Genomic DNA, 71,364 nt, shown 5'->3' on the forward strand with positions numbered 1-71,364 from the left:
CTTAGCAGCAGCAGCATGATATCTGAATAAAATCTGTAGGTTAGGTGGTATTTTTTAAAAAGATTTATTTATGTATTTAGTTTTAGGTTTTGGCTGTGGTGGGTCTTTGTTGCTATACATAGGCTTCCTCTCATTGCGACATGCAAGGACTACTCTTCATTGTGGTGCTCGTTTCTCACTGAGGTGGCTTCCCTTGCTGCAGAGCACGGGCCCTAGAATGTGATGGCTTTAGTATTTGGAGCCTTTGGGCTCTGTTGTTGAGGCTTCTGGGCTCTAGAGCACAGGCTCAATAGTTGTAGGCATAGACTTACTTGCTCTGCGGCATGTGGGATCTTCCCCAACCAGGGATCGAACTCATGTCCCTTGCATTGCAAGGTGGATTCTTAACCACTGCACCACCAGGGAAGCTCCAGATGTTATTACTGTAACAATAACATTTTTTTGATTTTATAATTGTGCTGCTGTTGCTACTGCTGCTAAGTCGCTCCAGTCGTGTCCGACTCTGTGCGACCCCATACATGGCAGCCCACCAGGCTCCTCCATCCCTGGGATTCTCCAGGCAAGAACACTGGAGTGGGTTGCCATTTCCTTCTCCAATGCATAAAAGTGAAAAGTGAAAGTGAAGTCGCTCAGTTGTGTCCGACTCCTAGTGACCCCATGAACTGTAGGCTCACCAGGCTTCTCCATCCATGGGATTTTCCAGGCAAGAGTACTGGAGTGGGGTGCCATTGCCTTCTACTATAATTGTGCTATTGTTATGTAAAAGAATGTCTTTTTTTAGGAAACACAAACTCTCAAATATTTAGGGGTAAAGGGGCATCATATCTGCAATTTACTATCAAAGAATCACAGGGCTCAGGAAGTAATTATATATTATATACATACATACATACATATATATAGAGAGAGAGAGGTGGGAGAGAGGGTAAGAACAATAAAGCAAATGTGGTAAAATGTTAACATTTTGAGAATCTGAATAAAAGGTATATGGGAGGTCTTTGTATTTTTCACATAGCCATTCTATAACTCTGAAGTTCTTTCAAAATAAAGTTTTTAGAAGTGACTAGTTGAAAATTCCCTGATGGTCCAATGATTAGGACTCAGTGTTTTCGCTGCTTGGGCCTGGGTTCAATCCCTGATAGGGGAACTAAGATTTCACAAGCCATGACATGCCCCCAAAAAAGTGAGAAGGCAATGGCACCCCACTCCAGTACTCTTTCGTGGCAAATCCCATGGGCGGAGGAGCCTGGTGGGTTGCAGTCCATGGGGTCACTAGGAGTTGGGCACAACTGAGGGACTTCACTTTAACTTTTCACTTGCATGAGTTGGAGAAGGAAATGGCAACCCACTCCAGTGTTCTTGCCTGGAGAATCCCAGGGACGGGGGAGCCTGGTGGGCTGCCGTCTGTGGGGTCGCACAGAGTCAGACACGACTGAAGTGACTTAGCAGCAGCAGCAGCATTGTATTTAGAAGTCACAAACTTAATATGCACAGTTACTGCTGCTGCTGCTAAGTCGCTTCAGTCGTGTCCGACTCTGTGCGACCCCACAGACGGCAGCCCACCAGGCTCCCCCGTCCCTGGGATTCTCCAGGCAAGAACACTGGAGTGGGTTGCCATTTCCTTCTCCATCTAAATACAATACTGATTAGCAAATTCTATTTGTAATAGGATAAAGGTACAGAGTAATTATTTTCAAATTATATCTCACAGACTTATGGTGAGAATCAAATGTTGTAATATGTGTAAATGCAGACTGTTGTCATTATTGCATTGTTTATGGGTGAATACATTGTTTTCATTATTATTATTATTTTCAATTTGACTGAAGTGGGTGGTTCCCACTGGAGAGTAATAGAATTTGAGGTTGAAAGAGTGACAGGAGAAAAAGACAAAATCTTTTAATTTTGAAAAAGATACTGAATACCAGGCAAGGGGGCTTAGGTTTTGCCTTGTGAAGGTCAACTTGGGATACTGAAATGTTGAGTACCAAACTGGGATGAGGGAAGCTGAGTTCTTAGCAGTGCTGGTAGTCTCCTTAGGGATCAGCTGAAGAATGTTTCAACCTCCTCATTTTAGTTAAGCTGGTGGGTTTTGCAGATGAGGCATTGTCTTATGAGGATTCAAAGGTTGAGAGGGCAGATAAAGAAAAACAAGGAGATAAGAAATGTCACATCACCAAGACCGGCTACATAAATCGGGGGGCCCATTGTGAAATGAAAGTGCGGGGCCTCCTGTTCAGAAGTTAAGAATTTCATAACAGTAACAGCAGAAAATTAAATCAAGTCAGAGTTCCTACTGAGCATGGGGCTTCATGTGACAGCACAAGCCACAGACCCATGAAGCTGACCTTGTACAAACAATGCACCAAGGGTGTCCACATTCTGTTGTCCAACCAAGGTTACTAGGTAGGTGCTTTCAGTGGAAAGGGACTGGAACCTGATTCAAAATGGCTTCAGCTATAAGGAAATGCCGCCGGCAGAATATTGTTCTTCAGGCGTAGTATGAGCAATGGCATTTGAAGTCACAAAGGCCCAGGTTCTTTGGGGCAAATCTCTGCGCTCAGCGTATGGGATTTGCCCTCAGGCCCCATAACATCCAGTGTAGGAAGTGGGCCACCTCCTCCTGTTCTCTTTGAATGGAGTAAAGATGCCTTTCCCAGGTGGTTTAGTTGCTAAATCATGTCTGACTCTTACGATTCCATGGACTGTGGCCGGCCAGGCTCCTCTGTCTATGGGACTTTCCAGGCAAGAATACTGGAATGGTCTGCCATTTCCTTCTCCAGGGTATCTTCCTGACCTAGGGATTGAACCCAGGTCTCCTGAACTGCAGGCAGATTCTTTACCGACTGAGCTACCAGGGAAGCCTCTCACACTTCCTTAGTAAGGTCCCATATCCATGGCAGGAGGTATGTGGAGCCATGATTGAATTAAGCAATCAGGATGCTCCTCCTGTAGCTCTGAGTGGGGTCTTCTTCCACTGAACCTCAGGGAGGAGGGTGGACAGCTAAACAAAATCCGGGCTCTGGTGGGAAAGAGGAGAATGATTTTTGGCAATGGTCTCCAACACACTGATGATTCCAGAACTGCTGATACGAAGGCAGCATGGTGGGTTAGCAACATCATGCTGTGTGAGAGGCAACGATGTTACACAGTTTAACCTTAGGTGGGTCACAAAAGTATATTTTTATTTCAATAAAGACATGTTTATTCTTATGTATATATTTAAAAAATAAATTGTAAGGGGAAAACCAAAAGCACCAACCATAAACAAAAATTTGATAATTAAAGCTTATTAAAATGAAGAATTATTGTTCATCAAAGACACTATTAAGGGAGCAAAAAAGCAAGCCACAGAGAGGGAGAATGTATTTGCAATACATGTATCAGACAACAGACATTTACCAAGAGTATACACACACACACACACACACACATACACATCAAATATACATATAGAGGAATGGGGAGGGGAGAGATGGGGCAGCTGGGAAAAGAGGCTAGGTATAACTTGTGGCAAGTCAAAGAAGAGTCCCTGGGGTTCTGGAGCAAACCCATGCCATCTACAGTGGAAAATTCAACACCCTTTGAAAAATATATACAGATATTACAATACAAAAAAATCAATAAGAAAAAACTTGATAACTCAATTAACTAAAGGGCAAAGAACATGAACAAATACTTGACAAAAGAGGATATACAATTGACCGATGAACATGAAAAGTTCTCAGCCTCATTAGTCATCAGGGAAATACAAACAAAAACCACAATGAGATACCACTTTATGCCAGTGAGAATGGCTAAAATTAAAATGACCGATATCAAGTGCTGCTGAGGATGTGAAACAACTAGAACACTCTTCAGTGCTCCTAAGAGGACAAACTGGTACAGCCAGTTGGAAAACTATTTGGCAGTACCTAGTAAAACTAAAAATGTCCATGACTCTTTTAACTCTTAGGTATGTATCCTCAGACAGGCATACATGTGTATACGAGCAAGAACATTCATAGCAGTGCTATTCATAATAGCTAAAGACCTGAGAGCAACTTAATTGTCCATCAGTGGTAGCAAGGATGAACAAACTGAGGTGTCATCACACAAAAAAATACTATATGTCAATGAGAAAAAAGAAATTATTGCCATGTACAGCAAAATAAAAATATGAACTTCACAGACATAATGTCAAAAGAATGAAACCAGCCATGAAAGAATACACATGGTATAACTTATTCCATTTATATTAAGCTCAAACATGGGTGACTGAGTACACTCATACTCACAGCAGTGTTACAATAGCCAAAAGTTGGAAGAAGCCCGTGTCTGTTGACAGATGAATAAATAAAGTGTGGTATAGGTTTACAATGGAATCACTCAGGCTTTAAAAGGAAGGAAATTCTGACATATGCTACAACCTGGATGGACTTTGAGGATATTATACTAAGTGAGATAAGCCAATCATAAGAAGACACGTACTGTACGATTTCCCCTACATGAATTATTTATTTATTTATTTTAAATATTTATTTATTTATTTGGCTGTGCCAGGTCTTAGCTGCAGTTTGTCAGATCTAGTTCCCCACCCAGGGATCAAACTCGGGCCTCCTGAACTGGGAGTGCAGAGTCTTAGCCACTGGACCCCCAGGTAAAAGTCTCTGTTGTTATTCAGTCACTAAGTCCTGTCCGACCCTTTGAGACTGCATGGACTGCAGCATGCCAGGCTTCCCTGTCCTTCACTGTCTCCCGGAGTTTGCTCAGACTCATGTCCATTGAGTCGATGATGTCATTCAACCATCTCACCCTCTGTCGCCTCCTTTTCTTCCTGCCCTCAATCTTTCCCAGCATCAGAGTCTTTTCTAATGAGTTGTCTCTTCTCATCAGGTGGCCAAATTATTGTAGCTTCAGTGTTAGCATTCTTCCTTCCAATAAATATTCAGTGTTGATTTCCTGTAGTATTGACTGGTTTGATCTCCCTACATGAGGTATTTAGAGTAGTCAAAGGCACAGGGACAAAAGGAAAATGGAAGTTGCCAGGAGCTGGGAGGAGGGGGGCAGGGAGTTTTTTAATGGGAGGGTTTCAGTTTGGGAAGAGGAAGAGTCCTCAGGATCAGTTGCATAAGAGTGTGAATGTACTTAGCACTCCTGAACTATACACTTAGAAATGGCTAAAATGGTAAATTTTATGTGTGTTTGACCACAGTTTAAAAAGAATTTGTTTAAGGCAGGTAAATGAATCTGTGATGACAGAGGGATAGTGGTTACTTTGGAGGAGAGACATGGGCTGAAAAGGGGAATGAATGGGGCTTCTGTGGGTGCTGGTAATTTCTGTTTCTTGAGCTTGGTGATGATCACCGGGTGAATTCACTTGCAATTTATGCACTTTTATGTATGTATATCACCATGGGATACATGGTGATGAGTTGCCCAGATTGCCCTTCAAGGAAGGACCTGCTGCCCAGCTGCAGGGAGAGTGGTCATTGGACAGTCTCCAGCTGTCAGTTCCTTCAGAGCCTACAGAGGGCTGCCTTGCCTGAGGTCACCCCTTCCTGGGGCAGCCTGCATCTGGTGACTGAGCAAGGTAGGGGTATAAAGATGTAGCCATTTAGACTTGACATTGGACAAGTCTGATGGTACGTCTCACTCCAGAGTGAGCTGCTGATTGGCTGAGACTCTTGAGCCTGCAGCACAGATTAACTTCCCCTCTGCCCAATCCTGCTCTCACTCCCTTCCTTTCACAGGTGTGGATCTCTAACAAGCATTTCACTTATTTATTTTTTTTACTGTGCCATGCAGCATGCAGGATCTCAGTTCCCTAACCAGGGATCGAACCTGCACCCCCTGTAGTGAAAACATGGAGTCTTAACCACTGGATCGCCAGAGAAGTCCTCATCTAATAAACATTTTACACCCCAGACTCTGTCTCAGCATCTTCTTCTTGAGATCCTGACCTTTGACAGTTGGTAGCAGAAGCAGATGAGAAAGCTGATGATAAGATGGTGTTTTAGAAACTGATCACCACCCATCTGACAAGGAAGACCCCCTTACTGGTGGAACACACTAGTGGTGAGTTGGGAGGGTGGGCCAATAGAACAGAATGTTCTGGAGAGCATAATGCACCAGATGACTGAAATGTGTGGAGGGACTAGTGCTACATGGATGATGGATTCAATGGCTATTGCTAATCTGACTGGATGTGCACATCTCATGCTAAAGTCAAGGCCCTGGTTGGAAAAAAACCTGAAATTCTGACACATGGAATGAAGATATCAAGGTAGACATTTCTAAACATTTTAACTCCATGAATTCCTTTGAATCTTCTGAGCCTGCAGAAATGGCCCACCCTCCCCAGTAAGAGCCAGCATTGCCTCTCTGCTGGGGGACCGTGCAGATGCCCCTCCCTCACAAATCAACAAGTTCCCATCATGACCTACCCACACTCCCTTCCCAGTCACTTGGCCTACACTAGGTTAACTGCAGCATAACCCAGCTATGGAAGTGCTGATCTTGATAAGGAAGGGATTGTGACCCAAAGGAGGAGCAAGGTCAAGCCAGCATATATCCACAGGTGCCAGAGGGCATACATATGGAACTGGGTTCTGAGGGTACTTGATGAAGGGGAAAGAAACATAAAGTTAGAAATGGAAAAGTTTATTGACTTGGGATCCCTCTCTTGAATTACAAGATTCAGTGTTCTGGCAAAGACCAGGAGATGGCACAAACTCACCACTAGGATGGATCCTAGAAGCATGGGAAAAGCTATGATCCATGTTACATGTGTTCATGCTAAGTTGCTTCAGTTGTGTCCAATTCTTTGCAACCCCATGGACTGTAGCCTGCCGGCTGCCTCTATTCTTCTCTAGGCAAGGATACTGGAATGAATTGCCATTCCTTTCTCCAAGGGATCTTCCTGACCCAGGGATCGAACCCAGGTCTCCAGCATTGTAGGCAGATTCTTTACCATCTGAGCTACCAGGGAAGCCCTACCCATGCCATGGGAAGATTAAATGTGGAAGATGATGAAGGGGGATTAAAAGACTCAGGTAAGTGAGAATGTTGAATAGATTATGGATAACTAGACCTGCTAATAAAGGACAGAAATGGTATGGACCTAACAGAAGCAGAAGATATTAAGAGGTGGCAAGAATATACAGAAGAACTATACAAAACAGATCTTTGACCCAGATGATCATGATGGTGTGATCACTCACCTAGAGCCAGACATCCTGGAATGCAAAGTCAAGTGGGCCTTAGGAAACATCACTACGAACAAAGCTAGTGGAGGTGATGGAATTCTAGTTGAGCTATTTCAAATCCTAAAAGATGATGCTGTTAAAGTCCTGCACTCAATATAGCAGCAAATTTGGAAAACTCATCAGTGGCCACAGGACTGGAAAATGTCAGTTTTCATTCCAATCCCAAAGAAAGGCAATGCCAAGGAATGTTTAAACTACCACACAATTGCACTCATCTCATTACTTTTAGCAAAGCAATGCTCAAAATTCTCCAAGCCAGGCTTCAACAGTACATGAACCATGAACTTCCAGATGTTCAAGCTGGATTTAGAAAAGGCAGAGAAACCAGAGAAAAAATTGCCAACATCTGTTGGATCATTGAAAAAGCAAGAGAATTTCAGAAAAACATCTACTTCTGCTTTATTGGCTACGCCAAAGCCTTTGACTGTGTGGATCACAACAAACTATGGAAAATTCTGAAAGAGATGCAAATACCAGACCACCTGACCTGCCTCCTGAGAAATCTGTATGCAGGTCAGGAAGCAACAGTTAGAACTGGACATGGAAGAACAGACTGGTTCCAAATTGGGAAAGGAGTATGTCAAGGCTGTATATTGTCACCCTGCTTATTTAATTTATATGCAGAGTACATCATGAGAAATGCTGGGCTAGAGGAAGCACAAGCTGGAATCAAGACTGCCAGGAGAAATATCAATAACCTAAGATATGCAGATGATACCACCCTTATGGTAGAAAGTGAAGAACTAAAGAACCTCTTGATGAAAGTGAAAAAGGAGTGAAAAAGCTGGCTTAAAACTCAATATTCAGAAAACTAAGATCATGGCATCTGGTCCAATCACTTCATGGCAAATAGATGGGGAAACAATGGAAACAGTGGGAGACTTTCTTGGGCTCCAAAATCACTGCAGATGGTGACTGCAGCCATGAAATTAAGACGCTTGCTCCTTGGAAGGAAAGTTATGACCAACCTAGACAGTGTAATAAAAAGCAGAGACATTACTTTGTCAGCAAAGGTCCGTCTAGTCAAAGCTATTTTTTTTTCCAGTAGTCATGTATGGATGCGAGAGTTGGACCATAAGGAAAGCTGAGCATCGAAGAATTGATTCTTTTGAACTGTGGTGTTGGAGAAGACTCTTGAGAGTCCCTTGGACTGCAAGGAGATCCAACCAGTCTATCCTAAAGGAGATCAGTCCTGAATAGTCATTGGAAGGACTGATGCTGAAACTCCAATACTTTGGCCACCTGATGTGAAGAACTGACTCATTTGAAAGCACCCTGATGGTGGGAAAGATTGAAGGTGGGAGAAGGGGATGACAAAGGATGAGATGGTTGGATGGCATCACTGACTCGATGGACATGAGTTTGAGTAAGCTCTGGGAGCTGATGATGGACAGGGAAGCAGTCCATGGGGTCACAAAGGGTCAGACACGACTGAGCGACGGAACTGAACTGAACTGAGACCTGCCAGATAAATTATGGTCTGTGAAAAGAACCAAAAACATTATTTACCAGGCCATAAAAATTTTTTATGGGTTGGTGAGAGGCCCACCAACATCTCTAAAATAGCTAAGTGGTAGCTCTCCTCCATAGACTAGGGCTGATAATAGAAGATACTGTTCTAGAACTTGGCTCACTATAGCAATGAGGATAACTGGACCCTGAGACGATAAAGGCCAAGTAGCAGTACTTAACTTCCAGAAACTAGGGAATAGTAATTATCATAGTGGCTGTTAAATTTGGAGTGGCAGTCAGGAGAACCTGGCCCAGAGAGTTACGGTTAACAGAGCGAAACATCACTGGAGGAAGAATAAATGGGCAACTGTCAAGGGTACTAGCAGCCACACCAGCTTGTACCAGCTAAAGAAATTAAGGCTAGATGATTTGAAGACTGAAAGTAACAGCCTCAAGAAAAAGTCACAATCCCTTGCCCAGTGTCCAGGCTTAAGCCAGTTTTCAGACCGTGACTGAAGAAGTAGAGAGTCCCTAGGAGGAAGGACCTTCAACACTGTAGCAAGAGTATGTGATTCCATTCTGCTCATAATTGCCCCAAATGGGTGGAGGACCACGTACATCTCCATGGAGTGGAGCCCTTCAGTTTGGACTGAATTGTATTCCTATTTGTTTTCAGACATGCAGTTTGCAAGCTGGAATGGTGGTCTCTTGGGGTTCTCAGGAATCCAGAGGACTGGTGATAACAGTGATGGCCATAGACTACAAATTCTGCCACGGAGAAGTTGACACCAACATGCCTGGGAAACTGGGGGAAAGGCCCAGGTAGCTCCAAAGGTTTGGGAGGGCTTGTGATCCTCTAGGCTTCCGCATGGCTACTGCAGCCTGTTTTGGTTAGGGGAGGTTTAGAAAGGCATGGTTGCCATGACATCATAACATTGTGAGATCACTAAAGCAACAGGCAGCAATGTCTTTGTCACTTCCCTTTGTCTCATGGGAATTTAGAAAGCGATCTATGGAATGGATAAAAGGAGAGGAATGTATCTTTGTTATGAGGTCAGGCTGCTTTCCTGATATGCTTAATTTCTTCTTTCACTTCCTGTAAATTATGCCCATTCTAATATTTCCTAGGTCAGCTTTACCCACGAAACAGGAATAAGTTCTATCCCAGTTGCATTTCTAAAGAAACAGTAAAGATTCTCAGGGAGCATTAGGAATCTGTGAGGATTAGCAGTTTATGGGTAAGAGAGTTCTTTACCAGTTACCCCTCCCTGAGAACCTAGGTAGGAAAAGAAGGCCTCATTTGTAATTTGTTATCAGTCTTTCCTGGATAGAGACCTATGGCCATTAGTGTAACTGCACTGGGAAAGGAGGAATACAGACGTATCAAGGTCTGTTGGATATAACCTCAAGTATCATCTTCCCTTTCCCTGTTAGAGCTGAAGGCCAGGTAATAAGTGGAATCCTGTCTTAGGCTTGACTTACAGTGGGTCCACTGGGTTCTTGGACCCACTCAAGGGTCACTTCCCTGTTTGTAGTGTTGAGGTTAGCTTACTCCTGAGGATCAACACAGAAAAGTGCAGAGAGTGGGGATAACAGATTGGTTCCATTCTTAAGCCAAGGCTATAGGATGCTGGCTTCAGGCATATCTGTTTAATTCACCATTCACCCCTGTAGAACCCAGATGAATCCTGGAGGGTGACCACAGACCTCTATGAGCTCAGCCAGGTCCTAGAGCCTTGACTGCAGCTGCTGTGCCAGGCGTGGTATATATACTAGAGCACATTACATTGGCCTAGGTGTGTGCTGTGCAACCACTGACTTGTTCAATCAGGAAAAAAAAAAAAAGGACAGAACACAATTGAATTTACATGGAATGGACAACGGTATACCCTTAGAGATTTCCCCCAGGGTTATGTCTCTTACCCTAGGTCATAATATAGCCTGAAGTATCAGGACACACTGCAGAGCATCATGCAGACGAATCACACTTATGACATTATGTCACTGGGCCAGGTGAACACTGGAGTTGGTGGAATAGCACAGTGGAGGCCTTGGTAAGACACAGGCACTCCAGAGGGAGCTGTGAAGATTCAGGGCCTTCTACGTGTATAAAATTCTTACGAGTCCAGTCGTCAAGGGCATGATGACTCTCCTCCAAAGTAAGAGCCAAATAATTGCAAGCTTAACGTCTGTCACAGAAGGAAGTACACCGCCTGGTGGGCCTCTTCAGGTTTTAGAGTCAGCACATTATATACCTGGGGATACTGCTCCAGTTTATGATATGCAAGGCAGACCGCTTGGTTTTTTTTCAATTATTTTTGGCCGCAATGAGTTGGTTGCTGCACACGCTTTCGCTGAGGTGCATGGGCTGAGTAGTTGCAGTGTGCAGGGTTAGTTGCCCTGCAGCACGTGGGATCTTAGCTCTCCCTGCAGGGATCGAACCCACATCCTCTGCCTTGGAAGGTGGACTCAACCACTGGACCACCAGGGAAGTCCCCAAAGGCACACAGATGTGAATGAGGCCTAAAGCAGCCCCAGAGCATATTGGATCCCTTCCATCCTGGTAGGGCCCATGGCTCATTCTCACAGGAGCAGACATATATTCCAGGTATGGTTTCCCTTGTTTCCCACAGAGCCTCAGCCAGCACCACTAAACAAGGCTTATCGAGGATTTGATCTGCTGTCACAGGATCCAACATAACTGTATCAGATCAGGGCCCACTTTACAGTGAGGGTAAGACCATGTAGGTGGGAAGCCCATGACCATGGGATTAATGGTCATATCCTCCATTGTATCTGATGTAAGAAGATGCTTAGGGCAGCCTGTTGAAGGCACAGATGTTGAGGCAATGCTCTGCAAAGATAGGGTGCCCTTCTCCAGGATACAGGACACACGCATTGCATCAATGTAACAGTGGTATGCCACAAACGTAGGAATTATGCTAGAATGGATAATATACATTAGGGGTATGGGGATCATAGGTTGACTCTCCATGGCCAACACTCCTTTCTTTCTAGAAATACATCATTCTTTCTAGAAGTTTACAGTTATTTTGTATTGAAGTGTGTACACAGGTACACAAAAATGTAAATCTTGATTATATCTGTGTGCTTTTGTTTTGTTTCTTTTTATCCCCCACCCCTGCCATTGGATCAGTGGTTAAAACAAAGGTTTTTTTTTTTTTCCTTTCTCTTAATTTTGAACCAATTTCAAACTTACAGAAAAATTACAAGACTAGTACATTGAACTTCTTTGTCCTGAACTATTTGAGTATGTTGCCAGCAATATGCCTTGCCACCCATGCAAACACTTCACTGTGTGTATTTCCTACAAACCGTGATGTCCTCTTACAAGAAGTACTATATAACCATCAGAACCAGGACACTGACAATGAAACTTCACCACGATCTAACCGACAGAACCCATTCTGGTTCTGATGGTTGTCCCAACAATGCCCTTGCAAAAGAACCCAACCCAGGATCATACCTTGCTTTTGATTTTTCATCCCTCTTGGTTTCCTTTAGTCTGAAACGTTTCCTCAGTCTTTCCTTGACCTTCCTGACCACTTTTGATAACAGGCCAGTGATTTTGTAGAATGTCCCTTGGTCTGGGTTTGTCTAATGTCTAGAACCAAGTGATGCACTTTGGCAGCAATATCACAGAAGTGATGCTGTGTTCTGCCTACTGCATCCTATCAGGGGAGGCATAATTTAATTTGGTGTGTTATTTGTGATGCTAACTTTGATTACTTGATTCACTTGATTAAGATGGTCTCTGCCAACTTAAACTGAAGTAGTTATAATTTACTTTCATATTTCAAGATCAAAGCTCAGCTTTAGGGACTTCCCTAAGTCCAATGGTTAAGACTTCACCTTCCAATGCAGGGGGTGTGGGTTCAATCCCTAGTTGGGGAGCTAAGATCCCATATGCCTCATGGCCAAAAAACCAAGACATAATCAATAGAAGCAGTATTGTAACAATTCAATAAAAGCTTTAAAAAATGGTCCACAGCAAAAATAAAAAAGAAAAACTTAAAACTAAAAAAAGATCTCAGCTTTAGCTAGAACTCACAAAGTATAAGTATCAGATTTTTTACTGTGATCTTACATAAGCTTTACAACTTAAAGAGGAAAGAAAAAACACCATAATATCTTCCCCTGAATAGAAAAAGCCTGAGTCCATCTCTCAGTATAGTTGATATGTAAAGTGTAGGAATAATATCCTTCCAGAATGCGAAGGAACCTCAGGACTCAGGTCGTTTAGCCCTCCTACCCTCTTCAGGCCTTTCCTGGTGGCTCAGATGGTAAAGAGTCTGCCTGCAATGCAGGAGACCCAGGTTTGATCCCTGGGTCAGGAAAATACCCTGGAGAAGAAAATGGCAATCCTCTCCAGTATTCTTGCCTGGAAAGTCCCACGGATGGAGGAGCCTGGTGGGCTCTAGCCCATGGGGTTGCAAAGAGTCAGGCACGGCTGAATGACTAACACTTTCACCCTCTTCAGTCAAGGTTACAATCTCGGACAGCCTGGGTGACAGGCAAGGTGAGCCAGCATCTGCTTGCACATCTCCAACAAAGAGAAACCAACCATCCCCGGGAACAGAACGCCCATCGTCAGATGACGCTGATGATATGAAAGTCCTTTACTTTGCTACCTAAACTTCACATACCTGAATTTTCACCATTTATACCACAAAGCAAACAATGTCACATAAATCATTTACTCTAAAATTAAAAAAAAAAATGATGGTCTCTGTCAGATTTCTTAGGACTCAGAATCTAAGATCTGACTGCTAAGTGGGCTCCTTGCTTTGGCATGTTGCTTCTCCCCAGTCCCTCTCAGTGAATAGACCTGGGGAAAATCTGTTCTGTATATACATGCATATACTTTGTTACCTACAATACACATACATTGTTACCTACTTAAATATTTTATATTTTAAGAGTTTTTATTGAATTATAATTGACATAAAATATTATATTAGTTTCAGGTATATGGCATAGTGATTCAATATTTTATATATTATGAAATGATCATAATAATGTAGTTACCATCTGTCACATACAAAGTTATCACCATATTACTGACTGTATTCCCTATGCGATACATTACATCCTGTGACTTATTATTTTATTTTATACCTCCTTATATTAAGTGAAAATCATTCCACTTCCAATCCAAAATCACAGTTTTTCTAATTTCTCCATGAAAATATTTATCCTTTCATTTAAAAAAAATTATTGAAGTATATTTGATTTACAATGCTGTGTTAATTCTGCTGTAGAGCAAAGTGACCCAGTTATACACGTATGTGTTGTTTTTCATATTCATTTCTGTGATGGTTTATCCCAGGATATTGACTAAAATTCCCGGTGCTGTACAGTAGGACCTTGTTTGTGCTTTCATTTTTGATAGTGGCTCCCATTATCCTCAAGATACTTTTATATATATATATTTACTTATTTGATCAATACCTTTGTATCTTCTATGTCACTGCTGTCCCTTTCACGAACCCTCTCCTTACCTGGCATGGACTCTGACATTCCCAGTTGGGCTGCTGCCGTATTCCTGTTGTCCTGTGCAAACCTGCCTCATGCTTGGACTAATATCTCACCCTTGACCACTGCTGATCTTCCTTTCCCCACCATGGACAGTCCCCTCACTCTGCTGGGCTCTGACATTCTACCTGACACTTATGTTTGTGAACGGTATAAAATGGGGCTCTAGATTTTTTTTGCTGGTAAATAATATCAGTAGTTTATTATATAGTCATCCTTTTGTCATTGAATTAAAAATTAATCTTTTATGTGTTATATTTTTATAATCAGATATCTATTCCTGGATTTTCCAGTCTGTTACACTGGTTCATTTGTCTAAGCCTATGCGATGGCACCTCACTCCAGTGCTCTTGCCTGGAAAATCCCATGGACGGAGGAGCCTGGTGGCCTACAGTCCATGGGGTCGCACAGAGTCGGACACGACTGAAGCGACTTAGCAGCAGCAGCAGCGGCGGCATGCCAATATCATGTGGATTTTATTATGGCTGTTTTATAGTGTCCTCTGACATCTGGTAAGCCAAGTGTACCTTTAGCACACTTCTTCCTACATTTAATGGCTAGTCATAGCTACCTTATTCTTTCCAAATGAATTTCAGGATAATTTAATCCAATTAAAAATAAATACATGGGGATTGTAATAGGAATTTTATTAATTTTACACAAACTTGTAAAGTTGGCCTTTTTATGACATACCCAAGAAGGAAACGATGAAGGCCTTCAATGCTTTTTTCATTGTTCAGATCTTGTCTCATACATCTATGCAATGAATATTTTTGTTGACCATCTACTGTGTGCTAAGCACTGTTATAGATGCTCGGGATACAAGAGTGAACAGAACAGACAAGGTCCTTGCCTTTTTGAAGTTTGCATTCTATTAATAGTAGGGGGAGACAGGTAATAAACATATAATACATAACACAGGTAAATATTTAATATGTCAGACAGTGTAAAATAGTGTTGCAAAAAAAAAAAAAAGACTCCAGTTGAGAGGGATATAAAATGCTGGGAAGAGGGTTTTCTATTTAGGATGATAAGGTTACGTGGTGACATTTGAGCATTGCTGTGAGGAGTGATTCATGCCTTCCAGGCAGAGGAGATGGTAAACGTGAGGGTAGGAGCCTGCTTTGTGTGTTAAATGGTCAGAGGAAGAGCAAGAAGCCCAGCATGGCTCGAGTGGACTGAGTAAGGGGTGAATGTGTTGGTGGGTAGTGAGGACTTTCGTTTTAACTGTGAGTGAAAAGAAAAGTAATTCCTGAGTTTTGAGCAAAGGAGTAACATGATCTGATGAGGGTATTAAAAGATCATTCTGGTGGACAGGAGTGGAAAAAAGGAGATCAGTTAGGAATTTCTCAGGATAATTCTCACCTGAGATGATGGTGGCAGAGTGGCAGAGTGGCAGAGTGGCAGAGATGGTAAAAAGTGGGGGGGATTCTGATCCACTGACTAAAGTGCCGCCATCCTCCACCAGAGGGCGCTACGTATGTGTCCTGGTGAGGCTGTGCAGCCGGTCCTTTCTCACCCTCCCAAAACGACAGGTTGTGGCATCTACCTACGTAACCGCTACCCCTCCCCTTTTGATTTTATTCAAGACTGGTATGTCCAGTCTGAAGGGATGAATCATGATAGTATAAGCTCCATTCCATCTCCACGATGATATTATCTAATGTGCATAGCCTTCTTTTCTTTCCAAGACCCTACACTTTCTCTCTTAACTTCTCCTATCCAGGGTACATGCATAAGTAGTTTCTGAAGGTACCTGGGAACACAGGTCTGCTGACTGTGAAAGGAACTCCTTTCTTTGCCATTTCTTTTGGGAACATTGCCTCTTTAAACCTATAGTATTGAAAAGAAAATGAAATAATGTTTTTTAAAAATGTAATTCGTGTGCACTTAAAGAAAAACAGACATACAAAAGAGTTTCCAGCAGTACCGTCCAGTAGAACTACAATGGGGGCCACATACATAATTAAACTTTACAAATTTTTAGAAGTAAAAAGCAACCATTTGAAATTAAGTTTAATAATGCATTTTACTTTAATCCCAATATATCAAAAATATTATCATCTCAAAATGTAAATGATGTAAAGTATACTTAATGAGATATTTTGCATTCCTTGTTTTTTCATATGAGGTTTTCAGAATCTAGTGGGTATTTTACACTTACAGTGTTAGTCGCTCAGTCGTACCCGACTCTTTGCAACCCCATGGACTGCAGCCCGCCAGGCTCCTCTGTCCATGATATTTTCCAGGCAAAGATACTGGAGTGGGTTGCCATTTCCTTTTCCAGGGGATCTTCCCAACTCAGGGATCGAACCCGGGTCTTCTGCACTGCAGGCAGATTCTTTACCGACTGAGCTGCAAAGGAAGCCCCTATTTTACACTTAGAGTATGTCTCAATTTAGACCGGCCACTTTCCAAGTGCTCAGTACCCACATTCGGCCACTGTGCAGGGCAGTACTGGACAGCGCAGGTTTTCAGTGTGTAGAAGGACATTTTATCATCCTCCCAGTACCCTGTCTTTTCTTTCCTTCACTCTAAACTCTCTCCTGCACCCCAGAGGGGTAACAATCATGACTGTCCAACCTGAGACACCATTTCCCTGTCTCCCTAAAAGTTGTATGTGTATCCATTTTTCTACTGCAGTATAACAAGCTTCCACAAACAGGAGTGTAAAAAGAAAAGCCACCCACTCATTATCTCAGAGCTCTGTAGGTCAGAAGTCTGGACTTGCCTGGGTTTTCTGCTCAGGGTCCCACAAGGCCAAAATCAAGGTGTCCACTGGGCTGGGATCTTGCCTGGAGGATCTCGGGAAGAACCTACCTCTTTTGCTGGCAGAATCCAGTTCCCTGTGGCTATGGCTCTGAGGTCCTGTTTCCTGGCTGGCTGGGCACTGGGAGCTTCTCTCTGTTCCTACAGGCTGCCTAGACTCCTCGTGTGGCCCGAATTCCTCATGCTTTGAATCTCTGACTCTCCCTTCCACCTACTAGTTGGAAAAACCTGTGCCTTTAAGGGGCTTGACAGCTGGTCCCCTGAGATTATTAATAGATTAGGTCCACTTGGGTAGTCTTCCTTTTGCCATATAACATAATCACAGAAGTGAGATCATATCCACACTCAAAGGGCAAGGATTATGCCAGGGCAAGGGGCATTGGAGAATTCTAAGAATTTGGCCATGTGACTAAATTCTAGTCAATAGGAGGTTAGTGGCAATTCAATCCTAGTTGCTCAGGCCAACATTTTGGGTATCATCCTTGTTCTCTTTCTTTTCCTTACACCTCACTAATCAGAGGTCACATTCTGTCAGCTCAATTTCCAAAACACACTCGGAATTCAACCACTTCTTATCACCACCCTCTACCTCTCTTGCGCTGGCCAACATTATCTCTCACGTGATTAGTACAGTCATCTCCTAATTGGCTAGACCTCAGCAGTCTCTTCTCAATACAGCAACCAGAGTGATCCGGTAACAGCTATAGTGGGCCATGTCGTTCCTCTGTTCAGCACCCTTTGATGGGTGCCCATTTCAGAATAAAAGTCAAAATCCTTAATACAGACTGTAGGCCACTTTGTAGTCCTTGTGAGGTTCTACTTTGGTTTCCTTATTAGCTTTGCATGTGACCTTGAAATTCTACCTTGAAGTGAAATTTTTTCACTTCACTGTAGCCTCAGGTGACTTCTTGCTGTTCCCTAGACATATCAAGGGCTTCCCTGGTGGCTCAGAGGTTAAAGCATCTGCCTGCAATGTCGGAGACCTGGGTTCGATCCCTGGGTTGGGAAGATCCCCTGGAGAAGGAAATGGCAACCCACTCCAGTATTCTTGCCTGGACAATCCCATGGATGGAGGAGCCTGGTGGGCTACAGTCCACGGGATAGCAAAGAGTTGGACACGACTGAGCGACTTCACTCAAACATATCAAGACATCCTTAGGGTTTTTGTGCTTGCTATTCACTTTGTCTAGAATGTTCTTTCCTCAAGATATCTGCATGACTAGCTACACCCACACAGAGTCAGGGGAGACTTCATATTCCCCTACCTCTCTTTGTTTTCTGCTTTGTAGTACTTTTCTCTGTGCCACATACTCTATTTTAAATTTGATTCTTGTCTCCCCTGTATGCAGTCCCGTCCGACTCTTTCTGGTCCCATGGACTGTAGCCCACCAGGCTCCTCTGCCCATGGAATTTTCCAGGCAAGAACACTGGACTGGGGTGCCATTTCCTCTTCAGGGAATCTTCCCGGCCCAGGGATCGAACCCACATCTCTCGCATCTCCTGCACTGGCAGGTGGATTCTTTACCATTAGTGCCATCTGGGAAGCCCGTTTGTCTTCCCTGCTGCTGCTGCTTAGGACTTCAGTTGTGTCTGACTCTGGGCGACCCTATGGACTATAGCTTGCCAGGCTCTGCTGTCCATGGGATTCCCAGGCAGGAATACTGGAGTGAGTTACCATGCCCTCCTCCAGGGGATCTTCCCAACCTAGGGATTGAAACCGGGTCTCCTGCATTGCAGGCAGATTCTTTACCACTGAGCTACCAGGGAAGCCCTTGTCTTCCCTACTAAGACATAAATCCATTAGAACAGGGGCCCCCAGTGCCCCCACCTGCCTTACCCATACATTTGTTTATTACTGTACAACCTGGCGCACGGTAGGTACTCAAAATTCTTTGGTGTATGAATAATAACATGAGAGGGTGATGATGGGAGTTAAAGCATTCTCAAGTGCTTATATTGCTTGGAAGGAAGATAGTGATATTAATTTTAGACTTTGCTAAGATAAATGTGCATGTTACATTTCTCAGGATTGCTTTTTAAAAGAACAGAAATAGAACTGCAACTTCAATGTTGTTGAGAAGGGAAGGGCAAAAGAGGAAAATTTAAGCCAGTGGAAGGCAGGAACGAAGGAAAAGTGGCAGAGATATGATAAAAAGAAATCACACAGCTGTCTGATTCCTGTGGATTATGGCAGATGCCTAAATCCCTTCACAATCCTGCAAAACCCGCACAGATCAACAACGAAAGCAAATTACATCACCCCAGCCCTCACCTACAGCATCCTAGGAGAGGGAGAGTAGCTCCAACTTCAATTTACCTGTAAATGGAAAGATTAATACCTGGAACTAGAGGAGCCTGCTCCAGAGCTAACGTCTGAACAGAGGGGTGGCAGGTAGGGATGTGGTGTGGAAGGGAGAAGAGTGTAGCCTGGTCCTAGGGGAGGCCAGGTACTAACAACAGCAGCTAGAATTATCCCAGGAGAGAGGATCCTATTGTGAGAGGAGGAACACTGAGGACAGGTCTGAGACCTGGTGGATCAGAGCACTGGCAACTGGGTGATTGAAGCATTTGTAAAAATTGATGATATAAGTCACAAAAGAAAAATCTCAATTTTCTTTAAAGAGAGCAATGATATAAATAACAAATTTATTGAGATTTTAAGAAAATCTCAATGAAAAAGAACAGTGATATAAATCGAATTCTCCAATCACAATGCAATAAAAGTCTTAATCACAAAAAGAATCTTTCACCTAGAAAATTTTAAAACTCTGTACCAAGCAACTCTTGCGTTAATAAAATAATACAAACCAAAATTGCTGAATTTTATGAAATAGCAGTAATAGAAACACAGTTTATCTGAATCTATGTGATACTGCAAAAGTAAGTTAGGAGAGAATGTATTACACTAGACATCTAAGTAAAATTAAAATCAATTTAAAAGCTAAAAAAATGCAAAGCAAACCAAAAGAAAGCAGAATGAAGGAACTATTAAAGATATAAGCAGAAATTAATAAGTTAGAAAACAGAAAAAAAGCTAAAAGGAATAAATAAATCCAAATGCTGGTTCTCAGGAAAAAAGTCAACTCAACAAATTACTAGCTAATATAACCAGGAAAAAAAAAAGAGAGAGAGAGAAAAGGCATAAATATGCAAGATAAGAAATGACAAGGAGGAAATAGCCATTGAAACAGAAGAATTAAAAATTTTAAAAACACATTTAGTTTTATTGTAACAAAGCAACTTGTACACTTTTAACATTTAAAACTGAGCATCATTTTTACTTTTCAGTGAAGCAAAAATAAACATTTAAAAATATACAGGAACAAAATTACAATAGGCAATGTCAATTGCACCTAATTTCCTACAGGTCCTGCTGATTCTCCCATCTAGTGGCAGGGCTCAAGTCATTAGGAGAGAATTTTGTTTTAAAAGAGGGGCTTCCTTGGTAGCTCAGCTGGTAAAGAATCTACCTGCAATGCAGGAGACCTGGGTTTGATCCTTGAGTTGGGAAGATCCCCTGGAGAAGGGAAAGGTTACCCACTCCAGTATTCTGGCCTGGAGAATTCCCTGGACTGTGTAGTCCATGGGGTTGCAAAGAGTCGGACACAACTGAGTGACTTTCACTTTGACTTTTTTTTTTAAAGTGTCATCTGAAACTGAAAGTACATCCGTTAAACATCACAATTTAACATGCCAAAGGAGTAGCCATGTTGTCAAAATACTCACTTAACCCACCCAAACATCTCAAACCCACCTTTTGCTGACCTTCTGTAACCCCATTTTTAAAAAGTTTTTATTTCTTTTTTGAAAAAGAAAAAGTAGACAGATATATATTGGTAAATGCTAACTGTCCGTATTCACATAGAGACACAATGTAATCTCTGAGCACAATATGCAGAGAAAGGAGGGGGAAAGGCTAGAATTCTATGCACTGTCACACAGAGGCCTAGGACCCTCCAGCTTCCAGCAGAGCTAAGGGAGCAGAAGCTTTTTCTTTTTTCCCACACAGCATGGTGGTGTTGATTCTATAGCCTTTGTTGTGACAGGAAGGGATAAAAATGAATTTGGATAGAAAGGGGTAGAAATTCCTTTCCCATTGAACTCTGCTCAAGGTATTCCCAAATACGTTGTGAACCTTGGTATAAAAGAGAAAAGAGACCTTAAAAACAGGGTGACTGAGCACAGGAGGAGAAAATAAAAGACTGCAACTTGCTCCCAGGGACTGGAGAAAATTTAAAAAGGAAGGTTGGAATCCATCCATGTCCCATTAGTCCTGGTCTCCTTCATCTTCCTCCGCCTCATCTTTTTCACTTTCATCCTAATCTCCTTCATCAATATCTTCCAATCCTTCTTCCTCTTCATTGTCACCATCATCTTCTTCTCCTTCCCCTTCCTCATCACCCATGTCAGGAAACAAGTATCACTGTAATGGACTTGGCCAAATACCATCTTTGATGACCTCTCCTAACTCATCTGCACCTGCATCAGAATGATCAATAAACCAGGTGAAGAAGCTCTCCGGTTCCTCATGCTGTTTCTTCCTGCTGGCTTTATTATGCATTTGACTTGATCATTTAGTGAAATCCTTTCTGGATTTCCATTTGATTTCAGTGGACTTCGAAGATAGATCACCACTCTCATGTAGATGAAAGTTTTTGGAGACAACTTTATTTTCAAAGTAAGTGAAAATAATTTTCTGTTTTCATTAAGATAAAAATCTATTCTGTAACCTGATTTAATATCTTCAAATTCCTGATTTAATATCTTCAAAATAAGTCTCAATGCTTGTCAAATAAGGCAGTGCTTCTTCATCTTCCTTCCCAAGCAGTGCAGACGCTTGCGGATGGTTAACAAATGTTGTTACCCCCAAATTTGGGATTTTGGCAATCAATTCCAACTTCTTCTGAAAAAATTATTGGCGGAATTTGTTATATTTCTGTTCTACTTTCAAAATCTCCTCACTGGCTTGTTAGTTAAGTCTGTCTATTTCATTTTGTACCCCATCAATATGTTCAGTTGCTTCTTGCCGTTCCTTTTCTTCCTTCAGCAAGTTCGGAGGAGACGTCAAGTTCGGAGGAGATGTTTTGTCTGGCCTGGAGGCAGGAGTCAGTTTTGGTTTCTTTGGTTTCTTTGTGTGGGATGGAAGTGGAGACTGGTGTTTGGGGGCCGTGCTGGGAAAAAAAAACAAGAATCAATCCAGGGGAAGAGGCCCATAACATGAGCTCTGAGAACTAAGCCTGCCCCAGCAGACAGAGGTTTAAATACCTAAAAATCTTAGGAAGCTACTTTTCACAAGTCTAGAACAAACACATCTGAAAATGTAGCATAAATAGACAACTTCCTAGGAAAATATTATTTGCCAAAATTTACCCTAATAAACATTAAAAATTTAAATAAAATAAATAATTACTCTTCAAGAATTCACAGGGCCCAGAAGAATTCATAGGGGAACACATCAAATCTTCAAAGCTACTTAAGAAGTTTCAGAGCCTAGAAAGAGAAATTCCCACATTATTTTTATTTCTTTAAATTTCCCCCACATTATTTTTAAATAGCCACATGCAATTTAAAGAAATCAAGAGGGAGAAGTAATCTTTGATATTTATTCAAATATTCACCATTTCTGATACTCTTCACTATTTCCTGAAGATTCAACTTCCCATTTAGTTCCAGGCAAGAAAAGGAGAAATAAGTAAAAAGGGGAGAAGTGGTGACACTTATAACCAGAAAGCAAAGCTTTTCCAGATATCTTTGGCAGAGTTTGCTTAAGTCTCAATGGCTGGAAAACTCTGCTGTCATTTTGAGCTGGCATATGGCTTTTCTAAACAAATTCAGAGTTCTGATGGTAAAGAAGACATGGAAAATGCTTGTTGGGTAGAAAGAAAGGAGTAACTCCCACAGCCCACCCTTTTGGCTATCTATCCTCCCAAATACAGAACGTACTCCCTCGCTAATGAAGACAGTTCTGATGTCTCACTCAGACACTGCATCCATCCCCAAAGCCAGAATCTCTAGTTCATTGGAAGTTTCTCCAATTAGCCCTGGTGTGAATCCTCACACCAAGTCCAGTAACCCATGAACTAAAAGCCAAGTTATCTTCCCCGAACATGTCCATATATAATAATGGAGAAGGAAAGGGAAGAATGGGGAACTTATCAAAGCTATTGAGACTATCAGGTCTATGGCAAATACCAAATTCTGCTAGACAGGAAAAGCCTCGTTTGATAGTAATTTCCTTACTCAGACAACCTATTCCCTGGGAAGAACTTTATCGATTGTGCTTCATAGTCCAAGTTTCATCTTTTTTAAAAATAGACATCTTGTTTTTAAAAAGTATTTATTTATTTGGCTGCAGTGGATCTTAGTGGCAGCACCCAAGACCTTTGGTCTTTGCTACGGCACACAGGACCCCTAGTTGCAGCATGCAAACTCTTAGCAGCGGTGTGTGGAATCTAGTTCTCTGACTACGGATTGAACCCAGGCCCCCTGCACTGGGAGTGCCGAGTCTTAGCCACTGGACCACCAGAGAAGTCCCTCCATCTTCTTTAGAATGACTTCTTATGCATTACCCTCTTGAACCATATTTGAAGTAAATTTTGGGGAGGATGCCCTTTCTGTTGTGTGTGTTCGGGGACCTTGGGTTGAAAAATGATAAAGTTTTGCTGGTCAGATCCTTAAATTTTCATTTTTGGGGATATGATTCCCTCAAAAATGTTGTAGGCTTCCAGTCTATTTACCTCTTCTTCAATCCTTTGTGTGAGTAACCACAGCTGAAGCTCCTGTGAGGTCACAGTCCATGGACCTAAACATCTTCCTCTATTATCTGTTGGCCTCTGTGTTCTGCTTATTCTTCTGGCCTTCAAGTTAATGCTCACTGACAAGAGACAATTGGAAGGAAAGGGCTCTAGATGAAGAGAATTCTTTGCAGACACCCCACCTCCACCCCCCGCTTTTTCTGTTGAATGGTGATTCTTTTTTTTTTTTTTAGTTAATTTTAATTGGAGTATAGATGCTTTCTAATGTCACGTTAGTTTCTGCTGTACAGCAAAGTGAATCAATTACATGTATGCATATACCCTCTTTTTTAGATTTCCTTCCCATTTAGGTCACCACAGATCATTGAGGAGAGTTCCCTGTGCTATAGAGTAGGTTCTCATTCATCATCTATTTTATACATACTAGTGTGTATAAGTCAATCCCAGTCTCCAAATTTATCCCATCACCTCCTTCCCTCTTGATATCCATAAATTTGTTTTTTACATCTATGCTTTGCAACTAAGTTCTTCTGTACCATTTTTCTAGGTTCAACATATAAGTGATATTATACAATGTTTGTTTTTCTCTTTCTGACTTCATTCTGTATGACAGTCACTAGATCTATCCACCTCTCTGGAAATGGCACTATTTCGTTCCTTTTTAGTCCTGAGTAACATTCCATTGTGTATATGTACCACATCTTCTTTAGCCATTCCTCTGTTGATGGACATTTAGATTTTTTTAAAAAAATTTATTGGAGTATAGTTGCTTTACAATGTGTTAGTTTCTGCTGTAAAGTGAAATAGTCATACGTATATGCATATCCACTCTTGTATGGATTTTCTTCTCATTTAGGTCACCATAGAGCATTGAGTCGGAGAAGGCAATGGCAACCCACTCCAGTACTCTTGCCTGGAAAATCCCATGGACGGAGGAGCCTGGTAGGCTGCAGTCCATGGGGTCGCTAAGAGTCGGACATGACTGAGTGACTTCACTTTCACTTTCATGCACTGGAGGAGGAAATGGCAACCCACTCCAATATTCTTGCCTGGAGAATCCCAGGGACAGAGGAGCCTGGTGGGCTGCCGTCTATAGGGTCACACAGAGTTGGACATGACTGAAGCAACTTAGTAGCAGCAGCAGCAGAGCATTGAGTAGAGCTTCCTGTGCTATTCAGTAGGTTCTCATTAGTTATCTATTTTAAGTATGTGTGTGTTAGTCGCTCAGTTGTGTCCGACTCTTGCAATCCCATGGACTGTAGCCTGCCAGGCTCCTCTGCCCGTGAAATTCTCCAGGCAAGAATAGTGCAGTGGATTTCCATTTCTTTCTCCAGGGGATCAAACCCGGGTCTACTGCATTGCAGGCAGATTCTTTACCATCTGAGCCACCAGGGAAGCCCATTTTATACATAGTACTATATATATGTCAATCCCAATCTCCTGTGGAGCAGTGATTTTTAAAGGAAGGTGCTTAGGAAAAGCCCAGGACACCAGTCTCATCTTCTAAGCTATTTCTTGGATGTCACATTCCTATTTGGAGAACAGATGCAATGATATTTTTCAATCTCCAAGTTAAAGAATCATCAAATTATCCCAATAGGATCAGATTATCCCAAATTATGGGATCTCAAAGGAGATAGCAGGCTCTAAGCAGAGTCTTCCTTAGTGAAGTGGTACTTCCTTCTTTTTTTTTCTTCAAGCTGGATAAAACTAGCTCATTGATCTCCTTCAGGACTTTGTTGAAAATGGAATGAAGTCACCAGCATGTGCCAACATTCTGAATCATTCCAGCTATTTCCCCTAACACAGCAGAATAGGTTGGCATGTGGGGTATCTCCCATAGAAGAGCAAATTGACCATGTGTTCCACCACTACACAACAAAGTCATTGGAATTCCAGTCTGCAATGCATGTACCCTCCAAGCCCAAAAGCTCATCTCTACCACTCAACAAAGTTCACGTTTCAGATTATGTTACCTGCAGTATCCCACTTCAGGGTACTGAATTCTCTGAGTGATAGAACTGTATTTGGCTGTGTTTAGAAACCCAACAAAGTGGCCAAATCCATATGAGGTTTACTTTTCTCCTATTACAAGGAGTCTGAGACAGGCAGGCAGTCTGGGAACTGATGCAGCTGCTCAAGGAATCAGGCTCCTTCTCTCCTTTTCTGCCATCCTTAAAAGTGAACACATCAGTCGCTCAGTTGCATCAGACTCAGACCTCATGGACTGTAGCCTTCCAGGTCTTTCTGTCCATGGAATTCTCCAGGCAAGAATACCAGAGTGAGCAGACTTTCCCTTCTCCAGGGGATCTTCCCGATCCAGGGCTCAAACCTAGGTCTCCTGCATTGCAGGTAAATTCTTTACCATCTGAGCCACCAGGGAGTCCTGCCATCCTTGGTGTGTGTCTTTCTGTTGCAAGGTCACAAGTTGGCTGTCTCTCTTCTGGATATTGTGTCTGCATGGAAGACAGGAAGAAGGGGGTTGGGAAAGGCAGAATGCATGAGCCAGTTGAATCTGCCCTCTTTAAAAAAAAATTCAGGAAATAAATCACTTTTCCAGAAGCACTACCCAGGGACTTTCAGTAGTATCTTCTTGGCTACAGCCACCCTTAGCTCCAGGGGAGTAAGGGAGATAAATATTTTTAAACTATGACTAAAAAGAGGGTTCTATTAGTAAAGAAGAAGAGGATACTTGATACTGGACAGTAATTAGATCTGCCAGACCAATATGAACTGTTTAACACAAGAAAAGGGATATCTTGGCTCAAGGATCTGAAAAGTCCAGAGGCTGCACTTGCTTGATTCAGTGGCTTAAGAAATCACAAGGAATCCAGTTGCTCTCCGCTCTCCACCCTGCCTTCCTCCATATCAAAATAACCTGAGGCTGACTCCCCTTGTGGTCCTCAGACAACTTGCAAGGTTACAAGCTTTTTAATTCATGCCCAGTGGATAATACAGAGTATCAGGATCCCAGCATCTGCAGCTGACATGCTTAGTCCATCACTGGGCTCAGAGGATGGAATGCACTGATTGGTTTGGCCCAGGTGGTGAGCTTAAAGCTAGGTCTAGGGTGGAACCATTCCAGGAATTCCAAGGATCAGGTTCTCCATGGAAAGTATAGCCTATTGAAAGGGGGCCAGGGACCTCTGGAGAAGGAGCTGGGGAAATGGACGATATGAAGACAGCCAACAAATGTCCTCAGTGTATCCAGAGAAGAAGGAGTCAATCAGAAAGGGAATTAATCAGCACAGGAAAGACTGAAAAAAGGAGAGTCTCTAAAGGGACATGGTCAGTGTTCATCTGAGCATTGGCTGGGGACAGGGAGGTCTAGTCCAAAGTCATATCCTGTCCAGTTCCAATATCACATGCGTTTTTACTATGAGGGTCTTGGAAGCACACTCCTGCTTTTCCTGACACCCTCCCCCTCCCATTTTGGTTCTCTGCTTCCAGCTTATACAGCCTTCTGATTATACTTGACTTCCCAAGTTGTTTTCTTATAGGGAGTGAATGTCTTAATCAGAGACTGGAATGCTTGGCAATTCTGGTTCATGGTGTGAATTAGTACATCAGCATTCTGATTTTCACATTAATTTCTGACTCACTGAGTCAGCCAAAGCTCTTTTCTGAGCTCGTGTGGCTGAGAACCAGACCCTGAAGTCCTGGTGTTTCTAGGATACCAGATGACTCATTGTGAGCCTACTAGCTACCAGCCAGTGGCTTTTCCTTGAAGATCCCACATTATCATGTGTCCAACCCATTGTCTACTTCCTGGGTACTGATCTGAGGTTTTCTAGAGTTAAATGTCTTATGCTAGAATCCCGCTGCATCATTCCTGATGTTGATAAGGCTGGGTTTGAGCTGATGCAAAGTTCTTTTTCCGGAGAAGGCAATGGCACCCCACTCCAGTACTTTTGCCTGGAAAATCCCATGGATGGAGGAGCCTAGTAGGCTGCAGTCCATGGGGTCGCACAGAGTCGGACACGACTGAAGTGACTTAGCAGCAGCAGCAGCGAAGTTCTTTTTCATCTTTAGGACCTCTTTCTGTGAAGACTCATTACCTGCATAGCTACCCTTTTAATTCTACAGTAGAAGAGTCTGAAGTACAAACTTGAATCATACATGAACAGATATTTCACACAAAATTCAAATTGAAGATATACTCCTGCTCATAAGTCATAAGGGATGTGTAAATTAAAATCAAAAGGAGGAGTAAACCCAGACAGGCGCTGGCCGCCTTTCCTCTGTGTTCGCGCTCTGTGGTGCCCGCTGGAGCCCGCTACCATCGTCCCCAAGACGTGCTGCCCTGCATCCGTAGCCATGTGTCGGACCCTGGCCGCCTTCCCCACCTCCTGCCTGGAGAGAGCCAAAGAATTCAAGACACGGCTGGGGATCTTTCTTCATAAGTCAGAACTGGGCTCTGATACCGGGAGTGTTGGCAAGTTCGAGTGGGGCAGTAAACATAGCAAAGAAGGCAAAAACTTCTCAGAAGACGTGCTGGGATGGAAAGAGTCATTTGACTTGCTGCTGAGCAGTAAAAATGGAGTGGCCGCCTTCCACGCCTTCCTGAAGACAGAGTTAGTTCAGCGAGGAGAACCTGAAAAAAAAAAAAAAAATCAAAAGGAGATATTACTACATACCCAAGGCTAAAATGAAAAAGACTTGACCACACCCAGTGCTGGCAAGGATGTGAAGAAAGTAGGACACATACATTTCGATGAAAGTGTGAAGTCAAGTGGGCCTTGGGAAGCATTACTATGAACAAAGCTAGTGGAGATGATGGAATTCCAGCTGAGCAACTTAAAATCCTAAAAGATGGTGCTGTTAAAGTGCTGCATTCAGTTGTCATTGCTGAGTCTCTCAGTTGTGTCCAATTCTGAGGCCCCACAGACTGTAGCCCACCAGGCTCCTCTGTCCATGGGATTTCCCAGTCAAGAGTACTGAAGGGGGTTGCTGTTTCCTTCTTCAGGAGATATTCCTGACCCAGGAATCGAACCTTCATCTCCTGCAAGTTTCCTGTATTACAGGTGGATTCTTTAATGCTGAGCCACCAGGGATTCCCACTGCACTCAATATATCAGCAAATTTGGGAAACACAGCAGCGGCCACAGGACTGGAAGAGGTCAGTTTTCATTCCAATCCCCAAAAAGTGCAAGGTCAAAGAATTTTCAAACTACCGTACTACTGTGCTCATTTCTCATGCTAACAAGGTAATACTCAAAATCCTTCCAGCTAGGCTTCAGCAGTATGTGAACCGAGAACTTCCAGATGTACAAGCTGGATTTGGAAAAGGCAGAGGAACCAGAGACAAATTGCTAGCATTCACTGGATCATAGAAAAAGTAAGAGAATTCCAGAAAAACATCTACTTCTGCTTCATTGATTATGCTAAAACCTTTGTGTATCACAACAAACTGTGGAAAATTCTTAAAAAGATAGGAACACAAGAGCACCTTACCTGTCTGCTAAGAAACCTGTATGCGGGTCAAGAAGCAACAGTTAGAATTGGACATGGAACAATGGATTGGTTGAAAATTGGGAAAGGAGTGTGTCAAGGCTGTATGTTGTCACCCTGCTTATTTAACTTCATGGCAAATAGAAGGGAAAAAAGTGGAAACTATGACAGATTTTATTTTCTTGGGCTCCAAAATCAGTGTGGATGGTGGCTGCAGCCACAACATTAAAAAACATTTGCTCCTTGGAAGAAAAGCTATGCCAAATCCAGGCTATGTATTCAAAAGTAGAGACATCACCTTGCTGACAAAGGTCCACATAGTAAAAGCCATGGTTTTTCTAGTAGTCACGTACAGATGTTAGGGTTGGACCCTAAAAAAGGGTAAGTGAAAGTCGCTCAGTCATGTCCGACTCTTTGTGACCCTATGGATTATACAGTCCATGGACTTCTCCAGGCCAGAATCCTGGAGTGGGTAGCCATTCCCTTCTCCAGGGCATCTTCCCAACTCAGGGATCAAACCCAGGTACATTGCAGGTAGACTCTTTACCAACTGAGCTATCAGGGAAGCCCCAAAAAGGGTAAGTGCCAAAGAACTGATGCTTTCAAATTGTGGTGATGGAGAAGACTCTTGAGAGTCCCTTGAACAGCAAGAAGGTCAAACAAGTCAATCCTAAAGGAAATCAACCCTGAACATTCATTGAAGGACTGATCCTGAAGCTGAAGCTCCAATACTTTGACTACCTGAGGCAAGAAGCTGACTCACTGGAAAAGACCCTGATGCTGGGAAAGACTGAGGGAGGGAAGAGAAAGGGTCAACGGAGGATGAGATGGGTAGATGATATCACCAACTCAATGGACATAAGTTTGAGCAAACTTCGGGAGATGGTGAAGGACAGGGAAGCCTGGTGTGCTGCAGCCCATGGGGCTGCAAAGAGTCAGACACGACATACTGACTGAACAACAACAACTTGGGAAGTCTGTTTGACAACATGTATTAAGTGGAACATACATTTATCCTGCTGCTGCTGCTGCTGCTAAGTCGCTTCAGTCGTGTCTGACTCTGTGCGACCCCATATATGGCAGCCCACCAGGCTCCCCCGTCCCTGGGATTCTCCAGGCAAGAACACTGGAGTAGGTTGCCATTTCCTTCTCCAATGCATGAAAGTGGAAAGTGAAAGTGAAGTCACTCAGTCATGTCTGACTCTTAGCGACCCCATGGACTGCAGCCCATCAGGCTCCTCCGCCCATGGGATTTTCCACATTTATCCTATACCTTAACAATTCTCCTAACTATGTGTGGAACAGAAATGCATACGTATGCTCACCAAAAGACATAGGTAAAAATACTCATGGCAGCACTGTTCCTGATAGGTCTACCTGGGAAATAACCCAAGTGTGCATCAACGTAGAGACTTAACAATATCACCAATAGTAGAATTTATAAAGACATTGTGTTATATCCAAACCACTGTTGACTTAAAAAATATTCATAATCTAAAAGTTGAGATTAATGTTTATCTGTAGAAATTTTTAGGACTTCAACCTGGAAGACAGCTCTCAAGTGACCCCGAGTCAACTGCTCCGAGCCGGTAGGGGGAGGAGCCATGTTATAGAGAAGTTTTGCAACAAAGGGCAGGTAGTCTGAACATCAAAAGATTATTGTTAATTAAAGAAAACCAGATAACCCAAGTTAAGAGATTTAGTGCTTTTTGGGCATACCTGGTGCCTGGAGAATCCCATGGATGGAGGAGCCTGGTGGGCTGCAGTCCATGGGGTCGCTGAGGGTTGGACACGACTGAACGACTTCACTTTCACTTTTCATTTTCATGCATTGGAGAATGAAATGGCAACCCACTCCAGTGTTCTTGCCTGGAGAATCCCAGGGACGGGGTAGCCTGGTGGGCTGCCGTCTATGGGGTCGCACAGAGTTGGACACGACTGATGCGACTTAGCAGCACCAGCAGCGGTGCCTCAGCAGTAAAGAATCTGCTTGCAATGCAGGAAATGAGGATTTGATCCCTGGGTTGGGAAGATCCTTTAGAGTAGGAAATGGCAACTCATTCCAGTATTCTTGCCTGGAAAATCCCATGGACAGAGGACCCTGGTGGGCTACAGTCTAGAGGGTCACAAAGATTCCGAATCAACTGAGCGATTGAGCGCACGTGCACACACACACACACACACACACACACACACACACAAACACACACATGGGAAGATATAAGAGTCTGGGCTCACTGAGATTACCCCTTTCACATGCACCTCAGCCGTCTGGGACCAGCTTCCTGTTTTCACATCCTGAGCTTCCTTTCCTCAGGGCTTATTGTAGGGAGTGGCTACAGTCTGATGACTGCTAGACGGCAGGTATTCTTCTGCCTGAGTTCCCTCAGGGCTCACTGGCTCACTTGGAGGGCTGCAATCACTGATGACTGTGACATCCCTGTTTACTGATATGGCAGGAAACATTCCATATCTCTATACTATAAAGCAATGAAAATCAAGGAAGTCCTACTGCTATTCACAACAACCAGGAAGACTCTCGTTACTATAATGTTAAATGAAAGAAGCCAGACACAAAAGATTATATACGGTATGATTCCATTTAGAAGATCAAGAACAGGCAAAAGCTAATTTATGGTTAGATGTCAAGGTAATGGTTACCTTTGGAGGAGGAGGTGGGTAAAGACTGGGAAGGGGTTTGTGAGCTGCTTCTAAGTGCTGCTAACATGCTCCTTTTTGCTCTGGGTAGTGATTACACAGATGTGTACACTCTATAAACAATTCATCTGGTTATACAATGATGCTTTGTACACTTTTCTTGGCTGGACTCAGTGACATATCTATAGGTCGTCTGATCGACAGCTGGCCTCTGCTAAGGCAGTTGAGGAGAGTCAGCTGTGCTACGTGGCCTTGAGCAGGCTAGCCCAGGCCTGTTCTCCTGGAGTGGCTGTGGGGCCAAAGGGCAGTGGTCAAGTCCACTTCAAGCCTCTGCTTTCATCATATCTGCTAACATTCCATTGTCCAAAGCAAGTTACATGGTGGAAACTAGAATCAAGGGGTAGGCAGGTCACTCCACTCACAGTGGGCGGGTCCTGCAAAGTCATACGGTAAAGGGCCTGTTTCCAGGGAGGGTGATGAATTGGGCCATCAAGTCTACCAATTAGCAGGAGAAAGAAAACGAAGTTAATGACAATACAGTGAAGCACATACACTAACTGAGAGACATTCAGGGTCCTTTAAGGGCACAGAATGGGGCACATTTTATATGTTATCTGACGTTAAAATTATTCACGGAAAAAGTTTATGCACAGACATTTCCCCTTCCAGACTATGAACTCTTCCATACGCTTCATTTTCACATCTTCCAGCTCCTGGCATAGTGCCTTCCATAAAACGGCACTTCAGCATTTGCGAAATACGTGCTCAGTCATAAAGGTAGTAATTTCCTCTTTGTCCATTTTTATTTCAGGCTCTAGGAGAAGAATGAGACCTGCATATGTAGCAAGACACATTTTTATATTTTACAGCCGTTTTAGTGAACTCATAAACTCCATTCATAGAACAGGCTCCTGTCAAGCGAAGGGTTGGAGGAGTTCCATCACAGAGATGGGTGGAATCATTCAAATTTTGATGTGTTCCCTTTTGTTTTGCTGGTGTGGGGTGTCTTTTATGTATTTTTAGAACTTGCAGTAAAATATACATAACATGACATTTAGCATTTTACCCATTTAAGTGTACAGTTCAGTGGCATTAGGTACACTCAAACTACCGTGCAACCGTGACCACCATCTGCCTCTGGAACTTTTTTTTATCTTCCCAAACTGAAATTCTGTACCTATTAAACAACAACCTCCCATTCTCCCTGCTCCCCAGCTCCTGGAAATCAGCACTTTCCCTTCTGCCTCTATGAACTGGACGACTCCAGCTGCCCCTTCTAAGTGGGCTCATACAGTCCTTTCATGGCTGGCTTATTTCACTTAGTTTAATGTCCTCAAGGTTCACCCACGTTGTGGTATGTGTCAGAATTTCCTCCCTTTTTAAAGCTGAATGATATTCCATGGTATGTATATACCAAATTTTGTCTATTCATTCACCTGTTGATGGACACATGGGTTGCTTCTACCTTTTGCCTATTGTGAAGTAATGTACAAAGCAAATTCCACCCAAGTATGGAATTTTGGACAGAGGAGCCTGGTGGGCTACAGTCCATAGGGTTGCAAAGAGTCAGACAAGACTGAAGTGACTTAGCACATGGAATTCTGGGGTGGAAAGCGCCTCTTCACTCAATTTAAAAGTGAGTGGAATCAAAGCCACATTAGGGCAGTATAGCTAAAACTCATGGCCTGATACTCATGTGTCAACAGCCAATGTACTAAGGATTCGCTCAGTCGTGTCCGACTCTTTGCGACCCCATGGACTGTATCCCACCAGGCTCCTCCATCCATGGGATTCTCCAGGCAAGAGTACTGGAGTGGGTTGCCATTTCCTCATACACCGTTCTTTTCTTTTTAAAGCACAATATTGAAACCTTTAAAAGGTATTTAAGGGTTTGGTCAAGTGAATATGATAAAATGTATTTGTCTGTATAAAGAGAAACTGAAATCATAGTCACTGTTATGTACTGACATTAGTTACAACCTAGTTTTAATTCTTAAAACAATTTTGATTAGCAAAGCTAAAAGGATGTTTCAGTTAAATGTTTTAAAGAGGTACAGATTTTTACAAGGACATAATATAAGTTATTGTTCTATAGAAATATCCTATTAAATATTGTATGTCCCTCCCTCTGTACACTTTGTAAAAAAAGTAAAATACATAAAAAGAAAATCATATAGGGATGTGTGACATTATTGTAATTGTGTACTTGAGAATAACGTGCAAAAATAAAAATCAGAATATTTTCCTGTTAAAAGAAAAACAAAATTCATGGCTTAATTAACTTTCACCAGAGGTCACTTTAAAAACAGAGATTCTGATAATGACAACAAAAATAGGGATTCTGATAAGAAAATAAGAATTTCTTTTCTGAAGGTGATAAAATTGGCTGAGAATTTAAGAACAAGATGAGACATTACACCAAGCCTCATTATTAACCCCAGGAATGATATCCAGAGCGTGGCAGGCTCCAAGACTTCAAAACGAATCTTGTGGGTGGCAGGTCACAGGTAGACTGACACAGGCCATTTCTAAGGCTGGCTGCTTCAGCCTAGATACCACACTCCCTCAACCAAACACCCGCTTCCCCGCCTGGCTAACCTCTAATTAATTCTTTGACAGCCAGTCCAACACCTCTTCCTCAGAAAAGTTTTGCTTGACCTAGGCCCTCACCTTGAAGCTGGGGTCGGGCTTTTCACCCTGTTGCTCCCTCAGTTCAGTGACTGCCTGGCGCCCCTCCATGGAGGAATAAGGACTGGCTGGCCTCTACCCCAGCTGCTCAAGACTCAGTCAACACTCACAGGATGCATGTGTTGACTTAAAAAATATATATACCACAAACTAAAAGTTGATAGCTATGTTTAATTTGGTGGGAATTTTTAGGACTTCAAGACCTGGAGACAGCATCTCAAGGGACCCTGAGACAACTGCGCCGAGGAAGGAGAAGAGCCAGAGTATAGAGAAGTTTGGTGACAAATGGCAGGCAGTCTGAACATCAAAAGGTTATTGTTAATTAAAGAAAACCAGATAACCCAAGTTAAGGAATTTAGCGCCTTTCTATGTATGGGAAGATGCAAGAGTTTGGGCTCACTGAAATCTTTCCTTTCATGTGTATCTGAGCTATCCTGGGCCAGCACTCTATGTTTTTCACATTCTGAATTCCCTTGGGACTCACCATAGGGAGTGGCTGCCATCTGACAGCTGCCCGATCTCAGGTGTTCTCCTTCCAGAGTGCCCTTAGGGCTCAGGAGCTCACATGGGAGGGATGAGGTTACTGATGACTGCGACAACATTGCATACTGATATGGCAGGAAATACTCCATTTCTTAGATGAGTGACTCCTCCATTGAAACTGCCACAAGTACTCAAGCCAGGTGGTCAGTGGAGCCAGGCCATGGGCACTGGGTGCAGGAGTGGAAGCTGCAGGGACACCCGCCCTTGCTGGGAGCACCCTCTCCTGTCACACTGCCACGCCCCAGCTGTTCCTGCAGCAAAGCAGGCCAAGTGGGAAGGGCCTCCGGAGGACAGAGAAAAGCTCAGCGTCCAAAATACCAAAGAAGCCGTGTGAACATCAGAAGGGGGAAGACTGACCTGAAGGCTGGGCTGCCCCGAGGCCTGCAGGGCATGCTGCAGGGCTTGGCTGAAGAGATCGTTGGTGATGGGCGTCCCTGACTGGACGCTGGAGGACATTGGGGAGGTCCCTGAGGAGTGGCCCTAGAGACAGACCATGGTCAGTGCCACCCTCAGAGCCACCCCAGTCTCCCAGCACACACCCACTGCCGTCACATCACCCCACGGTGCCCTGCGTGCCTCACCACTGCCTCCCAGCAGGGGCCAGCAGGAGACAGCCACAGAGCCACCTTAAAGCTCTCTATGTGCGCAGGAAGGGTTCTGTACTCTCTTGCCCCAGGGAGATGGAATGGGACCCCTGACCGAGCCTAGGACCCATACTGGCAGAGGAAAGATGGCTTTGCTGGCTGGAGTGACTATCACCAGAAATGCTTAAGCCTGTGATATACGCCTGGCCACTTTCAGGAATAAGTAAGGAACCATTATGCGACATGAGGTTCTTCCAACTGCTGAGAAGAGTCAGTCAGGCCTAGGATGAGCCCCAGACTTCTGAGCCTAAAGGCAGGTGAGGGGAGGTCGCCTGAGCTGCAGTGGGAAACCCACTGGGGCTCCAGGTAGAGCTCAGATCAAAGCAGATGGAGCACAAGGATCAGCAAAGGTAAACCCACTCTACCACTGGGCCCTTCTCCCTGGGGGCTCGGCCTGGACCTTCCCACCCCTCTCTCCATACCTGGGGGCTCGGCCTGGACTTCCCACCCCTCTCTCCATACCTGGGGGCTCGGCCTGGACCTTCCCACCCCTCTCTCCATACCTGGGGGCTCGGCCTGGACCTTCCCACCCCTCTCTCCATACGTGGGGGCTCGGCCTGGACGTCCCACCCCCTCTCTCCATACCTGGGGGCTCGGCCTGGACTTCCCACCCTCTCTCCATACCTCTCTCCGGAGTGCTGACCAGGGCCAGGGCAGTGGCCAGCTCGCTCTGGGTGATGGGCCGGGGCTCGGCAGCTCCACTGTACCCCAGGGAAGCTGGGCGGGAGCTGGGGGTGCTGCTTGAGGGCATGGACCTGGCACTCTGGACAGGGGAGGTGCCCAGATCAGGGTGGCAGCCCTGAGTGGTTCTCAGAAGAACCCTACCCCTGCTCTAGGAACAGTTCTTGGGGAGACTCCCCAGGCTGCCAGGGTCACAGCAATAGTGTGGCGGACCTGGGCCCCGACAGGGCCTCTGACCACCCCCAGCTGGGTGTGCCAGGTCCTGGGGAGGGCGCCTCCCCAGCACCATCTCCCGCAAATGGCAGGCGGCCCGTCACTTACTGGGTGAAAGTCGTCCTCATCATCAGAGAGCCCTTCAAACAGGAAGCCACCTGGAGGAGGCAGGACAGATTTCAGGAGGAGGAACAGGAAGGCACAGGCGCTGCTCCAGCGTCTCGGCGCTAGTTACTCCAAATTCATGTTCTCATCTCTCCCCTGGAAAATTACAGGACAGATGCTCTCCTTGACTCAAACCCAGAGTTCCCAAGGAACACCCTCTGCCAGCACTATACATAGCTGCGAGTAAAGCAAAGCCCTGGGCCACTGCCCATTCTCCAGGGGCTTGCATCCCGCAGTCCAGGGGCTCGCGTCCCGCAGTCCAGGGGCTCACCTGGCATGTCCTGGTAGGCGCTGGAGGGCTTGTCCTGGGAAGAGGAATTGCAGCCCCCACCCCACTCCCCCGCCATGCTCTGACTAGGGCTGCCAGCAGTCTTGGAGCTTTACAGATCTTTCTGGCGTGGCAGCACGCACACTCACTCACCCAACCCACACGCTCCCTGTAGGGACAGCCGTGGACCCACAGAGCCATGTGCATGCACTTCCTGCAGTGCCACACTCCTCAGGCATCCAGGCAGCATCTTATCCTGCTCCCCGCTTCCTGTGCTGGCTCCCTAAGGTTCCAGACAGTAGAGCTGTGAGGTCTGCTCCTTGGGAGGTCTTCAGAGGTGCTGGCCTTCCAGAGCAGCAGCAGCATGCCAGGATGCAGGAGAGCAAGGCTTCGAGTGATGGGCATCAGAGTGGAGGTTGTGCTACCCACGGCCAGGGAGGGAATTTGGCCAGCAGACAGACTGAGCAGGACCTCAGGCAGATCCCAGCACGAGGAGGCAGAATCAAATGCCTGACCCCACCTGGCCCCTCACAGCCTTCTGGCTGGCCTCCAGCCTACAGAGTAAGCGGTGCCAGCAGCCAAGCGAGACTTGCCACTTGCTACCTGGAATTCCACAGTAAAATGCTGGTGGGAGGGGACAAGACAAACAATGCTCTTCTGCTAGTGGCCTCACGTCCCTTCACTTCTCAAGGCCTCAGGTCCGGTCCCCCCAACCCATGAAGTGATCAATGTAGATAGAAGTCAGTGAGGATCTCTGGAAGGGCACAGACAAGTCTAACAGCAGACCACCTTGCTAATGGCCAGCTAAGTATTTGGACATGAGGGCTGTGTTTCTCAGAGGATGGGCTGGCCTGAGTGGACATGGTTCCCTGGAGCCTATAGGCAGGAGCAAGGTGATCTCCCCTCAGAGAGGAGTGGTGGGGAGGGTGAAGGTAGGCAGCGGGTGGATGATCTGTGGGAAGCACTCAAAGCCCCACCATTGCTTTGCTCTGACAACACTAGGAATTTTCAACTTGGGCTGTTTCTCCCCCTTTTTCATTTTTCCTCCCATCCCCAGGCAGCAGTCTTCTGGGCTGCCCTGCCACACACAAACACCCTCCTCCCCAGATGGTCTATGCGCAGAGAATTTAAGCTCATTTCGATGTGAGTGGGAGGGGATATAATTAAGAAGACTCTTTTTATTATCATGTTGAGGTAGTTTCCTTTTATTGCTTTTTGCTAAACATTTTTATCTTGAAAGGGTGTCAAATTTTGTCAATGTTTTTTCTACATTGAGATGTGCATGTGGTTTTTTCCCCTTCATTTTGTTGATGTGGTATATTACATTGATCACTTTTTGTGTGTTGAACCATCTTTGCAATCCAGGAATAAATCTCACTTGGTCATGGTGTGTCATGGTGCATCTTTTGATATGCTACTGAATTCTGTCTATTAGTATTTTGTGATTTTTGCATCAAGGTTTATAAGGGATATTCAGTTCAGTTCAGCCGCTCAGTCGTATCTGACTCTTGGCAACCCCATGAACCTCAGCACGCCAGGTCTCCCTGTCCATCACCAACTCCCGGAGTTTACCCAAACTCATGTCCACTGAGTTGGTGGTGCCATCCAGCCATCTCATCCTCTGTTGTCCCCTTCTCCTCCTGCCCCCAATCCCTCCCAGCATCAGGGTCTTTTCCAATGAGTCAGCTCTTCACATCAGGTGGCCAAAATATTGGAGTTTCAGCTTCAATATCAGTCCTTCCAATGAACACCCAGGACTGATCTCCCTTAGGATGGACTGGTTGGATCTCCTTGCAGTGCAAGGGACTCTCAAGAGTCTTCTCCAACACCACAGTTCAAAACCATCAATTCTTTGGTGCTCAGCTTTCTTTAGAGTCCTACTCTCCCATCCATACATGACCACTGGAAAAACCATAGCCTTGACTACATGGACCTGTATTGGACTGTAGTTTTCTTGTAGTGTCTTTGTCTGGCTTTGATGTCAGGGTAATGTCCTTGTAAAATGAGTTAGAAAGTGCTCCCTCTTCTTTGCTGCTGCTGCATAACTTCAGTTGTGTCCGACTCTGTGTGACCCCAAAGACGGCCTCCTACCAGGCTCCTCTGTCCTTGGGATTCTCCAGGCAAGAACACTGGAGTGGGTTGTCATTTCCTTCTCCAATGCATGAAAGTGAAAAGTGAAACTGAAGTCGCTCAGTCGTGTCTGACTCTTAGCGACCTCATGGACTGCAGCCTACCAGGCTCCTCCGTCCGTGGGATTTTCCAGGCAAGAGTACTGGAGTGGGTTGCCATTGCCTTCTCTGCCCTCTTCTTTAGGCTTTTGGAAAAGTTTGAGAAGAATTAGTATTATTTATTTAAATGTTCAGTAGAATTTACCAGTGAAGTCATCAAGTCCAGGACTTTTTTTTGTTGGTAGTTTTTTTTTTCTTAATTTTATTTTATCTTTAAACTTTATAATATTGTATTAGTTTTGCCAAATATCGAAATGAATCCACCACAGGTATACCTGTGTTCCCCATCCTGAACCCTCCTCCCTCCTCCCTCCCCATACCCTCCCTCTGGGTCATCCCAGTGCACCAGCCCCAAGCATCCAGTATCATGTTGGTAGTTTTTTGTTTTCATTGTCTTTTTTTTCCAAAAGCTTCTCAGCACCATGTGGTTAATAAATTTTTGATTACTGATTCAATCTCCTTACTAGTTATAGATCTATTCAGATACTCTGTTCATGGTTTAGTCTTTGTAGGTTTTGTGTTTTTAGCAGTTTGTGCATTTTTATTTAGCTTATCCAATTTGCTAGCATAGAACTGTTATAGCACTCTCCTATGCTAAGTCATTTTGGTCGTGTCCAACTCTGTGCGACCCCATAGACGGCAGCCCACCAGGCTGCCCTATCCCTGGAATTCTCCAAGCAAGAACACTGGAGTGGGTTGCCATTTCCTTATCCAATGCATGAAAGTGAAAAGTGAAAGTGAAGTTGCTCAGTCGTGTCCGACTCTTAGCGACCCCATGGACTGCAGCCCACCAGGCTCCTCCGTCCATGGGATTTTCCAGGCAAGAGTGCTGGAGTGGGGTGCCATCGCCTTCTCCAAGCACTCTCCTATAGTCCTTTTTATTTCCATAGAATCGGGTACTGTTCCCATTTTCATTTCTGATTTTAGTAATTTGGATCTTCTCTCTTTTCTTCTTAGTCTAGTTAAAGGTCTGTCAATTTTGTTGATCTTTCCAAAGAACCAACTTTTGGTTTCATTGATTTTTTTCTATTGTTTTTCTCTTCTTGATTTCACTTATCTCTGCTCTAATGTTTACCATTTCCTTCCTCCTACTAGCTTTGGCTTTAGTTTTTTCGTTTAGTTTTAGTTCCTTAAGTTGTAAAGTAGGTTGTTGATTTGAGACCTCTTTTTGTTTTCTTTTTTTCAGTTCTATTGAGGTATAATTGACATATAGCACAGCAGATTTACTCTCTTAACAACTTTCACATATAACATACAGCAGTGTTGACCATATTTATCATGCTGTACATCACATCCCTAATATTTATTTGTCTTATAACTGGAAATTTGTACCTTTTGACTCCCTTTATCTAATTCTCCCTCTCACTTCCCCCACCTCTGGTAATCATAAATATGATCTCTTTTTCTATGAACTTGTTTGTTTTTGAAGTATAAACAACCTTCAACACTATGTTAGTTCCTGTTACACAACACAGTGATTTGATATTTCTATACATCTCAAAATGTTCATCACAGTAAGTCTAGTTACAATAGGTCACTATACAAAGATATTATATAGTTACTGACTATATTCCCCACACTGCACATTTCAAGACTTATTTATTTTGGAACTGGAAGTTTGTACCTCTTAATCTCCTTCATCTATTTCTTTTCTCCTCCTACCTCTCTCCCCTGTGGAAACCACCTGTTTAATCTCTGTATCTGTTTTGTTTTGTTCTATCTGTATCTCATTTGTTTTGTTGTTTAGGTTCTACATATATGAGAAATCATACAGTATTATCTTTCTCTGACTTATTGTGCTAAGCATAATACCCTCTAGGTCTAGTCATGTTGTCACGAGTGGCAAGATTCCGTTCTTTTCTTATGGCTGAATAATATTCCATTCTGTGTGTGTGTGTGTGATTGTACACAACACATCTTTTTTATCCATTCACCTATTGATGGGAATTTATCTTGTATCCATATCTTGGCCATTGTAAATCATGCTGCAATGAACTTACGGGTGTATATATCTATTCTAATTAGAGCTTTAGTTTTCTTCAGATAAATACCCAGGAATAGAATTGCTGGATCATTGGTAGTTCTATTTTTCATTTTTTTTGAAGAATTTCTATACTGTTTTCCTAAGTGGCTGTACCAATTTACATTCCCAACAGTGTGCAAGGTTCCCTTTTCTCTCCATCCTCATTGACAATTGTTGTAATTTTGGACAGTAATAGCCATTCTGACAGGCACAAGGTAATAGCTCATTGAAGTTTTGATTTACGTTTTCCTGATTAGTTATGTTGAGCATCTATTGTTGCCTGTTTGCCTTCTGTATGTTCTTATTTTTTAATGTAAGTATTTATAGTTATAAATTCCCATCAGCACCACTTTCACTGTGTCCCAGTGTTGCTTGGGTGTTGCTTTCATTTTCAATCATCTCTACATATTTTCTAATTTCCTCTCTGACTTCTTCTTTGATCCACTGGTTATTTAAAAGTGTATTGTTTAGTATCCACAGTTTTGTATACTTTCCAGTTTTCTTTATGTTAGTGATTTCTAGTTTTATCTTGTGGTGAGAGAAGATGCTTTGTATGATGTGTCTCATAATCTACTGAGACTTAACTTGTGGCCTAATATACAGATTTTGGGCTCCAAAGTCACTGCAGATGGTGACTGCAGCCATGAAATTAAAAGACGCCTGCTCCTTGGAAGAAAAGTTATGACCAACCTAGACAGCATATTAAAAAGCAGAGACATTAATTTGCCAACAAAGGTCCGTCTAGTCAAAGCTATGGTTTTTCCAGTGGTCATGTATGGATGGGAGAGTAGGACTCTAAAGAAAACTGAGCACCAAAGAATTGATGCTTTTGAACTGTGGTGTTGGAGAAGACTCTTGAGAGTCCCTTGCACTGCAAGGAGATCCAACCAGTCCATCCTAAGGGAGATCAGTCCTGGGTATTCATTGGAAGGACTGATATTGAAGCTGAAACTCTGGCCACCTGATGCAAAGAACTGACTCATTTGAAAGACCCTGATGCTGGGAAAGATTGAGGGCAGGAGGAGAAGGGGACGACAGAGGATGAGCTGGTTGGATGGCATCACTGACTCGATGGACATGGGTTTGGGTGGTCTCCGGGAGTTGGTGATGGACAGGGAGGCCTGGTGTGCTGCAGTTCCTGGGGTTGCAAAGAGTCCGACACGACTGAGCAACGAATTGAACTGAACTGATCTGATATATTTGAAACTACAAATTAAAAGAGCATAACACACGTACTTCCCAGGTGGTTCAGTGGTTAAGAATCACCTGCCAGTGCAGGAGACACAGGTTCGATCCCTGGTCCAGGAATATTCCACTTGCTGTGGGGCAACTAAGCCCATGTGCCACAACTACTGAAGCCTGCATGCCCTGCAACCTGTGCTCTGCAGCAAGAGAAGCCACTGCAATAAGAAGCCCGCATAACACAGCGGAAGAGTAGCCCCCACTTGATGCAACTAGAGAAAGCCTCTGTGCAGCAATGAAGACTCAGTGCAGCCAAAAATAAATAAATTGATTAATTAAAGAAAAAGGAGCATACCACATGTTTAAGACTATTGTCCTTAAAACAAGCAACACCAAGATGTAGTCTGGTAAATTTACTGGTTAAAAAAAGAGAGAAAAATAGGTAACTAGGCAAAAAAAAAAAAAAGATGGCTGGGTATAAGCAGTCCTCCTGCATCACAGGCCCCCAGCCAGGCCATCCCTGGGGCTCGGATCCTGTGGGAACCAATCAGACCTGACCCCTCTGGTGACCCCACCCTCCCACCACAATCAGATGAGATCAGATCAGTCTCTCAGTTGTGTCCGACTCTTTGCGACCCCATGAATCGCAGCATGCCAGGCCTCCCTGTCCATCACCAACTCCCGGAGTTCACTCAGACTTACATCCATTGAGCCAGTGATGCCATCCAGCCATCTCATCCTCTGTTGTCCCCTTCTCCTCCTGCCCCCAATCCCTTCCAGCATCAGAGTCTTTTCCAATGAGTCAACTCTTCACATGAGGTGGCCAAAGTACTGGAGTTTCAGCTTTAGCATCATTCCTTCCAAAGAAATCCCAGGGCTGATCTCCTTCAGAATGCACTGGTTGGATCTCCTTGCAGTCCAAGGGACTCTCAAGAGTCTTCTCCAACACCACAGTTCAAAAGCATCAATTCTTCAGCACTCAGCCTTCTTCACAGTCCAACTCTCACATCCATACATGACCACAGGAAAAACCATAGCCTTGACTAGACGAACCTTTGTTGGCGAAGTAATGTCTCTGCTTTTCAATATGCTATCTAGGTTGGTCATAACTTTCCTTCCAAGGAGTAAGCGCCTTTTAATTTCATGGCTGCAGTCACCATCTGCAGTGATTTTGGAGCCCAGAAAAATAAAGTCTGACACTGTTTCCACTGTTTCCCCATCTATTTCCCATGAAGTGATGGGACCTGATGCCATGATCTTCGTCTTCTGAATGTTGAGCTTTAAGCCAACTTTTTCAGTCTCCACTTTCACTTTCATCAAGAGGCTTTTGAGTTCCTCTTCATTTTCTGCCATAAGGGTGATGTCATCTGCATATCTGAGGTTATTGATATTTCTCCCGGCAATCTTGATTCCAGCTTGTACATCTTCCAGCCCAGCGTTTCTCATGATGTACTCTGCATAGAAGTTAAATAAACAGGGTGACAATATACAGACTTGACGTACTCCTTTTCCTATTTGGAACCAGTCTGTTGTTCCATGTCCAGTTCTAATTGTTGCTTCCTGACCTGCATACAAATTTCTCAAGAGGCAGATCAGGTTGTCTGGTATTCCCATCTCTTTCAGAATTTTCCATAGTTTCTTGTGATCCACACAGTCAAAGGCTTTGGCATAGTCAATAAAGCAGAAATAGATGTTTTTCTGGAACTCTCTTGCTTTTTCCATTATACAGCAGATATTGGCAATTTGATCTCTGGTTCCTCTTTCTTTTCTAAAACCAGCTTGAACATCTGGAAGTTCACGGTTCACATATTGCTGAAGCCTGGCTTGGAGAATTTTGAGCATTACTTTACTAGCGTGATAAGAGTGCAATTGTGCAGTAGTTTGAGCATTCTTTGGCATTTTCTTTCTTTGAGATTGGAATGAAAACTGACCTTTTCCAGTGCTGTAGCCACTGCTGAGTTTTCCAAATTTGCTGGCATATTGAGTGCAGCACTTTCACAGCATCATCTTTCAGGATTTGGAATAGCTCAACTGGAATTCTATCACCTCCACTAGCTTTGTTCGTAGTGATGCTTTCTAAGGCTCACTTGACTTCACATTCCAGGATGTCTGGCTCTAGGTCAGTGATCACACCATTGTGATTATCTGGGTCGTGAAGATCTTTTTTGTACAGTTCTTCTGTGTATTCTTGCCACCTCTTCTTAATATCTTCTGCTTCTGTTAGGTCCATATCATTTCTGTCCTTTATTGAGCCCATCTTTGCATGAAATGTTCCTTTGGTATCTCTGATTTTCTTGAAGAGATCTCTAGTCTTTCCCATCCTGTTGTTTTCCTCTATTTCTTTGCATTGATCGCTGAAGAAGGCTTTCTTATCTCTTCTTGCTATTCTTTGGAACTCTGCATTCAGATGTTTATATCTTTCCTTTTCTCCTTTGCTTTTCACTTCTCTTCTTTTCACAGCTATTTGTAAGGCCTCCCCAGACAGCCATTTTGCTTTTTTGCATTTCTTTTCCATGGGGATGGTCTTGATCCTTGTCTCCTGTACAATGTCATGAACCTCAGTCCATAGTTCATCAGGCACTCTATCTATCAGATCTAGGCCCTTAAATCTATTTCTCACTTCCACTGTATAATCATAAGGGATTTGATTTAGGTCATACCTGAATGCTCTAGTGGTTTCCCCTACTTTCTTCAATTTAAGTCTGAATTTGGCAATAAGGAGTTCATGGTCTGAGCCACAGTCAGCTCCTGGTCTTGTTTTTGCTGACTCTATAGAGCTTCTCCATCTTTGGCTGCAAAGAATATAATCAATCTGATTTCGGTGTTGACCATCTGGTGATGTCCATGTGTAGAGTCTTCTCTTGTATTGTTGGAAGAGGGTGTTTGTTATGACAGTGCATTTTGTTGGCAAGACTCTATTAGTCTTTGCCCTGCTTCATTGCTTATTCCAAGGCCAAATTTGCCTGTTACTCCAGGTGTTTCTTGACTTCCTACTTTTGCATTCCAGTCCCCTATAATGAAAAGGACATCTTTTTTGGGTGTTAGTTCTAAAAGGTCTTGTAGGTCTTCATAGAACCGTTCAACTTCAGCTTCTTCAGCGTTACTGGTTAGGGCATAGACTTGGATTACTGTGATATTGAATGGTTTGCCTTGGAAATGAACAGAGATCATTCTGTCATTTTCGAGAGCACAATACCAGCTGCCAACTGTCTGCGACAAGTGTGACTTTCTGTGGAGGGGGTTTTCCTAAAGCAGGGCTGCCTGCTGGAGCATCATTCTTCCTCATCAGCGCTGGGTGCTGTCACCCTCTGGTCCTCACCGTCCCCACATCCTCACTGCCCGTGAAAGAGGGCTGCTCAGGGGAGGGGGAGTGGTCGCTAGAATGGGGGGCAGTGGCATTATCTGTGAAGGGAGCAACAAGGGAAGGGCCCACAGTCGGTCTGGACAAGGACAGCCTTCCAAGCTGACCCACTGACCCAACAGGCCTTGAATGCTAACCTCAAGGAGCCCTTTGAGAGAAGGCATGGGGCGGGCTCCGAGAATGGCAGGAATGCGGTATCCAGTAGGGAGTGCCTGCAGCAGGCAGCCAGGGAGGCCCGGGCACGGGACAGGAGCCAGTCCACCCTCTGACTGGAGGCCCAACCACAGCTGTCAGGAGCCTCCTCCCATAGTCAGGCCCCACCCTGGATCACCAGACCCACCTCACACCCTCGCCAGAGGAAGAAGAGGGAAGGCCCACCCAGGGCCCAGGAATTAGCCCTCAGGCTCACCATCCTGTGGAAGCCCACAGGTCAAGGAGAAGGGAAGGGAACAGTGGCTGAGCTGAGGGGTTTGGGGGCCAGAGAGACAGTGCCACTGGCCCACACAGAACAAGGGGGACAGAGCAGGGCCAGGCAGCCGCTCAGGTTTCTGGAGCTCATCACCCTGCTCCAGCCCAGGACCACAGCCTGGACTTTGTGAGAGCATCCTGATCTTCAAAAGCCGTCCATTCCCTTCTCTCGGCCTCCCTGTGTCATCTCCTGCTCTCTACCCAACATTCCCTTGCTGGCCAAGGGAAAAGTCACTGACCTGGTAACTAGAGGGATCGTCCACCCACCATCCTTCCAGATAGGACTCTGACCTCCAGGGGCTTTTAGCAATCAAAGCCTTAAACTCGAAGGAATGACTGTGGAACTTTGTGTGTCAGATCAGTGGACGGAAACATTTTCAGTGGAGGAGGTGAGGGGCAAAGGAGCAAACATTTCATTGTTGCCTCTCGCAGAATGGCAGGGAGGAGGGCCCGGGAAGCCACTCCTTGTATCCAGAAGCCCAGTTTTTGTGTGGCATGGCCCTGAGCTTTGGGATGTGATTGCTGTTGGGGTGCTGATGACACTCAGCAGGGCAGGTCAGGGCTCCAGACAGCTGCCTGATGGGGGAGAGCTGGTGAGCTGGGGCAGGTACCAGTACCCTGGTACCTGAATACCCTGGGGTGGTACTCAGCTCTTAGAGGCCTTGGAGGTGAGCCTCTCTTTATCAGCCACGGGAACAGTGAGCTGTGTGCTGGGCCACTGGGGAGGGTCCTTTGGCCCACCAAGGTCAGCTGTGGGGGGGAGGGGAGCATACCTCACGTGCGGAGGGAAGTAGCAGATATAGAATGAAAGGGCATATGCAAATATAAATGTAAACTTTTCTCAGTAATTATATCAGTGATTGTAGTATTCATATTCTTATGCTGGAGACTGTTGTGTATGCAATGTGGGATAGAGTGAGTAATTATGGAATACTCCTTATGTTCTTGAGAACTAGGATTCTCAGTGTGGAAAAGAAAAGAAACATGTAATATAAAAAGGTTACATAAACCCTTGTAGTCTTGAATTTGAAGTAGCAGTATAAATTATCTCTATTTCTATCTTTTAAGTATAGCTCTAGATATAAATAGAGATATAGACATAGATCTAGCTCTCTCCACTAAAGCAGCTTAGAAATAATGACCAATCCAGTAGAAATGAGTATCCCTAGTGGAAAAGGCAATAGCAACCCACTCCAGTACTCTTGCCTGGAAAATCCCATGGATGGAGGAGCACGGTAGGCTGCAGTCCATGGGGTCACGAAGAGTCAGACACGACTGAGCGACTTCACTTTTACTTTTCACTTTCATGCACTGGAGAAAGAAATGGCAACCCACTCCAGTGTTCTTGCCTGGAGAATCCGAGGGCCGGGGAAGCCTGGTGGGCTGCCGTCTATGGGGTCACACAGAGTCAGACACAACTGAAGCGACTTAGCAGCAGTGCCAGGTTGTGGTCTTGAGATTCAATTTACCACTAAACACAATCTGAACTTTCTGAAGAAATGCCTCATTGTTGTTTGGTGCAGGAATGTAAAGAAGAGGCAAATGTAAACTCTTGCCATGCCACAGGGTAAGGCAATGATAAGAACCTTTTAGGTTAAACGTTAAAATGACTCAGGCATAAGCTGAAGAGACTCCACTGTGATGATGGTGCTGATCTTGGGTGGCCTTGGCCTGTAACTGTTTGAAGCGGAGCTTGGGTCCCCAGTTGGAGATTGAGGACAGGTTGCAGCAGTCAGACCACCACATCCTAATCACTAGACCAGTGGTCAGTGACAAGGGCCTTGGCCTTTCAGCTTTGCAGAAAAGAATTGCCACAAAGACAGAACGCAGTGAAACAAATAAAGTATTTATTAGGAGGAAAAAAAGAGTACAGTACATGTAGGTAGACACACAGACTCAGAGAGAGAGAGAAAGAGAGAGAGAGGGAGGCTGACTCGTGTCAGCGTGGCAGTTTGAATTACTTTTATGAGGCATTGCTTCCTCCCATGTGTACGCACGCATCTCTCCAAGATGGATTCTACTGCAAAGGCCTGTGGATAGAGCATCTCTTGACATTACTCCCCTTTGACCTCCAAGGAGCCTTTCTGTGCATGTGTGGTCACGGAGGTCTTCTGACTTCAAGAATGAGAAATATTTGATCTGGGCAGGGCCCAGCCTCCTCCCTTAATGGTCTTGCTATGCTCATTTGAAAAGACCCTGATGCTGGGAAAGATTGAAGGCGGGAGGAGAAGGGGATGACAGAGGATGAGATGGTTGGATGGTATCACTGACTCAATGGACGTGAGTGAGTCAACTCTGGGAGTTGGTGATGGAAAGGGAGGCCTGGCATGCTGCAGTCCATGGGGTTGCAGGGTTGGACAGGACTGAGTGACTGAACTGAACTGAACTGATGCTCATCTTGGAGTTTCAGTCCAAAGGGAATAAAACTCCAATAGCTTTACCCTGGCCCACGGGGAGAGGTGGGTGGTCCATCTACTTCCTGCCTCAGTACAACAGATTTCAACATGAGCAAATGCAGGTAAATATATTGTAGAAAATGGGAGCCATTTTGGAGAAGGTAAAATTATAGAGGGGAAGACTAGGAAAGAATATGTAGTGTGAGTTGGAATTTTAAGTATTGGTATTAGAACATAATCACCATTGTTCAGTTGCTTTAGTTCAGTTCAGTTGCTCAGTTGTGTCCGACCCTTTGTGACCCCATGGACAGCAGTGCACCAGGCCTCTCTGTCCATCGCCAACTTCCAGAGTTTACTCAAAACTCATGTCCATTGAGTTGGTGATGCCATCTAATCCTGTCGTCCCCTTTTCCTCCTGCCTTCAATCTTTCCCAGCATCAGGGTCTTTCCCAGTGAGTCAGTTCTTCGCATCAGGTGGCCAAAGTATTGGAATTTCAGCTTCAGCATCAGTCCTTCCAATGAATATTCAGGACTGATTTCCTTTAGGATGGACTGGTTGGATCTCCTTGCAGTCCAAGGGACTCTCAACAGTCTTCTCCAACACCACAGTTCAAAAGCATCAATTCTTTGGCACTCAGCTTTCTTTATAGTCCTACTCTCACATCCATACATAACTACTGGAAAAAACATAGCTTTGACTATATGGACCTTTGTTGACAAAGTAATATCTTTGCTTTTTAATATGCTGTCTAGGTTGGTCATAACTTTTCTTCCAAGGAGCAAGCATCTTTTAATTTCATGGCTGCAGTCATCATCAGCAGTGATTTTGGAGCCCCCCAAAATAAAGTCAGTCACTATTTCCATTGTTTCCCCACTTGTTTGCTATGAAGTGATGGGACCAGATGCCATGATCTTTGTTTTCTGAATGTTGAGTTTTAAGCCAACTTTTTCACTCTCCTCTTTCACTTTCATCAAGAGGCTCTTTAGCTCTTCTTTGCTTTCTGCCATAAGGGTGGTGTTATCTGCATATCTGAGGTTATTGATATTTCTCCTGGCAATCTTGATTCTAGCCTGTGCTTCATCCAGGTCAGGGTTTCTCATGATGTACTCTGCATATAAGTTAAATAAGCAGGGTGACAACATACAGCCTTGACATACTCCGTTCCTCATTTGGAACCAGTCTGTTGTTCCGTGTCCAGTTCTAATTGTTGCTTCCTGACCTGAATACAGATTTCTCAGGAGGCAGGTCAGCTTCAGTCACTAAGTTGTGTCTAACTCTTCGCAACCCCATGGATTGTAGCACGCCAGGTTCCTCTGTCCTCCACTATCTCCCGGAGTTTGTTCAAACTCATGTCTATTGAGTTGGTGATGATATCTAACCATCTCATCCTCTGCAGCCCCCTTCTCCTTTTGCCTTTTTTTTTTTTTTTTTCTCCTTTTGCCTTTAATCTCTCTCAGCATCAGGGTCTTTTCCAATGTGTTGGCTCTTTGCATCAGGTGGCCAAAGTATTAGAGCTTCAACTTCAGCATCAGTCTTTCAAATGAATATTCAGGGTTGATTTCTTTTAGGATTGATTGGTTTGATTGCCTTGCTGTCCAAGACACTCTCAAGAGTCTTCTCCAGCAGGACAGTTTGAAAACATCAGTTCTTTGGTGCTCAGCCTTTTTTATGGTCCAACTCTCACATCGGTATTTAACTACTGGAAAAACCATAGCTTTGACTAGCTGGACCTTTATCGGCAAAGTGATGTCTCTGCTTTTTAAATTTGCTATCTAGGTTTGTTATAGCCTTCCATCCAAGAAGCAAGGGTCTTCTAATTTCATGGCTACAGTCACAGCATTCAGAGAGGGTAATGGGGCATTGTATCTACAACTTGATTTCCAATGACTTAGGGGTTGAGGTGGGAGAATAATACATAGGGTGAGAAAGAATGATAAGGTAAAAATGTCAACAATTTGGGGCTTTGGGTGGTTAAGAGGGAATTATTTTGTACTGTTTTTGCAACTTTATTGTAAACTTGAAATTACTGTAAAATAAAAGTAAAAATTTCACATTTGCAAAGACAATCTAAGCACATGGGGAAATATTCAAGTTACATGAATTATTACATTACAGTTTACTAACATGTGCAGTATACCCTAAATTTTGTTGAATACAAATTTAATTCAATAAAACTGTATAGTTTTAGAAGCATTAAAAAAGTTGTTATATGTTAGTGATAGAGCCATGGTAAAGCAAATTAAATTTGGAGGACTTAAGCTACTAGATGCCAGGCCCTACTGTAAAGCTACACAAGTGGCACAAAAATACATTAGTGGGACAGGATAGAGTCAGAAATTGGCCAATACATAACAGTCACCTTATTTATGACCGAGCTGGCCGGGAAATTCAGTGGGGACACGATTGAAAAAAAACATAGTGATCAACTGATACCCATAAGGAAAATAAGAACTTTGATTCCTATCTCACTTTATACATAAAAGGTAATATGAAATTAATCACAGAACTAAATGTGAAAGATAAAACTTACAGAAGAAAACATAGGAAAATATCTTCATAATTAGGGTGGAAAGTTTTTAAATAGGACACTAAAGGCTCTATCCATCAAAATAAACTTCTATAAATTAGACTTGTAAGAAATTCTTTAAAAGTACCATTAAGAAGGACTTCCCTGGTGGTTCAGTGGTTAAGACTCCACGCTTTCACTGCAGCAGGCACAGGTTTGATCCCTGGTTGGGGAACTAAGATCCCACATGCCGTGCAGTGTGGCCAAAAAAACCTCCCCCCAAAAAACATTTGAGCATGCTTTTAATTATTTTTTTTCACATCTTTAGGTTTTATATTTTTTATTCATACAGATCTGGTTTTTGTTGATTTCTGTAGAAGAATTTGATTAAAATTTTAAAACTGTAGACCTCAAGTGACATGTTGTCTGCTTTTCCCCCTTATTAAAAAAGCAGACTTCAGCTAGTCAACTTCACTCACACAAGTCACTGACTACACACTTCCTCCTGCCACTGAATCTTTAATTTCTTAATAGAATGCCCCAGTTTAACTGTATGTTAAAATGCAGATCTCAGGACCAATCTTGGACATTTCTGGGAAAGTCTGGCCACAAAGTTACCCAAAGTACAGTGCTAGGGGTTCAAATTCTCAGGGAAGACTATTCCTTCATACATCAACTTCCCTTTCACTGCTGTGCCTTCCGAGCCAGAGAAATTTTCTTGTCTTCTTAGTGCTGATGCATGGTTTTGAGTTTTTTGTTTTTTTGTACTCTGCCCTTTTACTTAGGATACAGCTCTTTTAATGTTTTCAACTTTATGTAGTGGTATGTGGTATCAGTTTTAATTGCTCAGAGGCCTAGTCCAGTGTTTTGGTGTTAAAAATCTCCAAGCAAGGCTTCCAGGACCACTTCAGTTCAGTTCAGTCACTCAGTTGTGTCCGACTCTTTGCGACCCAATGAATCGCAGCACGCCAGGCCTCCCTGTCCATCACCAACTCCCGGAGTTCACTCAAACTCACGTCCATCGAGTCGGTGATGCCATCCAGCCATCTCATCCTCTGTCATCCCTTTCTCCTCCTGCCCCCAATCCCTCCCAGCATCAGAGTCTTTTCCAATGAGTCAACTCTTTGCGTGAGGTGGCCAAAGTACTGGAGTTTCAGCTTTAGCATCATTCCTTCCAAAGAACACCCAGGGCTGATCTCCTTTAAAATGGACTGGTTGGATCTCCTTGCAGTCCAAGGGACTCTCAAGAGTCTTCTCCAATACCCCAGTTCAAAAGCATCAATTCTTCGGCACTCAGCTTTCTTCACAGTCCAACTCTCGCATCCATACATGACCACTGGAAAAACCATAGCCTTGACTAGACAGACCTTTGTTGGCAAAGTAATGTCTCTGCTTTTCAATATGCTATCTAGGTTGGTCGTAACTTTCCTTCCAAGAAGTAAGCATCTTTTAATTTCATGGCTGCAATCCAGGACCACTTACCTCTCTGTAAAGGTGATCATCAGCTTCCAAAGCTCACTGCCTTTTTCCAGTTACCCCTTCATTTCTGGTATCAGAAGATTCCCCACAACTATGTGTTTGTTTTTTTTAATTGGAGGATAATTGCTTTACAATGTTGTGCTGGTTTCTGCCATCTAACAGTGGGAATCAGCCATATGTATATATATACATTCCCTCCCTTTTGAACCTCCCTCCCACCCCCACCCCCAATCCCATCCCTCTAGACATCACAGAGTGCTAGGCTGCCTGTGTGTGATTTTTAATAAATGTATTATTTTATATTTTTGTTTGTAGCAGGAGTACTTACAGATGATTTTCATTTGCTATCTTGCCAGACTTAGAAACTGCCATATTAATTTTATAGTTATTTTAAAAATGCAAATGTACACTCTTATAATTTGCTTTCCAGTAGCTAAAGATTGGGCAAATAGTCTCTTGAAGGATTAATGAAAAACTTCTCACTACTTTCTCAGGGAAAGCTAATGAGGGTATTGGCTCCAAATATAGACAGACTGACTGAAGGACTGGGCCTGGACACTTTCTTTTTTTACCAAGTATGGTCATCCTTCTTTGTCTTCTGTCCAGACCTCTAATTCTATCTGGAATCTGACCCTGCTTCTGACCACAGCAACTACTTGGTAAACTGGTTCCCAAAGAACCTGCTTGGTCCTGGGTTACATCTTCATTCATTTACTCATTTAATAATCTATCATTACAAAACTCAGAGAGGCTTACCTTCTTTCCTGGGAGCAACAAGCCATAGCAAGACAACCACATTTGGTAGATGACTTATTTACTTAATACCTATTTATTGCTTCTCTACTAAGTGCCAGGTCCTGGTCAACTGCTGAAGATAAAGTGGAGGGTAAGATAGTCATTGCTCATTCTCTTATGGAGCGGATAATGAAATCATCAAAACAAAAACCTCATGAGCACCTAGTATATTTAGATCCACTGTGAGGAAAACAAGATGATGACAGGGTCTTCATTTCACATGCTAGCAAGGTTATGCTCAAAATCCTTCAAGCTGGGATTCAATAGTACATGAACTGAGAACTTCCAGATGTACAAGCTGGCAGAGGAACCAGAGATCAAATTGCCAACATTTGTTGGATCATGGAGAAAGCAATGGAGTTCCAGAAAAATACCTACTTCTGCTTCATTGGCTCCACTAACACTTTTTACTGTGTGGATCACAACAAACTGGAAAATTCTTAAAGAGATAGGAATACCAGACCATCTTACCTGTCTCCTGACTGGTTCAAAATTGGGAAAGGAGTACATATGTGGTTGTATATTGTCACCCTGCTTATTTAACTAATATGCAGAGTACATCATGTGAAATGCCGGACTGGATGAATCACAAGCTGGAATCAAGATTGCCAGAGAAATATCAATAATCTCAGATATGCAGATGATACCACTATAATGGCAGAAAGTGAAAAGGAACTAAAGAGCCTCTTGATGAGGATGAAAGAGGACAGTGAAAAAGCTGGCTTGAAACACAACATTCAAAAAACTAAGATCATGGCATCTGATCCCATCAGTTCAGTTCACTCCGTCATGTCCGACTCTTTGTGACCCCAGGCTTCCCTGATCCCATCACTTCATGGCAAATAGAAGGGGAAAAAAGTGGAAACAGCAACAGATTTCATTTTCTTGGGTTCCAAAATTACTGCACATGACGACTGCAACCAAGAAATTAAAAGAGGCTTGCTTCTTGGAAGGAAAGCTATGACAAACCTAGACAGGATATTAAAAAGCAGAGATAACACTTTGCTGACAAAAGTCCGTATAGTCAAAGCTATGGTTTTTCCAGTAGTCACGTACAGATGTGAGCATTGGACCATAAAGAAGGCTGAACACTAAAGAATTGATGCTTTCAAATTGTGGTGTAGGAGACAACTCTTGAGCGTCCCCTGGACAGCAAGATCAAACCAGTCAATCCTAAAGGAAATCAACCCTGAGTATTCATTGGAAGGACTCATGCTGAAGCGCCAATACTTTGGCCACCTGATGAGAAGAGCTGACTCACTGGAAAAGGCCCTGATGCTGAAAAAGACTGAAGGCCAAAGTAGGGGGCGGCAGAGGATGAGATGGTTAGATAGCATCACTGACTCAATGGACATGAATTTGAGCAAACTCTGAGAGATAGTGGAGGACAGAGGAGCCTGGTGTGCTGCAGTCCACAGGGTAGCAAAGAGTCAGATACAACTTAGCAACTGAACAACAGCAACAATGAGGAACCTAGGCTTTAGGAAAATGGGGTGATATTTGTGAAAATCTCCTATATTGAAAGAGTTCAGTTCAGTCATTCAGTTGTGTCCAACTCTTCGCGACCCCATGGACTACAGCACGCCAAGCTTCCCTGTTCATCACCAACTCCCAGAACTTGCTCAAACTCAAGTCCATCGAAGTCGGTGATGTCATCCAACCACCTCATCCTCTGTGGTCCCCTTCTCCTCCTGCCCTCAATCCTTCCCAGCATTAGGGTCTTTTCCAATGAGTCAGTTCTTCACATCAGGTGGCCAAAGTATTGGAGTTTCAGCTTCAGCATCAGTCCTTCCAGTGAATATTCAGGACTAATTTCCTTTAGGATTAACTGGTTTGATCTCTATGCAGTCCAAGGGACTCTCAAGAGTCCTCTCCAACATCACAGTTCAAAAGCATCACTTTGTCAGTGCTCAGCTTTCTTTATGGTCCAACTCTCACATCCATACATGACTACTGGAAAAACCATAGCTTTGACTAGACGGACCTTTGTCTCTGCTGTTTAACATGCTGTTTAAGTTTGTCATAGCTTTTCTTCCAAGAAGCAAGTGTCTTTTAATTTCATGGCTGCAGTCACCATCTGCAGTGATTCTGAAGCCCAAGAGAATAAAGTCTGCCACTGTTTCTATTATTTCCCCATGTATTTGCCATGAAGTAATAGTACCGGATGCTATGATCTTAGTTTTTGAAGAAGGAGGTTTGGTATTCCCATCACTAAGAATTTTGAATGCTGAGTTTTAAGCCAGTTTTTTCACTTTCCTCTATCATTTTCATCAAGAGGCTCTTTAGTTCTTCTTCACTTTCTGCCATCAGGGTGGTGTCATCTATCTATCTGAGGTTATTGATATTTCTCCCAGCAATCTTGATTCCAGCTTGTGCTTCATCCAGCCCGGCATTTCACATGATGTACTCTGCATATACATTAAATAAGCAGGGTGACAACATACAGCCTTGACTTACTCCTGGCGTAACCTGCGGACTCTGCATGGGTGCCAGGACATTGCGGGAATCGCGGGGCTGTAAACATCATACCTGGAACCCACCTGTCAATGCAGGAGACAAAAGAGACGCCGGTTCGATCGGGAAGATCCCCTAGAGGAGGGCGTGGCAACCCACTCCAGTATTCTTGCCTGGAGAATTTCATGGACAGAGGGGTCTGGCGGGCTGCAGTGCGTGGGGTCGCAAAGAGTCGGAAAGGACCGAAGCCACTTAGCACGCGCGCACACAAACCTCACGTCAGACCCCGTTCCGGTGACCTGCGCCTTGGAAGACTGAGTGATACATAACGCTATCACGCGAAAGCGCGGAGACACCCTCGCGCCCCCATTTTCAAACTGCGGAGTAGCCACACCCCCGGAAACCGGAAGCTTTACAACTAGCTTCCCCTTGCCGGCCAGCTATTTATAAAGGGGCGGGGGGTGGGTGGTGGGGAGCCGCCTCAGGAACTGCAACTCCCAGAATGCAGCGCGGAGCTTCCGGTTTCCGGCGAGAGGACCTGAGTGAGTGTTTACACCGGCGGCCCTGCGGCCGGGTTCCTTCCGCGGGACGGGTGAGGGCGCTGGGTCCCGGGCCGCGCGGGATCGACCTGTGGTGACTAGTTAGCTGGTTCTGTGGGAGTGGTGGGGTCGTCACCCAAGAGATAGTGTCCCTGTCGCAATATTAACTATCAGTGACCTTGGGCCGCTGACTTCACCTTTCTAGATCTCGGTTTCTTCGGCTGTAATATGTAGATGATAATGCCTGTCTCAGAACAGTTGTGAGGATTAAATGATATATAGTATATTAAAAGATCCATTTCCTTCCCTGCCATCAACCTGGAGATGGAAGGTTTGAGGGTGCCTTAGGATCTGCTGCACAGCCTCAAAGCCTTTTCTTTCCTCTTCCGAAGAAGCCACTTTGGAAGCAATAATGATTCTAACAAGGGCTTGTCTTGTCTTATTTCTCCCAACTGCCGGGTTTCTGATTCATTTTCTTGGTACCCATAAATACCGGGCATTGAGTCAATAAAGACAAAAAATTCTAGTCTTTGCTTTCAAGCCTCTAAGAATGAGATGCAGAGACGATTGAGAAGTAAATAGTATAGATATTTGTAACCCTTTGTCATGAGGGAATGTGACAACAACAGAGGGGGGAGAGAGAGAGAGAGAACAGAGGAGGTTGTGTCTGAGTTGCTCTTGATCGGAGTTTGCTTAGAGAGGGAAGAGGGAAGAGGAGTTACATGCAGAGTTAGCAGTTGAGCAGAGTGGGGGAGAGCTTTGTTTTGAATCCAGGCTGGGTGGGGGTGGACTTAAGTGTTGGGAAGGGTGGGGCAGCCCAGAACTCTTGAGAGGGGAAGGCTGGTAGAGAGAACAGATGTGAATGTTTTTGACAGGCTGTGGTGTTTAGACTTATTCACAGAAGTAATTTGATTTCTAAACAGAGGAGTGTATTGATCATATCTGCATTTTAAAATGATGAGTGGCAGCATGGATATTTAACACGGAGAAGCAGGAGGCAGGGAGCTTCTGGTAAAGTTGTTTTGGTTAAAGCAAAAGTTCATGAAGAAACACGGAGTGTATATAAAGGAGAGGGTTGGATGATCTCATTTGAACCTCACAACGCTCCTGTTAGGTGGGATGGCATTTTTATGTCCACTGTAAAGCCAAAGAGGCTTAGAGAGCTGAAGTTTCCTGCTGCTATAGAATGAGTGAAAAGAGGACCTCAGATTCTAGTTCAGGCCTCCTGATGCTGCATCCTGAGCTTTTCCAACAGTCACAGAGAATTCTCCTTCAACCCCTTGGTGGGGTGGGGGTGGTGTAGGTCTGTCCTTTAACCACTGAGGCTTTGTTGCTTTACAGGGAGAAAGAGAGAGCGCGAAAGAGAGAGGATGTCTCTCTCAGATTGGCACCTGGCGGTGAAGCTGGCTGACCAGCCACTTGCCCCCAAATCTATTCTTCGGTTGCCAGAGACAGAGCTTGGAGAATACTCTCTGGGGGGATATAGTATTTCATTTCTGAAGCAGCTTATTGCTGGCAAACTCCAGGAGTCTGTTCCAGACCCTGAGCTGATTGGTGAGTCTCTGTGGACTGGGGATGGGCTTCTGCTCTGATTTCTTTTGGGGGAGAATCATTCTGGAATCATAAGGGTAAACTAAGAGTTTGGGATTTGTTGTCTTATAATGTAAACACCGGGCTGCCCTGGTGGATCAGTGGTAAAGAATCTGCCTACCTATGCAGGAGTTGAGGGTTCAATCCCTGGGTGGCAAAGATCCCCTGAAGAACGAAATGACAACCCAATCCAGTATCCTTGCCTGGGAGATGCCATGGGAGGGGGAGCCTGATGGGCTACAGTCCATGGGGTCGCAAAAGAGTCGGAAACGACTTAGAGACTAAATGAAAACAAATGTTAACACTGCTTGAAAGTGATTGTTGTTAGGTGAATAGAAACAAATCATATAATAAAACTGTTGGCTGCCATTTTAGTTGTACAATATACTGAACTACTTCATCACAGCATTCCTTAACTATGACATTCTTTGAAAGAGCAAGAACTTGGGTTGGAAGGAGGTGCTGGCAAGGGAAAGGCCCTTAGTATATAGCATTTGAGGTAGGTCTTAAGGGACGGTTAGAAGGATTTTTGGTTGGTTGGTTGGTTAGAGGGAAGGCAGTGAAAAAGGAGAGATGGCAAGGGCATTCTAGTGGAGGAAGAAGGAATTTAAATATAATTTCTTTCTCTTTTTTATTTTTGACTATGCTGTGTGGCGTGCAGAATCTTTGTTGCCTGACCAGGGATCAAACCCTGGACTCCAGCATCACTTTCAGAAAGTGAATATAATTAAATTATATTATTAATGCAATGGCATATAAACTAGAAAAATGGTATAAACTGGCAAAAAGTTTATTTTCAGTCATGCATGCTAAGTCTTTTCAGTTGTGTCCAACTCTTTGCGACCCCATGGCCTGTAGCCCACCAGGCTCCTCTCTCCATGGGACTCTCCAACCCAGCTGGAGTGGGTTTCAGTGTCTTCCTCCAGAGGATCTTCCTAATCCAGGGATCGAACTCACGTCTCTTAAGTCTTCTGCACTGGCAGGCGGGTTCTTTACCACTAGTGCTACCTGGGAAGCCGTATATTATTAATGCAATGGCATATAAACGGGCAAAATGGTATAAGCTGGCAAAAAAGTGTTTTTAGTCCTAAAAACATGGGGTTCATTCTTTTTTATTGTTACATCTTCCCATTCATTTAAATGGTGCAGTCTCCATGATGTTAAGCTCTAGAGTTTTCCTGTGCATAGATTCTGTATTTTATCAATTTGCTCTTGTAACAATTGTTATTAAAATGTATTTATTTATTTTCAAACTTTATTTATTTTGTATTGGGGTCTAGTCCATTAACATTGTTGTGGTAGTTTCAGGTGAACAGTGAAGGGAGTCAGCCCTACATATATATATACATGTATCCATTTTCCCCAGGGCCCACTCCCACCCAGGCTGGCAAAATGTATTTATTAAGTAAGAGTACCGTTTAAAGCATATATCATTCTCTAGCTATCTGTCCAATCAAGATAAGGTTCTTAGGGGACAAAAGTCATTTAAATTATTATGAAGAGTAAAATATAAATAAATGGTTCTTCCCCCCGCCCAGATCTGATATACTGTGGCCGGAAGCTAAAAGATGATCAGACCCTTGACTTTTATGGCATTCAACCTGGATCCACAGTCCATGTCCTGCGCAAGTCCTGGCCTGAGCCTGACCAGAAACCGGGTGAGTGTTGGCTCTTAGACAGGCAGAGCTTCTGAAATATCTGCAAGGGAAGGAGGGTCTGTGTGTCCTTGAGGCAAGGGCCTGGGGGGAACATAGGGGAGATCTACTGAGATGATAATAAAGGATATCTTTATCATTTGTTGGATTAGACACATTGATGAACAGTGTAATTTTTATTTTCTTGCTGCCAGTGGCCACTAACAGTGCCTTCTGTTAGTGGGATGGAGAGTATGTATCTATTTAAATTCCTTTAGGGCAACAGTTTGTTTCTCAGCAAACCTTGTATTTTTTGGTTATTTTTGTTGTCATTAGAAAGAAGCTGAAAACTCCTTGCCCTTTAAATGTTATGGTGTGTTCTCATGTGCGCAAATCTTCCCACAAACTGCCTCAGGCGGGTGGTTTGTTCAGTCACCTCACTCCTGCTAATTTATCTTCCCGGAGTTTGAGAATATTCAAGTAGTATGAACGTAGCTCTTGGAGGAAACATACAAAGCCTCTCAGGCCTTTCTGACTTACTGATAAAAGGTGCTGCTTGGAATTCATAATTTAAATTTCACATCTGTGTTTTAAAAGCCTCCCTGAGGATAAAGCTAAGCTGTGTAGGAGATTAGCTTTGTTAAAAATGGGCAGTTTGGCATATTTTAATAATCTTCACAATTGCTGTGACTGGTTATCAGCTTGAAATTCTCCCTCTTTTCAATTCTAAACATAAAGGACAAAAAGATCTTCTTTTGTACCCTGATGGGAAGTGAGAAAGAGAAAGGCAGTCTCTGGTATCCAGGGGCTGGCCTGGGCTTCAGCTAGGCCTTGAATCGTGAACAATTTCACAGGTCACCAGCATTTACAAGGCTGCTCACTCTGGGGCTGTAACGGATCCAGATAAAAACAAGATTTCTTTTCATTTCTGAACAGAGCCATAAACCTGCACATTGACCAACCACAGAAATGACCAAATAACCCTCTATCCTGCCTATTAGGAGTGACTGCTGTTTCTTCACCAATTTCAGCTTTCATCTTGCTCTAGTTTTCCTTCCTTCTAGATAAGAATTATTAAGATACCTAATCATAAAATCACCCCCACTTCTTGACAGCCTCCAATTCACAACAAAACACTGCTTCTTTAAACTTCCCCCACCGAGTCCCCTAACTAAAGCCCACATCCTCTGAGTCCCTTCTAGCGTGCTCTTGTTGAGATGCCCCGTGGTTCTGGTGGTACGCGTCCCCTCTGTAAGAGCAGTAACACACCTTGCACAGCTGCAGGTGTGCCCCTCTGGTCTTTGGCTGGAGGGGATTGACAGACGGAAAGGAGCATTTGTTGCTTCTTCCAGCCAGATTGTTGCTGTTTGATATCTCATTTAATCAAGTGGCTCAGCAGGTCAGGTAACAGTATTAGCATTTTATACATGAAGAAAAAGAGAGTTAGAAAGATATTCATTCAAGGTCATCTGCTTAGAAAAATGAATGCAAAAGCTGGGATGTGAATCCAGATTTTCCTGGCTCAAGAGTATTCTTTCCACTGGGCTGGCTGCCTCCCACTTCCAAAGGATGAGATTAGCTCAGAGACATTAAGAGACAACCTGTAACTCTTAGCTGATTATGAGCTTAAGATTTCAAGTCCTTTTTATCCCCTGGAAATTTATTTTTGAAACAAACGGACTTTTTATTCGGAGGTGAAAATAAACTTTTAGATTTGCAAAGACATTTTTGTGGTGGCATTTTAGATATTTTATCCTTGAGTGTCCTTTCAAAAGGAAGCACATTTCTTTATCTTCCACCAGATTAGATCCTGTAGGAGGAGAAAAGTGTCAGTTGCTTCCTTCCCACCTGGATCCCTTTGGTGGTTCTCTGCAGAAGGTTGCACATCCCTTTAGGATCTCACGTAGGCCTGCTGTTTGAGCAGGGGTGTGTACCCTGGGCTCCAGCATAGAAACAGCTTAGTGTTCTTCGAAGCACCTCATGCTTGTATTCTCCCAAGCCTTTGCGCTTGTTCTCGTTTAGGCCTATAGCACCTCTTCCCCTGGTCACTGTCTGTTCTACCTTCAATACTCTTCTCAAACGTTCTCTCCTGGGGCTGTGGGCCTCCATGTGCCTAATGCCCTCACTGTGGTCCATGTCTCTGTTGTGGAAGCCCTTAGCATGGTATTTGGTAATTGTGTGTATGTGTCTTTGAGTCTGTCTCATTTCTGCTCCTGTCTTTAAGAGTTCCCTGATGGCAGGGACTCTTACTTTTTACATTCCTGTGCCTTGCACAAAACAAGATTCACTCCAAAAGCGTGGAGTAAATGCTTAGCACAAATTTGTTTAACGAATAAGCCAGGTAACTTACTTCAGGTGAATATTTTTCAAGAGACAACCCTCATGATTAGAACAATAGGTAAGGGTGTGGTTGCCACACAGAACCCCAGGGGTGCCATTCTCTTTTTACTTTGGAAATCATGCCTTTGGAGTTGAGCAGTGCAAGGCCACATAATCACAAGTAGCCTTCTTGGGTGAGGGTCACCACACTTTTAAAAGTGTGATCCAGGGTGGACTTCCTGCCTACTCCCCCTTGTTTTACCGGAATTTCTATGAAATGGGCGGATGTCCTAAATCTATGAAATGGGCGGATGTCCTAAATAGTAAAGTGACCAACTAAAACTAAGAAAACTGCTAGACTTTCCCATTTGTATGAGTCATAACGTCCAAAGATCAAAAAGGAACTTTGAGTTCTAGTGACATGCTTGTTTTTGGACGTGTGATGAAAGTTTGTTCAGAAGCCTAGAGGTACAATGTTGTCTTGGTCCTTCTTGTTATTTGTTTTTTTTTTTTTTTTTAATCAAAATAATATTACAGAGGCCTGAAAGAAAATACCCAGGAGAAACCAGTTACCCTCCCGATCCTGTCACCTTGGCTTGTTCCCGTCCAGCCTTGGCCCACACGCACACTGACATCTCATAAAGTTTTACTAGAGAACACCCATACAACTTTATGTTCTATTTCTTTCTCTTAACATATTGTGTCAACATGGCTCCATATTGTTCAGATGGCTTGCAGCACTTATTTTAAATCACTGCACAAAAGTCTACTGAGTTCATTATACCCTCCTCCTTTCCAAGTGTGAAAAGTCTAGAATTCCTGCAGTGGGATGTTGATCAGAACAGTCTTTTTCCTAAGGTAAGAGTCTCCTCTGCTAGAACTTGAATTTGTTTATCTACCAAAGAGACTTAAAAAGAGAGTGCAGTTTTCATGTGTGTGGTGTAGCTTTTTTTGATGGATGCCCATTCTTAGTGGGGTGAGGAGGGAAGAGAACCCGTGCCTGGACTCTGGCTGAAGCGATGCTCTGTGTCTGTGGCAGGGGTGAGGCCCTGGTCATAGGGTAACTGAGTGTCTCATCCCCAGAACCTGTGGACAAAGTGGCTGCCCTGAGGGAGTTCCGAGTGCTGCACACTGCCCTGCACAGCAGCTCCTCCTACAGGGAGGCGGTGAGTGTGTGCTGAACCCTCTGTGAGACTCCTGGCAGGCCTGCTGGAGAGGGGTGATGCAGAGAGGGAGCCGGAAGCTGGTTGCCATGGCTCCTCAGAGTTATTGGGGAGGTTTCGCCATGTCTGTGGGTCCCAGTCGAACCCTGTCTTCCCCCAAAGAGGCTCTCAGCTAGGCATTGTTGATTCCCTCTAATGATAGTGATACAGCCTCTCCTGATATTGGCCTCATGGAATGAATATAGTTACAGTCAAAGGATCCGTATGCTGTTTCTGCTGGGCCTTATTCTTTGGCTTGGACTGAACTGCTTGCCCACCGCTCCTTCCCAGGATCCCCTCGCTGGGAAAATGCACTGTTGACTTTCCATAGGAGAGTTGATAAGCAAGATGAAGACAGCTGCAAACTCCCAATATATATAAATGAAAAATGATAGTTGTTTGGAGATTGAAAAGGACTTTTGAAATCTAGAGAAACCTTTGTTATTGGGCTTATAATAAGAGCTTTTGTTGTGAAAGCATTAGAACTAGAAATGGGGGTAAGGACCATAGATTGAAGGCTTATTGTGATCTTGCTTTTATGCTGTTTCCCCTCCAGTAAGCCATGATCTCAGAGAAAAAAAGAGGTTCATCTCTTCCCTGGGGCTATTGTTCCAGTATGGTGGTGTGTGTGCAAGCACTTAGAGGAAGGAAGTACTTCAGCTGTGTGTGGGTATTTCTGAGTGCACCGAGCTAGTGGGAGTGCTCAGCTCCCCCCATTTCTCCTGCAGGTCTTTAAGATGCTCAGCAATAAGGAATCTCTGGATCAGATCATTGTGGCCACCCCAGGCCTCAGCAGTGACCCCATTGCTCTTGGTAAGTGCAAGGCTGAACTGAAGGAAATAGGAACTGTTGAAGAAGGAGAAGCCAGGAGGAGGCAGTTACCTTAAAGAAGCTTTGACACTTCATGTGAAGATTCGCTGGTCTTGTGGCAGGAGGCAGAGTAATCCAGATGTGTTCCATATACCCAACCCTCCAAGAACTGCAGCCCCACAGAGAAATCGTGGCCTAAGTAACACCAGAAGTGAGACTGTGAGGAAGACATGTGAGGGCAGCAGTTAGCCCAAACCACAGCAGTCAGGGAAGCCTTCCTGCGCACCTTGATGGACAAGGGGAGAGCCTAGAGACACGGGGAAAGAGGCTGGGGTGCTGTGCACAGGATGTAGCCTCCGTGCAGGGGCCTGGGGAACAACATGAAGAGCACGTGGGTTGTGCTGCTGGCACGTTGTTGCCCCACTTTCCACGCATACCCCTGTTAAGCTGGTTGCCTCAAGCCCTCTCCACTGGATCTGGCTAGATGTCCTGTTTTCCTTCAGGGGTTCTCCAGGACAAGGACCTCTTCTCTGTCTTTGCTGACCCCAACATGCTTGATACGTAAGTATACCCGTCTTACTAAGGGCACTTTTTCTCTCCTCATGGTCGGGCCAGAAGCCTAATGGTCGCCCTGGATTCTGCTCTTGGAGCCCATCCCCCAAATCTCTCTTCTGAATGTGTCAGGAGGTAGGGAGGAGCCAGGGCTGGAGGAGGGGGTGGGGGTGGGGGGAGGTGAGGACAAAGCCCAAGGGCAGGGGCAGACAGAGGTGGGGTGAAGCAGCGTCCTAAGGGAGGTGGCTTTGCAGGCCAGGCTCAGTTTAGATCTCATTCAGTAGATATTAGGGAGACTGTGAAGGATTTTAAGCTGGGAAAGAAATAGGTGCATACGTCCCAAAATTTTAGAGTTGGAAGGGAAAGTAGAGGTTATGTCCCTTTATCTTCAAGTGAAGAAAACAGCCAAACCCTCGGGAGAGGAGGGACCACTCAAAGACTTCCCAGTGAAGTGGTGTTGGAGTCAAGACAGGAGACTACCCCTGAGCCTCTGGGCTGTGCGTGTCCCATCATGCATTGCCAGAGAGGAGAGTGAAGCATCTGTGAGGGCCCCAGGGTAAGGCAGAGCAGCAGGAAGACATGCCGCCTGGAGGGAGGTGCTGAAGACTGGGAAATTTAAGGACAAGCAGGGGTGACTTGACTGTTAGGAGGGGCGCCCAGAATTCCTGTCAAGCCCAAGGATGCTCTTTCCTTCTTAGTCACCCTTGAGTTTCTTCCTGCTCCATCTCAGGTTGGTGCCTGCTCACCCTGCCCTGGTCAATGCCATTGTCCTGGTCCTGCACTCGGTGGCAGGCAGCACCCCAATGCCAGGGGCCGACTCCTCTTCCCGGGGCATGCCCTCCAGCGCCTACCGGGACATGCCAGGTGAGCCTCTGGACTGCGGGATGCAGGCCCCTGGGGAATGGGCGGTGGCCCAGGGCTTTGCTTTACTCGCAGCTATGTATAGTGCTGGCAGAGGGTGTTCCTTGGGAACTCTGGGTTTGAGTCAGGGAGAGCATCTGTCCTGTAATTTTCCAGGGGAGAGATGAGAACATGAATTTGGAGTAACTAGTGCCGAGACGCTGGAGCAGCACCTGTGCCTTCCTGTTCCTCCTCCTGAAATCTGTCCTTCCTTCTCCAGGTGGCTTCCTGTTTGAAGGGCTCTCTGATGATGAGGACGACTTTCACCCAGTAAGTGACGGGCTGCCCGCCATTTGGGGGAGATGGTGCTGGGGAGGTGCCCTCCTCAGGACCTGGCACGCCCAGCAGGGGGTGGTCAGAGGCCCTGTGGGGGCCCAGGTCCGCCACACTATTGCTGTGACCCTGGCAGCCTGGGGAGTCTCCCCAAGAACTGTTCTTGGAGCAGGGGTGGGGTTCTGAAAACCACTCAGGGCTTCCCCCCTGATCTGGGCACCTCCCTTGTCCAGAGTGCCAGGTCCACGCCCTCAAGCAGCACCCCCAGCTCCCGCCCAGCTTCCCTGGGGTACAGTGGAGCTGCTGGGCCCCGGCCCATCACCCAGAGCGAGCTGGCCACTGCCCTGGCCCTGGCCAGCACTCCGGAGAGCAGCTCTCACACGCCGACTCCTGGTACCCAGGTATGGAGAGAGGGTGGGAAGGTCCAGGCCAAGCCCCCAGGTATGGAGAGAGGGGTGGGAAGTCCAGGCCGAGCCCCCAGGTATGGAGAGAGGGGGTGGGAAGGTCCAGGCCGAGCCCCCAGGTATGGAGAGAGGGGTGGGAAGTCCAGGCCGAGCCCCCAGGTATGGAGAGAGGGGGTGGGAAGGTCCAGGCCAGGCCCCCAGGTATGGAGAGAGGGGTGGGAAGTCCAGGCCAGGCCCCCAGGGAGAAGGGCCCAGTGGTAGAGTGGGTTTACCTTTGCTGATCCTTGTGCTCCATCTGCTTTGATCTGAGCTCTACCTGGAGCCCCAGTGGGTTTCCCACTGCAGCTCAGGCGACCTCCCCTCACCTGCCTTTAGGCTCAGAAGTCTGGGGCTCATCCTAGGCCTGACTGACTCTTCTCAGCAGTTGGAAGAACCTCATGTCGCATAATGGTTCCTTACTTATTCCTGAAAGTGGCCAGGCGTATATCACAGGCTTAAGCATTCCTGGTGATAGTCACTCCAGCCAGCAAAGCCGTCTTTCCTCTGCCAGTATGGGTCCTAGGCTCGGTCAGGGGTCCCATTCCATCTCCGTGGAGCAAGAGAGTACAGAACCCTTCCTGCGCACATAGAGAGCTTTAAGGTGGCTCTGTGGCTGTCTCCTGCTGGCCCCTGCTGGGAGGCAGTGGTGAGGCACGCAGGGCACCGTGGGGTGATGTGACGGCAGTGGGTGTGTGCTGGGAGACTGGGGTGGCTCTGAGGGTGGCACTGACCATGGTCTGTCTCTAGGGCCACTCCTCAGGGACCTCCCCAATGTCCTCCAGCGTCCAGTCAGGGACGCCCATCACCAACGATCTCTTCAGCCAAGCCCTGCAGCATGCCCTGCAGGCCTCGGGGCAGCCCAGCCTTCAGGTCAGTCTTCCCCCTTCTGATGTTCACATGGCTTCTTTGGTATTTTGGATGCTGAGCTTTCCTCTGTCCTCCGGAGGCCCGTTCCACTTGGCCTGCTTTGCTGCAGGAACAGCTGGGGCGTGGCAGCGTGACAGGAGAGGGTGCTCCCAGCAAGGGCGGGTGTCCCTGCAGCTTCCACTCCTGCACCCAGTGCCCATGGCCTGGCTCCACTGACCGCCTGGCTTGGGTATTTCAGTGGCTGTTTCAGTTGAGGAGTCATTCGTCCATCCTGTGAGCATTGACTGAGCCTTGAGCCTGTCTGGTCCAAGCTTGGTCCAGCTCCTGGGATAGTGATGAGCCAGTCCTCATTCCCGCCATGGAGGGGCGCCAGACAGTCACTGAACTGAGGAACAACAGGGTGAGAAGCTGGCCCAGGCTTGAGGTCAGGTAAAACTTTTCTGAGAAAGTGGTTTTGTACCTACTGTCAAAGAATTATTTAAGGTTAGCCAGGCAGAGAAGGGGATGTTTGGTTGAGGGGATGTGGTGTCCCGGCAGAGGCAGCTACCTGTGTGAGCGAATGTGGAGGTACACAGGACAGATTGGCAAGAGCAGAGGCAATATCCACGATGAAAGATCCTGAGATGGGGCCAGAGTAAAGCAGAGCAGAAGCCGGAGTGTGAGGGCCTTGAGTGCCTGCGTAAGGAGATGAGGCCTGTCCGGCGGTCACCAGGGAGCGATACCATCCCCCCTGCCTCGTGGAACACAGAAGCTTAGCTAGCAGCTACGTGTGTGACCCAGGGGTTCACATTTTATTGCACGCCTCTGTGCACAAGCTGTTTGCTTTACTCTCTTTTGTTTGCTGCTAAGCCTGGGGCATGAACGTCATTTCTGGAACTGGTCCACGGTCATGAACTGGTCCAGGTCATTAAATGACAGGGACAGGGTCCGGCCCATGTGGTTCTCACTGCCCCATGTGGCTCGGTGGACAGTGAGGGGAGCAGGAGCAGGACCTGGAGACAGTTGGTCTTTTTGGTTCCTTCATCATCTGCAGCCTGATGCTTGTTCATTCTGCTCTTCAGCTCAGAAATCTTTATGTCTCCACCTGGCCTGTAAACGAAACTTGAGGCGGTTTCTGTGGTTTTCTAAAACTCCTCCACATCCTCACCCTTGCTTGCCTGCTTCTTTGAATTTGCATTTCATCATCACTGCCTTCTCCTTCCCACAGTGTGAACACATCCTTTTCCCTAAGGTGCGTACTTCCTCTTTCATGAGTCAGAGATATTGAAAACACTAAATTTCTTTAAATCCATATAGAAGGTCATTCATAGCTGAAAGTCAAAAAATCAAGGAACCATTGTATAAAGAGCAACATATATTTTGAGTTCATAAATGTGAAAATTTCTGCAAAGCAAAGCAAAGCAAACCAACGTACAAAAAGAACAAGCGAAGTCTGAAAGCTGATCACAAACCAGAAAGAAATCTGTAACGCAGACCAGACAAAGGGCAAAACCTCCCTGAATTGAAGTTCTAGTGATTTAGGACCAACAGCTCTGTAGAAAAGCAGGCAAAGGATAGTAACAGACTGTTCACCAAGAAGGAAGTACAGATGGCCTGTAATTCTTTGCAGTCCCATTGCTCGGAATTTATCCCGGAGATGTATGTGCATGCAGAGGGTGACATTTGTACAGAACCAGTCACCACAGCGTTTCTATAACGGCAAAGACTAGAAGCTGCCCTCCTGTGGTACATTTCAGGACATCCACAAGCGTTTTCTATGATACCTTAATATGATAGGAAAAAAGGAGCGATAATAAGAAAAGGGTAAGTATAGGAATGTGTATTTATATTTCCTCAAAGAAAATAAAGTAGGTTATCAGGAATGGGGGAGACGAGTAGATGAGTGTGAGACTTTTCACAGTGTGGTGTTGGTGGTTTAGTCGCTCACTTGTGTCCGACTCTTGCAACCCTACAGGGTGTAGCCCACCAGGCTCCTCTGTCCATGGGATATCCCAGGCAAGAATACTGGAATGAGTTGCCATTTCCTTCTCCAGAGGATCTTCCTGACCCAGGAATCGAACCCGGGTCTCCTGCATTGCAGGCAGCCTCTTGTAGTGCAGGTGGATTCTTTACCAACTGAGCCACCAGGCACTGTGTATCATACTAAAACAACAAAGTAATTTAAAAGTGTGTGTGTGTGTGTGTGTATAGATACAGCAGAGAAAGAAAGTAATCTTTTGAAATTTAGACATTGTATACTTTATGCTTTTTCTTTTTGATCTTTATGATACATTTTCCCCTTTTTTTTTTGGAAAAACTTTTAATTTGTTCCTTAAACTCTCAGGCCTCTCCATAGACCTCTTCCACAGTCCACAGACCTTGATGTGCTGTGTTGTATGGAACCTCATGTCAGCAGCTTTCCTGGAGGAACACACCTTCTGCTAGAGGTGAACAAGTCTCTGTAGGATCCTTACTGACCTCTCCTCCCTGTCCTGTCTTTCTGCAGAGCCAGTGGCAGCCCCAGCTGCAGCAGCTAAGGGACATGGGCATCCAGGACGATGAGCTGAGCCTGCGGGCCCTGCAGGCCACCGGGGGGGACATCCAGGCGGCCCTGGAGCTCATCTTTGCCGGAGGAGCCCCGTGAACTCCCTGTTCCACCTGAACCCCCAGCAAACTGCTAAGGTGGCTGCCCATGGGAAGCACTCTTGAAGGTGCCCCGTCTCTACTCGCCCCAATACACCTGATGGTCGACCTTCTGTTTTGTTCATTGTGTGGCCTTTCTGGCTGATGTGAGTGGGTAGAGGTGGTGGTGGGGCAAGCGTGGTGTGTGCGTTCTGGTGCCATGGCATCAGCTGGGCCCCGGGTGGAGAAGCTGAAATCTGTGTCCCGAGATGCCGCGTGATGCCCACACTGGTGTTTTGGCAGAAGTTTCCAGTGATAGCCTCCAGGCCCTTTGGTGCTCTGGGTGTGGCCTCCTCCGAACGTGCCCAGGGACTGCTGCCCAGTCTCCAGGGTGGCTGCTGTGTTACGGCTGTGGCCAGAAGAGCCTTGTGCTCCTGGGATGACCAGTCTGAGGAATGGCCGAGTGGAAGCTCACCCCCTCATCCCCCGCCATTGCTCCCTCTCCCAAAGGCTTGTGAAAGATTCCTTGTCCCTCTCCTGGCCAGTCTCACCATGCACTCTGATGCCCGCTCTGTAATGATGCCGGGATCCAGGCCTCAGAGCCATGCCAGGAGGCAGGGCCCATGTCTCTGTCCTGAAGGCATAAATACAAGAGCAGTTAAATAACAATACTAAACAACAACACCAACACCAACAGGGCCCAGCTTTCGTGTTGCAGAGAGGGCACCAACTCCCAAGCTGCTGCTCCATCTGCCTGAGCTCTCGTTCCCCTTGGCACAGCATTCCCTGGTGCGTCGCAGACATGTCCAAGTTGAGCGAGTGGGTTTCATGTGCTTTGAATACTCTGTCAGGAAAAAACCCTTCCCTTCAGCTGGTGTTTCGGTGGGAAGTTGCTCAGAGGGCTGCTCCTGCCATGTGCCTTTGGCAGAGATTTCATCTGCAGCCTCCATGCTTATGTCATTCATCTTCTGCTTGTCACCTCATGGGACAGAAGATTTACCCCTGATTAGGACTGCCTGCTCTGTCCTTGCTTCCTCAGAACATTTACCTCTTAGCTCCCTTTCTGTCTTAAGGGACCATACAGAGCAAGCCTGCTCCCTCTGCTCTGTGAGCTGGGCTTCAGTTCAGGAGAGATGGGCTTCCCAGCTGGTGCGGTGGTAAAGAATCTGCCCGTCAGTGCACGAGAAGCGGGTTTGATCCCTGGGTTGGGAAGATCTCCTGGAGTAGGAAATGGCAACCCATTCAAGTATTCTTGCCTGGAGAATTTCATGAGCAGAGAGGAGCCTGGTGGCCTACGGTTCATGAGGTCACAAAGAGTCGGACACAATTGAGAGAATGAGCACACACAAGGAATTCACTTGCTCTTGGACATGTCCTCCTGGATTTGGCCCCTCGCAAGTCCTGTTCCTCTTTCCAGATGGCCTCCAGTCTCGGTGACACTTTACAGAGAAGTCCTTGGGAGGCTCCACTGTTCCACATGTGGTCTGAACATTGTTTGTTCCTTCCAGAAAATGGGAAGTCTCCACATCTCCCGAGAGCTAATGTTGAGGGGTGTTTGCATTGGCTGAAAGGACGCAGAGCTCGCCAGGCCTCTTCGTGCCTCACTGGTCTGCCTGGAACCCAACTGCCTCTTTGTGGTCGGGAGCAAAGA

General features: G+C 44.9%; 1 protein-coding gene, 1 long non-coding RNA gene and 1 pseudogene across 7 annotated transcripts; 1 reads left to right on the forward strand and 2 right to left on the reverse strand.

Annotated features, from left to right (window-relative positions):
- Positions 1–21,291: 21,291 nt before the first annotated feature.
- On the reverse strand, positions 21,292–28,098 carry LOC113879587 (annotated as a pseudogene).
- An 8,317-nt stretch (positions 28,099–36,415) lies between these two features.
- Positions 36,416–37,163, reverse strand: LOC113879516. Its single transcript, XR_003507363.1, has 3 exons — positions 37,094–37,163; positions 36,766–36,815; positions 36,416–36,526 (listed from the first exon to the last, which is right to left on the reverse strand). It is a non-coding gene; the product is annotated as an uncharacterized LOC113879516 (long non-coding RNA).
- Positions 37,164–56,447: 19,284 nt separating this feature from the next.
- UBL7 (ubiquitin like 7) lies at positions 56,448–69,847 on the forward strand. 6 transcript variants are annotated; one of them, XR_003507392.1, is made up of 12 exons: positions 56,448–56,525; positions 57,864–58,076; positions 59,651–59,770; positions 63,149–63,231; positions 63,996–64,080; positions 64,581–64,638; positions 65,360–65,493; positions 65,750–65,799; positions 66,036–66,203; positions 66,993–67,115; positions 67,351–67,541; positions 68,722–68,887. XR_003507392.1 is itself a non-coding variant. In XM_027521209.1 (11 exons), the coding sequence occupies exons 1-11, from the start codon at positions 56,486–56,488 to the stop codon at positions 69,733–69,735; spliced, it is 1,212 nt and encodes a 403-aa protein (XP_027377010.1). In that variant the 5' UTR covers positions 56,448–56,485; the 3' UTR covers positions 69,736–69,847. The 6 variants fall into 6 exon arrangements, 4 of the variants coding, with proteins under 4 accessions (XP_027377010.1, XP_027377013.1, XP_027377011.1 ...); XR_003507393.1 differs by having other exon boundaries at positions 67,351–67,512; XM_027521209.1 differs by lacking the exons at positions 67,351–67,541; positions 68,722–68,887 and adding an exon at positions 69,598–69,847.
- Positions 69,848–71,364: the final 1,517 nt, after the last annotated feature.

Source organism: Bos indicus x Bos taurus, chromosome 21 (assembly GCF_003369695.1).
Source record: "Bos indicus x Bos taurus breed Angus x Brahman F1 hybrid chromosome 21, Bos_hybrid_MaternalHap_v2.0, whole genome shotgun sequence".
Lineage (NCBI taxonomy): Eukaryota > Metazoa > Chordata > Mammalia > Artiodactyla > Bovidae > Bos > Bos indicus x Bos taurus.

Bases quoted from the DNA above. Each gene is read 5' to 3' on its own strand.
- UBL7 (XM_027521209.1), top strand. From the start codon at position 56,486: ATGCAGCGCGGAGCTTCCGGTTTCCGGCGAGAGGACCTGA. The intron at 59,771-63,148 runs GTGAGTGTTGGC...TCTCATCCCCAG, and splicing joins TGAGCCTGACCAGAAACCGG to AACCTGTGGACAAAGTGGCT. The intron at 63,232-63,995 runs GTGAGTGTGTGC...TTTCTCCTGCAG, and splicing joins GCTCCTCCTACAGGGAGGCG to GTCTTTAAGATGCTCAGCAA.